We start from the raw sequence: 71,230 nt of genomic DNA, 5'->3' as shown, positions 1-71,230 counted from the left end.
TTATGCTTGTACCTCTGCGCACCAATGTTGCAACATTGTTTTGGCCATGTACAGCTACATCACACAGACACCAGTGGCGAGCCGTCAGGGCCCTCTAGGCCCTCTGTGAGGGCCTAAGATATTCTAAAAAATAATATTTAAAAACATTTAAAAAAAAATATATTTTTTAAATATATATTTTTTTAATATTATTTTTGTTATATCTTTCATTAGTTTTACCGAAAAAAAACTTGATTTAATTGTATTTAAAATAACATTTCCAAAGAAATAAATCCTTCGAATCTGCCTGTTCAGTCTCTGTTGAATGTGAAGGGTTACATGAAAGAAGCTCGTCTGGCCCTCTCTGCGATTCACAGAGGGCCCGCTATAGTAACTGAACGAGAGAGTAATGTCAAATGACAGTACAATTGACCAATCATATCTTCCCTCTAAATGGGTGGGTTTTATTATCGCGGACTTTATGACAAGTTCCGCCCGCTGTGAAACTTTTCTTGTTTCTATAGCAACAACAACTTCCTGTCAACAGCGTGAACTCGCCTTCAAAATAAAAGCATGCCAAATTACACTTAAGACATACAACTGCAACGAAAGTAACAAACACAATGCAATATCATTTTCAATGTCAAAGAACACAAATTGGGTTCACAGGTGTTGTTTTGTGTGGTAGAGGGTCGCTGTCTGTGACGTAATAACTCTTTTCTTTTCTTTTTTTCGAGGGAATTGGTGGGGGTCAGAGGGCCTAGGTATAAAGCTCACGGCTCACCACTGACAGACACACACAGACACTCGTACACACACACAGTGTTATCTGGCTCATTGAAGCAGAACCTAACATATGAGAGTGTCTGTTTGATGGGCTCTTGAGTCTCTAGGATGCTGTCAAAGCTCATGCTTCAGTCAGAAAAAGGAACAAGCGTTGCAATAACTTGATTCTGCCCACTACTTGGAAAATATAAGCGCTCAAGTGTCGGATTAAAGGTGTAAAGTTAAAGCTTCACTAAGTGTTCACCTTATTCTGAGAATGTCGACTACCTTTTTTTTGCTGGTGTTTGGTGGGCATCTCCTATGATGTGTGTAAGTGTAAACTGCCATAACTGCTGTGCTGACTGTTCAGCATCATTTAGCTTGATTGGTACAAAATGTTCTGCGGTCGTAGCTGCACATAGAAGCTTTTTAATGGCTTTATTTTCTATTCAGAAGGAATCTAATAAAGTGCAGAAAGGGAAAACATATTAGAGTTTGCATCCACTCTCAGCTTTTTTTTACTCTTCTGACTTTGGGCAATAATCCATATCCACATATTGATCGGTGTATTCAAAGATCTTAAATTGGATTTGAGGCAAACTCTCCTGAGAAAGTGTTCATCAATGTGCATTGTCCCTGCAACGATTAAATGAAATGAATGAAAGACGTGCAGCAACGATTGATCTCACAGCATTTCTTCCCCATGCGATGCCTTCTCTTAGACTATATTATTCTTGCTGAAATTCACATTTTCTATAGTGCATGGATCAACTAAATCTCAAATGAATGATCCTTTGTGACCTGCACATGAAGGAAAAATGCATTAATATTCTTTTTGAAAAACATTCCCTCGCTGTTATCAAGCCAGTGGAGCAGGTGTCCTTTTTATCTGAACAAAGTATGTTATTTCATATGATGAACAGCACCATGAAAAAATCGAATGTTCTTTACTGTTCACTGTGAGCTTTACTGTGAGTGGGGAATTGGAAATATGACAGTGATAACAACAAGACATTCACGTGAGTGCAGTCAGGTTTTACTACTTTAACCCTACCATGACAGGGTTTCATTACAATTACTTTTTTTTGCAATTAAAGGATCCACAAAACAACAAAAGCAACACAGTGTGTCTTTGAGAAAAAGCTGTAAAGTCACTAAATTCAATGCCAAGCTGCAGTTTCCTCTGCTAGCATCACTAAATTAATTTGAAAGGAAGTCCTTAAGCCTTGATTGTTCACTGCAAATTAATTCCTTCTTTTAAGAGGACGTGACATATCGCTGCATACTGTAGGTTTGTTACATACTGTATTCTAGTCAGAAGTGTAGCTGAAGCAGTGATTTGGGGCACACTGAGAAATGGGTTTGTCCATTTTAAAGCTTGTGCTCATTAAAGAGTTGAATGTATTATTCATGCAGGCAGTGTTAATGTCAAGGGGTGATACTAATTAAATGACTTATTAATATTATCCTCCTATTAATTGGAATTCAAAACTTTAAAAGTGCTGAAATTGTGCTATTTCAATCCTATGTCACAGACAAAAGAAAAAACTGGTGGTGGAGCAATCAATCACCGACTCCAAGTTCGAAAACCCAAAAGTGAATTGTTGTTTTTTATACATATCTTTTTTTATGTCTTGTAATTGCACTGTTCAAGGTTCAAGGTTCAAGATTCTTTATTGTCAAACTAACATAGCTACAGAGTAATTATGTCGTTGAAAATCTTAGGTCACAGGCTTCTCCAACAGTGCAACACAATAATACAGATAAGCAGACAATATTAACCAATATTAAAATATACTATATTAAAAGTAATACAAAAAGAAAAATGTTCCTGTTGAGGAACCTGCGATCTAAGTTGTTCATACATTACATAGATACACAGTAGTTGTGTATATTATGTTATGACAATAAAACCTTTGAATATTGAATTATGAATCTTTACCTTAGCCGGACCGCTAACCGATTTACCGGCTAGGATCAGAAACAAACTTCTTCAGAGACCCGGAGTCTCCTGAGCCACCCCATCTGAACTGCTCTGTTGGCGTTCATCTCCTTTGTTGTGGAGATCGACTCCTGGTGCGTGGCTCTCCACACCTGCTCCCAATACTGCCAATTTGGGGAGGGTTGAAGCGTATGATGCCGCTGACTACCCTGCCTCTCAGACCCTTACACCTATTTAAAAAACAAGGATTGGCAATTTTCTCTGACTGGTACGATCTTTCATGATGCATGACACTTACTATTTGAGCTTACGATCCATAGCTTGCTTTTAAGCCTCTCCTATTGTGACAGCATTTCAAGATAAATTGAGAATATAAAGAAGGATTGATCTGTTTACTTCAGGGTATCAAAAAAGGACAGGCGCGAGTGCAGCTCTACAGTAAGTAAGACAAGTGCTTTGTCTCTTTTGTTCTGCAGGGGCATCCAGAGGTCTGGCCTCCTGCCTCCCATTGAACTAATCATGAAATAAGTGAGACTTGATTGACATTGTTTTACAATTAATATCGCGCAATTCCAATGTGAGAGTGGAAAGAAATGAGAAGGGACCCTGCAGCTCGAATCCTGAGACAGATGACTACATTAATGGAGAAAGGCAGATGTAGTTCATTATGCAGACCCATTATGAATTGTTAAATAATGAAAGCCATATTGTGTGTGTGGAGTCATCTTTAAAGATTGTCTTTTCTTTGTACTGACTTCTATAAGACCTGCTTTTGTGTGTGCATAGATATATTGTTGTACTACTACTACGTACAGCGTACTGTATTTCCTTTCATTTTTGGTGTTCATATCATTTTAAATTCACATCAGACTTGCTCGAGGACTGAGGGGGTGTTACTGTATAAACTTTTGCCTGACTCGGTTAGTAGTATAGTACAAATTAAATGTCTCACTGCTGAAATTTCTCAAAGCCCTCAGCTATTCTACTGTCTGTCTGCAGTGATGTTAAAGCACAGCCAGGCTTTGTGGAAAGCCTTCTTGTAGAGCCAGAAATAGAACTTCTTCTGCCAACTTTAAAGGATGTAGACTAATTAGCCACAGAATGTCCAACAAACAGAACACTTACTACACTTCCCAGGACGTTCTTTCAGAGCTTTATTGCGAGGCACCAGAGTGAGCTCGTTGTAGCCACAAAACATTTACAGTCTTTCTTGCAAAATTGCTTTCTGTTGCCTACCAGGCAAGTGTAGAAGACTGCATAATGTGCACACTGATATTGCAAAAAGATAAATACAATTCTCACAGCATAAATAAACTGGAGGCCATATTGCAATGGGATCACACCAGACGCAACGACCCTTCATTTTGATCTCAACTACACTGTATCAACTCACAAAGTTCAGTGATGCAATCAAACGCAAAATGCTCCATGCAAGTTGACATGGTTTTTACACAGCACTGAAAGATTCCACACACGTTAACACATGTAAGCAATACAGGGAATAAAGCTTAAAAAAGTTAAAAAGATATCCAGTCATAGGCTGGTATAAAGGAACAGGGGAAAAGTCCAGTTTTGAAAAGTAAACCAAGTACAATTGCTAAACATACAGTTATGAATTAAAATAAGCACACAGAAGATGATCTATTTTTATATAAGTGTAAAAAAACATTTCAACATATTTACTTCCTGAAGAAAGTAGCAATAATTTTAGGAAACATGACATCCCCAGTAGTGTCAACCTGCAGACTAGCGTCACAGTCTTGTAGCTTGTTACCATGACTTGTATAATGCAATAACATACACACTACCTTGCTATGTTGGAGTTGATTTATATCGACATTTTGAATTAAATGCTGCCTGATGAGCTAATGAACTATCTGTGTCTCTTCTCTGTTAGGATTTGGGAACATCTCTCCTCACACAGAAGGTGGGCGGATCTTCTGTATTATTTTCGCTCTGCTTGGGATTCCCCTATTTGGATTCTTATTGGCTGGTGTCGGGGACCAGTTGGGGACCATTTTTGGGAAGGGCATCGCCAAAGTAGAGAAGATGATTGTGGTGAGCTCCTTCGTATATATATGAGCTTGTTTTTGTCTCTGAATCACCTCACTGTGTGTTCTCCTGGGTGCAGTTAGCCATTTAAATACAGACAACACCATTTAATTATCCAGGTGATGCCAATGCAGCTGTAAAGTCATATTGCCTGCGCTGCTATAAAGAGCAGCTAAATAATACAGCTGAAGATTCACATTCAATATTGTACACTTTGCTACAGCAGTCAGTGATTAAAGTTGGATGCAGGTTTTGGGTTGCCATGTCAACGAACCTGGAAACCACTCATAAGTGCAGACGGTTTGTTGCAGTACTGAAAGCCGATAGCAATAAATAAACAGTTGTTTTCAAGCAATATAAGATCGGTAAAGATAAGTCTTGCTTTGCTTGCACTTTGTGCTGAACTCACTGCCCTTTTCTTACCTTATTTCTTTTGTAATAAACTAGCTGCACAAAGATTTATCACTTCTGTCCCTATACAACCAAAAACAGTATATACATTCACATGAGTTCTTTTCAGTCATAGAAGTTAGAAAGGACCATTTGTCATGGTAGACAGAATGGAAATAGACTCTGCCTGACAGTCGGGTTGATGCTTAGTCATTAAGGTTTTCATGGAAAATGTTCCCAGTGAAAAATGAAAGCAGTGGAACAGCTGCCCCATGTGCAATCCAATTAGGATGTTATCTGACAACAGTGAGTGTATTTCATCTTCACAAATGAAATACTTTCCTATTTTGCTTGTTCTTGTACCAGAATTAATGTAGAGGTGCTTTTTATAATCCTTTTTTTAAATTGACTCTGCAGTCACTGGAAGGGTAATAATGAATCGTAATCTCAAAAATCGATATTACATTTAATCCCACAGATGCAATACAAAGCGGTTAAGATAATAAGACACACTTTATGCCACATGGGACATTTTGATTTGCCAATAGTGGTACACAAAGTTGCAATGATCTTCAAACAATATGTAGAAAAACAAGGCACTCAAGTGATAAAATGAAGACAAACAGATTTGAAAGAAGTATATGCGTGATACAATGCACATGCCTTGTGAAGTTAGATAATTAATAACATTCGCAGTATCAAAACGAGAAAATAAAAGCAGGCAAAGAAACATAGATGTGCAGGAACAGATTTTAAACCAATTATAGTAAAATGGCTTGGTTACTATATGATAAAATATAAGACCCTAAGTACAAGTAAGTAAAGGATGCAGTGAAGCTGATTATTTGTAACAGTATATTCATGTGAATCCTTAAAATGAAGGCGAGGATGTTGCCGTGTGTGGTAAATTGGATCATAAAGTGAGGCTTTTGTCCTGAAGTGAGCGACGGTTACATTAATGCACAAGTCATCAGAACGCAGAGGCGTGAAAACTATTCCAAATGCGTGTGTCATGAAGAAAAAACAGCACAGATGCTTGCAGTTACACATCAATTTATTTAGTGCGAAGAATATATTAGATGATGAGATAACATCAGCGCGTCTGGGTGTCACAGCACTGTGAATGGAGACATGTGCAGTGTGTTGGCTAAAGAGTCAAAACCGGCTAATATCAGGGACCAATTGGATCAATGCAGATGGAAATAGTTTTTCTGTTTTGCACCCTGAGTGATTGAAACAGTTCAGACTGCCAGCGGGTGGTGTTATTAACCCAATCAGCCGTCTTTACGTCCAGGATGACGGAGTTCCCCAATGACTGCAATCAGAGCCAGGGATACAGAGAGTTAGATTTATGTAACAGAGCCACTTTGGTTATGGTAAGGAAAAGATTGAGGTTTTGTATTATTGTTAATAAAGTGCACACACCCTTTCTTGTGCCTCAAGGCAATGCTAGTTTATTTATTTAGCGCCATTTAGACATAAGGGAATTTAAAGTGGTTTATAGGGGCATAGAAATACATGACACATAAGACATTAAGAAAACATTCAAATGATATCCAACAAGCAAATAAAAAGTTAGTCAGTGTTGACATTTTCAATATTTATCCAAAAACAATCCGTCCCTATCCTTAACCAAGTGCTGTGAGTGCCTAAACAAAACCATATAAGATTTGAGTAAGGCATTTATAGCTATTAAAGGACAATGTATCTGGAAACAAAATCAAAGATCAAAATGCTGTCATGTAACATTTAACTAGTGTAAACACTGTGTGACTTCCCCGATACTTTAATAAACATTGCCTCATAATTATGTTTAGAAATACATAACCTGAGTGGCATTTTTGTATTTACTCTTGCAAATACATCATTACATAATTTAAAGGAAACACTGTTTTGCAAATAACCTATGCAGTAGCAGTAGTAGAGAGTCCTTTATAATGTAGTTTTTCTACCAGAGCTCATTTAAATAGGATGTCACTTTGTACCTGTGTGCAGTCATCAAACACCTGTAATGCTGTGATAAAAGACAGACCAAATGTCAATAGAAGTCCATGAAAACGGTCTCTAATTTCAAGGTAAGAGCCTCGTTTGTCCATATAAAATCACTTACACTAGCAATATTAATTCAAGTATCAGGTTAATTAAGATCCTTTTGATTTATCCCTGGCTCTATGGCTTCCCTCCCTGAAGAGGAGGAGGGATGAAGGCAGCTGGCTGGAAACAATGGGAATATATGGACTGTAGCAGCTGCTATGCAACTGAAGATACCGGCTGGAAAACCAACTCGGCTTCACAAGTCCCTTTGGAATACATTAATGCTTTGTCTTCAGCTAATTGGGTTTTATAGGACTCACTGTTGGTCTTCAAACTGTATACTACTGTACTTTTCTGTGTGCAGCGGTTACATTAGACATCACAGACTCAGTGAAGTGAGGCCTGTCTGCTCTTTATGCTTCCCCTCAGAGACTCTGTGCTTTGGTCTTACATAACAGGAAGGGAAAAGGGCACGATGCATGGGGAACCAGCTAAAAGCAGTCACCTCAAGTGGAAAAGAAGCACAGAGAAAAACTGGATTTAGAAACCACTCCTATGTTGAGTACCTGTGTTTCAAAAGAGGGTTTTCATGGGTCCTGTCTAACAAAAAATCTCTGCTGACAGCACAGGCTGTAACTGCAATGCATCCATTTATGATCGCTCGGGTGGGCGTGCCATCTGACAGAGAAAGTTATGTCACATGAACTTGGCAGACTGATGTTTGAGATGTTACAAAATATCAACTGTATTCCTGGAAAGACGGTGAAGGACGTGATTCACAATGTGAGAGGGAGAAAAAAAGAAATCACTGTGAAATGATGTAGTGTTAAATATGCCACATGTTGATTTCCTTTAATGTCTTATGCTACAAATCTGCCTTAAACTATATAGTGTTAAATGTTTTTGTATCATCTATTCTTTGTATCAGCTATTCCTCTCTTTCCAACCAGAAGTGGAAGGTCAGCCAGACGAAGATCCGCGTTATCTCCACTCTGATCTTCATTCTGTTCGGGTGCCTCATCTTCGTGGCGCTGCCAGTCGTCATCTTCAAGCACATTGAGGGCTGGAGCACTCTGGAGTCCATCTACTTTGTTGTCATCACCCTCACCACGATCGGCTTCGGGGACTTTGTCGCTGGGGAAAAAGGTTTTTAGATTTTCCTTCTGATGTATTGAGTTACACTCAGATAGTGTGACTCGACAGATGTGCGCCACATGTGTTCTGACACTTTTGTCTAATGCATCCAAATCCCTGCAATATGTTTAACTATCCCATCTGTCAAACAAGGAATCTACACTCATTACTACAACAATACAAAAAAAACAGTTTTCACATAACATGATGTAACTTCAAGTAATAGGAATCTCAGGCTATGAAATACGTGACATACAAACAATGAAACACAATATTTCTCTTTTTGAGCATTTATCAAAGCCATCCCAACACCTACCTGTAACATCTAAAAGAATAGTTTGACAGGTGGTATCAGCTTGATTCCTCCTGCTTGACTACCAAACCGGTACAGGCAGATGGGAAAAATCACAACCACTTAGCTGCTAGATTAAATCTCCCTCAGTGGGCCTAATGATTATAGATTAGACCACTGTTACTGGAGCTGGCCCAGGTGGTGTAAAGTGAGCCTGGACCACTGTCACTGGAGCTGTAATGGCTGTTTATTTAACTGCACAGCGAGCGGGCCGTCTGTGCTGTATCATACCAGTTTATTTATTGAAGGCTCTTCCATAAATACAGAAGAGGACTGTGACTGATTTTATTATTGGAGGGCAGCGTCAGTTTTTGCAACTGGTAAGATGCATCCAGTATTACATAAAGTGTCGTATCAGACATGTTTCATGTATATTTTCCAGTACTCATGGCAAAAAAAATCCACCATAATACCCAATTTACTCTTTTTAAAGACCTTTTCTTATGTCACTGAACAAAATATCCCCACTCAAGAAGAAAAGAAAATACTCAAATACTTTGACTTGGATTTTAATGAAGTGGCACATGAAGCAAATCCACCATATTGTATTTTTAACAATGCACTTTAACCTATTTTATAAATAACAATGTTAAAAATGTGATTGTCAGGTTAAATATTTACAATGTTGCTCTACGAATAATAGTGATGATTTTAATTCTACTAGATCATCTCAATTTGACCCCCCTCTTTATATTATATATTCCTACCATGTGGACTTGCTCAGGACTCAAGCCTGCTTGATTTTTGTTTTTAATTGGTAAGTAACACATGTAACCCAGGAAAATCTAACTTCTATAACCCACTTGTTGTGTCACAGCAGGTGGGTCAGATAATCCAGAGTTTCTGAACTATTACAAGCCTGTGGTGTGGTTCTGGATCCTGGTGGGCCTGGCGTACTTTGCTGCTGTGCTCAGTATGATTGGAGATTGGTTCCGGGTCATATCCAAGAAAACTAAAGAGGAGGTACGTACTGATGTGCTACACGTTATGTCACACCAGAGGTTAAGCAGTTAATTAATTGCTTAATAAATCAAGATGCAGCTGTCCACACTACAAACAACTCAAAATATATTATATATATATAAAGTATATTTATCTAATATCTAGTCAGAATATGTCTTTACACTTGACATAATAACTTCAAAAGTAACAATGCAGTGAGATATCGGGTCTTGTTTTTAGACAATGCTTCATCTTGTTAAGTCAAATAATCTTATTTTGAGTTGTATCTCAGATGAAACACTGGAAAATCTGAAAACAGAAGACTTTTGAGCATTTGCGGTTTATTTTGTAATTTCCCTGATTCTGGTCAAATATAGTTCAAAATAAGTTCTGCCAGCTAATTACAAGATCTGATTTATCTAAATATCCCTTCTTATTTCAAGGAATCTTACCAAGCAAATTTTCACTCTGTTATGATTCGTGGAAAAAGGTAGGACCCAAATGCAGACTACAAAAAAAGGTAAAAAGGTCTAGAAACAAAAAGCGAGCTTTATTTTCAAAGCTGATGAACAAAAACATGGCATGAAACACACAGGTAGCACAAGGTAGCAACAACACAACAACTGACCGTGACCAACATGGAGGGAGACAGGAAAGACAATGAACCGACAAGGAACACAGGGGAAGACAAGACTAAATACAAAGAGGGGTAATCACAGGACAAGACACAGCTGGGCAGGGGAGGCAGAAACACAAGGGCCCTTTCTCATGTCATCAAATGTCCCTCCTCGACTCCTCGACTCCTCGGTCCTCTGGTAGTGACCCGGAAATGAATTTTAGCGCGCCATGTTGAAGGACATCTCATTTCTCGAAATGCACATCGAGGACCGAGCATCGAGCGTCGAGGAGGCTCTCTGGAGGAGCTATAACCGAGGATACACTGATAGGTCCTCCACGGTCTTCCACGGCTCCTTCGTGGATGCATTTCCGGCAACAGTGATGTTTCAAAGAGTCGAGACGCACGGCCGGACTTATCTCAGCCAATGACAGCTCTGCATGCATCCCCTGGATATTATGTTATTAACTGCTTTCATCGCAACGCGATGTTTACAGTGAGAACAGCTGTGAGGTCCGTGCAGAAAGCAGAGCAGTGTGTATAATATATATCACTCAGTATAACAGGCCTACTCTCTTTATTTGCTTTAGTTTAGTAGATATCTACAAACAAAGTTGATATTTTTCTAAAACCATTTAGTGCTTCACAAAATAAAATACACAACGGCTGTAGCCTGATTATATGCTTTAGGAGCTGTAGGTGCGTGTGTGTGGTGTAGGTGTGTGTGGTGCAGTGTGTGCGTAGATGCAGCGGACAGACAGGTCTCAGTTGGTTTGGTGTCCTCTGCTTACTTGTAATACTTGTAAATAAAACTTTTGGCCCGTCATTTATTTCCCTCATTGTAGCGACCAGAGAGGGGGGGGGGATATATCCAGTCTCTGATAGTGTTACGTTATTATGAGAGTGCTCTGTTTGATTCTGAAATTGTATATATTTATATAAATATATACATACATGTGTGTGTGTGTGTGTGTGTGTGTGTGTGTGTGTGTGTGTGTGTGTGTGTGTGTGTGTGTGTGTGTGTGTGTCTGTGTGTCTGTGTGTCTGTGTGTATGTCCGCATCTGTAGCCTGTTATTGTCTCATTATACCGCACTGTGAATGAATTAAAAGTAAATATATAAGTCATCATGAACACATCTGTCCATCAGACAGAGGGCTGCTGTGCCTCCTGTCATCATTAATGGACGTCTCTTTAAAATGACCGCTCAGAGGAGAGGAGTTCTCATTTCTCTAACCGCCTGCTGCTTCCCCTCCTCTCTCCTCGGTTCCCCTCCTCGGCTCCTCCGCTCGCATCTCCTGTGGGCGGGACTAAGTCTCGAGGATAGGAGTCGAGGAGGGGAGTCGAGGAGGGACATTTGAAGACATGAGAACGGGCCAAGGGCAATCAGACACACGAGGGAAAACACAGGAAGGAAGACAAGACACAGGGAGAACAGAATTTCAACATAAAATCATGACAAGACAGGATCGTGACACACTTGTTCTATTGGCAGATGTTTGTACTTATTTCAAGTGAAAACACCTTGTTTTCATCATTGTTTAATTTGTTTTTGGAGCAGCATTTTTTTCTAGTGCAGATAAAGCTTCATTACAGAAGATATTACCTAGATGTGTTTCCTTAGTTCTAAAAAAATAAATGTACTTATTAGGGACTTATAACACAATTAAAATACATATCATGCAAGTTGGCTATTAACCTGCATTACACCACTTTATGTTGCTACTGTTTTATGTTAAACCCTAACTAACTGGATAAATGATCAATTGTTGGTATAAGCCATTTGCAGTAAGTTCAGGTGTGATTACATCCATCTTCCCTTACAATGATAGAGTCACACTGTTGTACAGATCACTCTTTCATCTGAAGTGATTAATCTCTTTTGCTGCGCCTTGTGAAGTAAATGCCATCTCGTGCATGAGGTGGATTAAATATCTGATGTGTTTCCAGTTGCTGCTGAGTAATAACAAAACCCCCCGTTCTGGCAGATTAATTATTTACATGAGAAAAGGATGGAGAGACACTCACTTCAAGATACTCACCCAATCTCCTGGATAAACAAGACACATTCAAATGCTATTTCTTTCATCTTTATAACATAAGATCATACTGCGATCTGGAGTGTAAATCCTGCCCAGGCATTATTAGGAGTGTGCTTTCTTAGGCTGTGAGCTGAGGATGAGGTTTCAGTGGGAGGTTATTAGGGAAGTAGGAGGGGGGAGAAGGATTCAGCAGAGTAAGTGATAACAAGGAGGAGAAAGCACGTACTCAAGTTTTTGTACTGTAGTGTTATTGTGTGTCTTGTGTGCACACACGGACAAAACCCATACCTCATAAATGTTAATCTTAGTACTCAAAAGTGGCTTTACAAGCAGCACACCTCAGCGCCTCATAGATAATTAAACAGCCTACAGAAAGAGGCCTAACGCAATATGAAGGCAAGATCAATTATGTGGTTGTTGCTCTCTCCTGCATTGCTACTTCAGGACTAGAAATAAATCAACCTGGGCCATTAGATCACACACACAGGGCATTCCGTTTATTTATTGATGTCCTGCAGTTCAGAAATAACTTTAACTGTGAAGTGGTGGGTGGGTAATGTGCGAACATACACTTCTCACCAACTGCGTACAAATGTGTAGAAAAAGAGGAAATTAAATCTTGTCTACCCTACTTCGTAGATTATTCACAAAGAAAATAAATCCTTTTCTTCTATATCATTACAATTCTAGCTTCTTATGCCAATACCAGACATGTTGGGAAATGTGGACATCTACCAATTAGAGTGTCAGGGGTTCGATCCCCAGCCCCTGCAGTCAACATGTCAACGTGTTGTTGGGCAAGATAGCTCGCAAACTGCTCCCGTATGTCTATGATGAGTGAGCTGTATGTAAGTAGCTCTGGATTAAAGCGTCAGATAACTGACATGTAATGTAATGCCTAATTGGTTTCCTGCCTAGAGTTAGATTAGAAGATTGATACCACTTCAGTATCTGTTCGGTAAATTCATGGCTACAGCCAGCAGCCATTTAGCTAAGAGGATAATGTGTTCGTAAGCTTCACAGGTGATTATTGGTGGATCTTATATGATCACCATAATCATTTATTGGCAATCGACTTACCTTGCTGTTGGGAAAATACTGAATGTACTCTTCCAATATCAGAGTAGCACATGATAACAAAGGCCCAACTGTAACTGCGTACATGACATGGTGTATGATTACCTAGAGCGTCAGGACACACAGTTTTAGGCATATGATAGCTATGTGACAACGATTAACATGATGATTCAGCCTCTATGGAGATAGGCATATGACAAGCATGATCAGTTTTAGCTAATCTGAACTAAACATTGTATACTGCTTTGAACCGGTATTCCTGCATCTTGTGACTGTGAAACACCCTCTCTTGTATATAAGCATGTGAAGGACACTGTTCAGGAACTAGTTGTACCATATGCTCTGTATGTGATGATACTTCCATTCTTGCAAGGATTAATAAATACATGTATCCTGTTATTGAAGCTCAAGCCGGCGACGAGTGATATTTTTCTAACACTTGCACTAACCTTGAGGTATATTTATTAAGCATGCATGCTAACAATGTAGCATGTATGTACATTATAGAGAGGAACATTTTGATAATCTACAGATAATAATCCTAAATCTCTTTCTGCAGGTTGGGGAGTTTCGGGCTCACGCAGCCGAGTGGACAGCAAACGTGTCGGCGGAGTTTAAAGAGACCCGGCGGCGACTCAGCGTTGACATCCACGACAAGTTCCAACGCGCTGCTTCCATCAAGCGCAGGCTGTCCTCCGAGCTAGGGATCAACCAGGAGATGACCCCTGGCAAGAGGTCGCTGTCCACCACGCTGTGTGAGGACAGGGAGGCCTACCCCAACTTGACTCTCTCCCTCAGTCCCGTCACGGGGTCCTTGGCCAGGAACGGCAGCCTGTACCTGAACGGCCTCAGCCCGGACTACGCTGACAGGCGGGAGTTCGCCATCAATGAAAGTCTCAATTAAGGTGCGGCGTGAATATGAGATTCAGGGACAGCGGACAGGAGTTACAAACACAAAGACCCTCTTGTGCTTATTGAATGAGCATCTGTGATACGGTACCAGTGCGCATTCATTGATTGGATCGTGCTCCGATCATTGGTTGAAAACCTTGAAAGTGACTTCAACACAGATGAATCGCCCTGCTGCGCACTCTTATGTGCGTGATTGAAAAATCAAACTAAACCTCATGATGTGCCAGCTACAGCCTCCATTGTTTCAATGCTGGACGCCGACTTGCTTTCATTGTGTCTGTGCCAACATGATCGACAGCTGTGCTAGCGATCGAGCCAAATTAGAAGCGAGGTCCGGACTGGAACTAATGATTGTATCAGCGGCTTGAGTTCGCAAACTTATCTCACGAGCAGGAAGGAAATGCAAGCCCATATTGAGGTAGCAACATACTGGACATCTTTTTTCTCATATACTCAGAGTAATAAATACATCCGTCAAACTTAGAAAGCAAGCATGTATCTGTGCTCGTCTCTTGTTACATTTCCTGAGGCCCTGAAATCTGCATCAGATAAAGAGGATCCTCACTGCTAAAAAACACTCCGTAATTAACAATGAACTATGTTCTCCACCAGGCAGCAGACCTGTGCTTACACTAAGGAACTTGGCTTTTTTTCTTTATAGTTTACACTTCTTCCAGTATGACTTTATATGCCTTGCATCTGATCAGTCTGTCCTCGCTTAAGATATTAATGTTGACATTTGTGTCGCTCCATTACTAACATTCAGCTTCTCACCCTAAGGAATAATCCACTTGTGCCTTACGAAGAACGAAGCTGAACATGTGAAGATGATGCATGACGGACTGAGTTACACTTGTTTGTCCACTCATACTTGTTATTTATGAGCACAGTAGTAAAAAAGGCATATTCAGGAGGCTTCTTTGAATAAAGACAAACGCAACATTTTCATTTAGGAATTTAAAGTATGCAGTAAAGGAACTGTTTCTTAACAACTGGGGAAATGTCACCTCTCTGTCTGCCAGTGCCATTAGCCATTTCACAGCAGTCCTAATGTGTTAAAGGAGTTACATTGACCACACAGAGCCAGGCTCCCTGATCACAACCCATCTCCCTTATACCAAAGTAATGATCCTATTTCTCTGAAAGAGAATCAGAGATGCTGCGTTCAAAGGATCGGGAGTGCTTCCAGTTATTTCTTGAAATTGAATCCTATGTTATGGGTTTTTTTCATGAAACTGATACAGAGTGCTTGGTGCGTCATCACTGTCTGATTTTTCCCCAGGAGGAAATAAACCCTAGCATGTATGTAACTGTTGCTTATTCACACTTTTCACATATTCGTTATGCTTTGCCAAAACTGAATGTACATCATCAGTGAGCTGTTTGCTGTCTCACTGCGGTGACTAAATATCCGGGCTCTATTAGGTCTATCAGTCGCATCACGTTTAATTAGAAGTGTTGATTTAAATAAACTCTCTGCGGCTGATTTATAGTGGGTTGATTAGAGATGATGTAAATGGTAGGAATGTCATGGTGCAGTTCATTTAAATTACTTTTTTTGCCCGACATACCACTGTTCGTATTGCCAAAGCTTATTTACATTTAGAAAATGAATTATAATGCATTACAATTAATAAAATAAAATACAATTAAATTGACAAAGTCATTCGAGGTAAAGTTGGTGGAACACATCTTATTTTGATATTTAATACTGAAAATCAGTCAGAACATCTTATTTTAATATTTTATACAGGCTTTTTTCTTCTTTTTTTATGACATTTAAGGCTCTGGTTTCTCCAAGTTGAAGGGTTTGAATTGTGTCTTATGGAATGTTTTTATTTATTTTTAATCCAGTATGATATGCTGTCATATTCTCAATATATTTGCTAGTGCTATAGACATTTTGTAGCATTACAGTAAACAGTAAATACAATATACTGTAGCGTGACTTACAAGACAGTATGCTGTATGTGGCAAACTAAGCCTATCTGCTATACCAAATGTCTATAATGTATGGGTTATCAGGTGAAAAAGAGAGTATGTTTTGCATAAAAGTGTGGCAGGAGGACCAGTTGCACCAGCTCTTCATAGGTTCAAAAATGTAACCTAATTGTAACTTTAAGTGATTAAGTGGAGATTTAGTTGTCACCAATTGCCCAAAAGAGACTAAGTCTTACATGGAGATATATGTGTCGGTCAAATCACACAAACGTAGCAATGGATTTAAGAATGGCTGGTGGAACCCAGGTCACAAGTTTGCTCTCTTTCTCTGTTCTAATGTTCCTGGTTTTCTTGAAAAGGTTGTCGTAAGGCTGAGTATTGACTGTAAGGTCATGAGCTGTCATGTGTAATCAAGTCAAAGAGGATTCACAAAGAGATTGTGAACAAAATAAGGAAGATATACTCTATCCAACATAGTTGGCTTTCTAAAAATACCATTATTCTATCTCCTTGTGTTTCTCAGAAGCAAGCAATCAATAGCATCAAAACACACACAATATGTTACAGTGAGTTGCAACAGACTACTAGTACATGTATGCCTGGGGGAAAGCACTCCCAGCCTTAGTGCAGCTTCAAAGCGGAGCCCTCAGAAGTCGTCCCGTTGCTTTCTCCCAGCCGGCCGTGTGATTGACAGCCACTGAAAGGCGAGCTGTCAGTGCTGTAGAGAGTCAAGGAGTGCTGTCGATGGAGCGTTATGTAATATGTCAGGCCATTCTAGGCCATATATAAGGATACCCATGCATGATAGGGTTTATAGTAGAGTATGTGTGCAAAAATGAACGTGTGAGTGCGCAAGCCCATGGGGTTTGTCAAAACTCATTTAATTTCCTCCCACAGTATTTTCACAGGCATCGTCTCCTTCTCCCAGGGTGACAGTTTTTAATTAAGTCTTTGGCTGCATCAAAATCCCAGTTCAAGCATGAATGTACCTATCCATTCATGACGGCACAAATGAGCTTTCTTATTAATATAAACAGATTCATGATTTAACGCTGTGATTTATGCTGTGATATCAGCGGAAGGCTTTTTTAAGCCACTGCCCTCATTTTAATAAAAAGACCTGAGGCCATAACAATTATAATAACAGTGTTATTTCAGACAGTTGTAATTAAAATGTGCATCAGTGAGATCAATTAAATCTTTGGTTTGGATTTGGTTAAAATGTATGCTTAAAAATATTTTTTAAATGTGACACAATATGTCAAGGTAAACTAAATTAACAGTTTACTCATATTTTTTTTAATTGCCAATAACCCATTTGTAGAAATGCGCAAATATACATGTAATGGGTTATGAACACACATGCACATTTTATAAATCAACATGATTTCAGTGTTGCATGCCACTCTAAATGTTAGTTCCAGTTATAGCTCAGGTGCGTCAATAATTGCTTGCTTTGCTTTTGACAACCGTTTGGCAACCATATGTTTTAAGTATGTCCATATGTAAATGTCGGTGTGTCAACTCAAATCATGACAAACTTTTCAGAAGGTTTAGAATAAAATATTTTATATGCAAAAAAGCTCTGAAGTCCACTGTTTTATTTCAACTCTTTGACATGTATGGCATCATTTTATATTGTCATTATTGTCAGCAAATGTATGTAGCACATGCAATTCAAACATTTGTTGGAGACTATTTTCAGTGACAGATTAATACACATTTAGTAATAACTACAGTGCTCATGATAATGGTAGTGTTTAGTTTTTTTTACTGTCATATTGCATTCCCAGGCTAGAAATTTGTCATAGTGAATTTCCACTTTCCATTTTTTCAAAACAATTATACTGCACTTGTCCCAGAACAACCTGCAGCAGGCTGTTCTGTGCCGCTCAATTATAAAAAAACACAAAGGCAGGCACTGGCTGATAATGGATCAGGGTGACAAAATGTTCTGAGTCATAAGCTACAAAATGTTCTTCATGGCTCACACACGTGGACTCAGGAAACTGCCACGCAGTATCTCTGCATCGACACCTTCACTTAAATTGTCTTTACCTTATATGCTTTGTTTGAAATGTTGTCTTTGTACTCTCTGTACGAAGGGAAGAATTCACTACAGGCTGTCTTCCACCTTCTTGTACGAAATACATTTATTCTCCCATACAACGACAGAACCCCCTTTGATTATTGTCTTTGACGATTTCTCTTCATGCAAACTGACAGGTTACATAATGACTTAAGATATGGTGTGACATTGTGCCCCACTTCACAGCATCTGTCTTGTCCACAAACAGGACCACAAGCACATTCACAGATGCTGCATTGCACCGAGAGGACGCGACCCTAGACTCTGTGTCCTTCAAACAGAAGCAGTATGATTCATTGCTTATAGACATGCTTTATAGAGAAGCAAACACAAAACATGCAAGCTCTTTCTTAGCACAGGAGAGGTCTTTTGTAAGGGTTTAAACATGCAGAATCAATAGATGCATTTCATTTGGTAAATTGGAAATGCACAGAATATATTTAGAATTTTGAGAAACCCTTTAAAAGTTTTGTTGTAAGCCGTTTGAACATATAGCAGGGAGTAGACTGTCTTTAAGTGTATTAGTGAACCCCAGGAGTCCCATTAAAGCACTGAAATGGCTGCTGATAAACCTGAATGCAATGAGGGATATTTTTTTCATCCTCAGACAGGCAGACAGCCCGGTCGGAGGTGAGTTGGGTCATTAGCGATTCTGTCTGCAGTGACATCAGAGAAAAACGGTGACTCAGCCATCAACGAATACCGACAGCTGAAGAGGAACATGGAGAGAGCAGCAGTTACCTCACAACAAGAGTCAAGAGGTGTGTGTGTGTGTGTGTGTGTGTGTGTGTGGTGGTGTGTGTGTGTGTGTGTGTGTGTGTGTGTGTGTGTGTGTGTGTGCGTGCGTGCGTGCGTGCGTGCGTGCGTGCGTGCGTGCGTGCGTGTGTGTGTGTGTGCGTGTGTACTAAATGTGACAGGTCTTTCACAAACTGTCAAATTCAACAGATTTATTCATCTTATAATTGGCCTCATTATTTTTTTCCCTTTTTTTAATGCACCTATTATGGTGTCCATCTATTAGAATCTAGCTCATGTGTGACCACAAAACTAACTGTTGAATGAATGAGAGAGATTTTCTTTTTTTTCCGACCCACACATTTACTTTATTAGCATGTGCTTTGATTCTGAATTGAAACACACCTGAATAGGATCATCAGTGTAGGCACATAACAAGGCACAGTGTGCCAGGATCTTTGTATCCAATCAAAGCTAGGAAATATCTTTCTTGCGTGGAAAATAAAGCTTTTAGGGAACAGTGCGACATTTTGAAAAATGTTGGACTGAAAGAACCATTTCAGTTATGTCAATTAGCATAGCATAAACATTGGAAAAGGGGGCAACATATTGCATGTCTACTGGTACGGATTTTATTTGTTACTTTGGACAGTGTCTGGTTAACTGTTTTGCCTTTCTTCCTTAGATATTGCTATGCTAAGACAAGCTAATTGCGTCCAGGCTTCAGCTCCACTCTCAAGACATGGACGTTTTTTATATTGTAAAACAAAATCTACAAACCAAATGTAATCCTAATCAGTTAATGTCACAAATCTGTATTCTTCTTTGATTTCTCTTAAAGATGTAAAACCTGTAAGCCCCTAGTTATGTTGGATCTTAAAAATCAAATAATCACAAAAACCAAACAAATCAACCTGACACGAAACACCAACTTTCAGATCCAGATGGGTAATGATTTAAACTTTGACCTTTCCCTGAATATAACAGTATTTTCCTGCCGGGTCCAGGGTGTTCAGAGGATATCCTCTCTTGCTGAGAGGATGAATGACATGCTGACCTTTACTGCATCTTTACTCCCTGAGGAGCATGAGTATATATAGTTAGAGAAGTTGTCCATGATAAAGAGAAATAACAGCAACCCCACATAACTTTTAGCATGCATTATTATAATTTGTTTTCCATGCCGGTATGCTTTACGAGACATAAAAGGTCCCAAAATAACTCCTGACATAGAGAATAAGATAAAGTATTGCCACAATCCATCACTACAGACTCATTTCAAGGCTAACTGTGCATTCTCAGTCATAAAGCATATGTGTATTTGTGCTCTTGAGGTGGATTTTTCAGATATTAAGATTATTTTTACAAAGATCTTAATTGATTGCATCTTAAGGTAAGTAAGGGTCCAAATGAGAAGTGAAATGAGCTCTAATATTGAAATTGAAAGTGCCCTAAACACCATTATAAAATGTGATAGTGTCAGTGGCCCTAAAGCACCAAGAGAAATCTAAAATATACTAGGACAGAGTTAACTAATCGAATCTATACACAACAATATGCCATGTTGTGTAATGTTTAGTAGGTACATATTGGGTAGTTTAAAGTCCCAAATCTGCATTGTTCCCTGAGCAGAGAGATGTCATGGTTGTTCGGTATAGGTCAGTGTGTCACTGGAGTCATGACAGTTTGTTTGTTTTTAATCCATTTTGCACCTGCAAATTCTTTCTGAGAAAAGACCTTAGTACTCTCTGTACCTCTTAAGTCGGACACTTCCCTTTAAACGTTGTCTCAAAGCGCACACGACTGCTGTGCCCTCGCTGTTAAAAGAGTGCTCATCATTCAAAGTACATTTTGCCATAGGGCCTACTTCGCATTGGATTAACTTATGCACCCACAATAGGACATGCAACTTAGTATAGAAGTACCTTAAACAGCATCCCGAGTTTTTCCTGTTATAGGGATTATAGAGATATCATTCCTCAATGTAGACAATAAGGTGGGGAAAAAAATATTTATTTTAATTTATTAGATATGGAAGTTACCACTACATGATTCAGGAGTAAACTAATTACAACATCATTGAAATGATTCCGAATGTCATTGTAGCAGCGTATTAGCATATGTTCAAAGGGGCTTCAAAGAGTGAAACGCATGAAATAAGGTTCCAGTTTTCTCTCAAAAGCCCAAAGAAATAAAAACTCAAAACTGTCTGCAGGTGTTAATATGCTGGTGAAGGCTCCAGATCCCCTCTAGTCTGAAGACTAAGCTAGATAAAGAAGATAGGAAGAGGATAAAAAGATATCTCTAGAGGTAGAATATCTTTAAATGATAAATGGCTCCTGCGGATCACTGCACCCGTCCACTTTTCAGAAGTATAGCTACAGAACATTTGTATATTTGAAAAAAGTATTTGTTAAAGGCATGTAACTCCTGTGCATTTGCCCTGTGGATGATTAAAAAAAGCTATTGTATCCTTTCCCCCTTCACAGCACATTTAATTGTAAGCAATTTAGACATAGCAATTAACACCTCCCAAGCCCCTCTATGTATAATGATTTTGTTTGTGCTGAAGAATAGAAATACGACATTGTAAGCACCCATAATTCCAGAGGGATTTAAAGGCATTCATGCACACGAGGAACCCAATCACTGAGGCCAAATGAGGAAGCAGCTTTTGATTCATGTTCCTTCACAGAGAATCCAAGCACGAACAAACTCCTGTAACTTCTGGTGTGCAGAACGGTTTGGCCTGTTGGGAAATGTGATATAACTATTTGCCTCTTGGTTAACAGCAGCAAGCAGAACACTATCACACGCACAACAAAATCAATGTTTTAAATGTGCATAGATTCAGCAAAGGTAAGAAGTCTTACATTTCATTTTCCATGAAATTCACATTGAATGTGAGGTTAATTTATACAACAATCAAGTCATATTATTAAGACTGCAATCAAGAGTGAGACTTCCTCAATTAAATGCTATTCAACAATGTTGCACATGGCTAATGGCAGGAAAGAAAAGCATGTGGAGGGTTCATGCCCTGCATACAAAACATTCATGCTGCAGGTACATTATACTGTGCGTACACAAACATCTTAAGGCAGGGCTGTAAATTATAAACTGCAACAACCATCCGGTTTCCCCATTGTAACCCCTGATCGGGATCTATTTAACAACGGATATTTGGGAAAAGGCTTTTCTTACGGAGCAAAGAGTTTAGCAGGACATCAAATCTGACATCACGGGAAATTGAAACAGGTGGAGGAAAAACCTTTTAAATATTATTTGCCAACGATTTGAGCAACATAAGCTCAGACACGCAGGGGAGGGAGACATGTGATAAGTCAGGGAAAACGGAGGGAAGGACATCTCAAAGGAAATCTCACACGTGAATTGACACAAGATGAGAGTCCTAACTGTAAACAGGAACAAGTGTTTGTCACAGTAAATCACAGGAGGGAAGTGAGCAGAGAGAAAGAGCTTCCACAGATGGCACCACAACACATTTTTCCTTTCAAATAATGTTTTTTTAATGTTTCCCAGAGATAATATGTGCACTTGTAAAGACGAATGGCATTTACCATTAGAGAATTATTACCCAAATGTCTATTTTCTCTCATCTCTCAAATATTTTAGCTTCTATTAGCTATTTGCTTTGGTTTTACAGCCCATAAGTTTAATGTTTTGGTTCTCTCTAATTAATCTATATTTGATATAACGATTTGCTGTGACATACTCTTTTTGCAACCTTTGTATTTTAATATTTTTCTCCTTTATTAGTGAACATAGCATTATATTTGCCAAAAAACACAACTCAATGGTTTTTGGTTTGATATAAAACATGAACAGTGTTCTCCAGGGCATTTGTTTTCCCATCCCTCTTCGTCCACTAACTTCAGCAGACTTTGAATGCAAACACATTTGTAATACGCAAAAAAACAAACTGAATTGCACAAGGAGACACATTTCCCTCAAAACGTATTTGACAGTGCCGTTTTATTGTGCAGAGGGATGTAAAAATGTGCCGAGTATTTGAAGTCTCGCTTCTTGAAAAAGGGTCGTTTCAAAAGTTGTCTAACATGGTGATTCCTCACTGCTCCTGTAGACTAACAGTCATTTTCCAGATAAGAAGGAAAAAAACATATATTCATGCTTGAGTCAGTTTTGGATTCATAAATCCACAAAACAAATGTGCCATCTACCGTGCAGTCTCAGGTTATAAAATGCCAATGCAGAGATTTTAAAGATTGTAAGAAACATGAAGGGAGTTGGTGTGAGAGGTGTACTGTGTTGACCCAGAAACAGAAACATGTGTGGTATCATGGTCATTCTGAGGGGAACCTGAGCCAAAAAATAAGAAATATTTATGTAAAGTCTTTGCAGATCAGTAGGCAAGCTAATCATTTATAAGGACTGCGCTGCACCAGACACCCACTCAGACCTCTCCAACATTGAAGGCAAAACAGAGCAGAGCAAACAGCAGAGCCTAAGTAGACTGCACACACATCAATACAGGTGTAAACACTGAGTCTAATTACCTGGAGACTGCTGAGCAGAGGGAGCTCAACCAGAAAAGAACACCACTTGTGACAAAACAAATAGGAAAACAACAAAAACGAAGCCCCCCGGTGACAAGTGATCCGAGACAATATTCTCACACTGAGCTCAGCAGACACCTCCCGCACAGAGTGAGAAAGACCCAAAGATATTCACAGAGGAAGTCAATAGGAGACACCATTTAACTCCTGATGGTACCTTTCTGCAAAAAAAGTGTTATTTTAATCCAGCACCACCCCTAACCCTAACACATTCACTGTTAGGTTCGTTCCATGAGGCTTTTACACTGATTATAGACTGTATAACAGTAGATAAAAGCTATTACATTACATGTCATTTGTTAGACGCTTTTATCCAAAGCGACTTACATAATCAATTTTGTGGACAATCCCCACAGGAGCAATTTGGGGTGAAGTGTCTTGCCCAGGGACACAACGACATGCTGACTGCAGTGGGACTTGAACTTGCAATCCCCTGATTCGAAGTCCAGCACACTAATCACTGAGCCACAGCCTCCCCATTAGTGATAACAGCTAACATGATACATATTGTATACTCTATGATGATGTACATAATGCCATCATAGGGCTATTTTAAATTCAGAAGATAATAATAATAATAATATGAGAGGGAGGTGAGGGGGATAACAAAGACAAAACATACTTGTTCAGAGTTTTCTTCCTTTACATTTTAAGTAAGTAAAATCCCTCATTCTTTGTTTGCAACAGCAAGCTACTGCACACGTGGGTCTGACTGTAAGATATATGCTATACTGTTGCTTAACTGCGATCACTGACAGTAGATGAAACATTGGAAAAGATAAGCTAACATTTCTTTATCTTTGCCATCTTTTTCTTTTACTCCAACCACATTTTAAGAAAGCTAAAAATAGGATTGTACACATTTCAAACCAATTTGCGAGTCAACATGCTCACCCAATGTAACGCTGATCTGAAGACATTCGCCAGTGGAAACATTCACAAGGAATTTGGCAAGTCTAATTTGGCTATTCATTTTGCACAAGTCTGTACAGTATATCCTTTTTTGTGGCTTTACTATATCAGATATTAACTAGTACCTGTACAAATTAAATATGGTGAATTTAAAAATGTTGTTGAAGTTTCTTTATTTAAATCATCCAAATAGTTTGTTCTTGCCATTGTTAGACTTTGAAGATGCCCTTGTGTGTATTGAGAACAACAACCCTCAGATTTAACATTGTTTAACCCGATTAAATTATCCAAATCATACTGTGATCTGTTGCAATAATTTATATTTTAATTTAGTTTGAAGCTAGCAACCAACTACCATTTGAGGCTGCCTAATGTTATTATGAATATAATTTCAGATATCAAATAGCCAGAGGTGTAGACCGACACAGAAACAGAGAAATGTGGTGGGCATCGCAGTAATTTCTGAGTCAAAGCGGAGCCAAATATGAGAAACTGTGGGAAGTAACTTTTAAGGCTGTCTCATTCATCTAAATAGTTTATACTTTGTTGCAATGGTTAGACTGTAAGGATGGCCTTGTGCATATTGAAAAAAGCCAACTAACAATTTAGGCTGCATAATGACAAATAAATATAATTTCAGATATAAAACAGCACTTATTTCCTTTCATGATCACTATTATATACCGTTCTGGATACATTTTTGTTTCTCATAGCTTGGCTTAACAGTAAATAAGTGTTTTTTCTTTCAATTCCAAGGTTTCTTCCCAATTTCAAAACAAAACCTGGCCCCCATGCTTGCAGGTTGCAGGTATTTGGTAGGTGGGGCTGTCCACTTTGGTTGATTGTGAGCACCTTGGCCCAATTCTCCAAGTTACTATAAGTCCTCACAGAAAGACTGGCTCTGTTTTGTTTGACCCTGCTATCATTTCTCCCTGCAACACTTTTCACTGCACACTTTACTTCCACCACATCCATTGAAACAACCAACTCTGATATTATCATTGATGGACGGTGTATTTGCAGCTTCACACAAAACACTATCTTTAATATCTTATCTTAAATTGATGGCCATTTCTACTATCTTTGTGGAGTTTGTTAAATGTAAAACAAAAGAAAGATTTTTGTCCTGCAACATTATTTGTTTTTGTTCAGCCCTGAATAGTACTTTCAGCTTCAACAACTCCCACTAATCAGAAGGGAGGACAGCCAGTACAAAGCCTACGAGCTGCAAAGGCAAACCTTGAGGCATTTGAGTACACAAAGCTTGTTTGCTAAAAAACATTTTGCTGTGAGTGCAAAGTAATACTTAAAGTTGACTTGGATGTATTAACTTTAAACACCAATGGGATTTATAGATTAATACATACAAATGTGTTCTGGGACCCCTAAATACTTGGGTTTATGTTGTCTTATTTATGGAGAGTTGATTTGTGATATCTGTTTACCTGAGTCGAAAAAATGCATAATACAAACATATTCATTGTTTGTATTCAGCAAGGCAGAAAACAAATGTTTTTCTTATTGCCCAAAATCCAATCAAAAATCAACAATGGATTGTCTCTAGCATTGTCTCTGTAGCATGTCTTATACTTGTGTGCCCACATATGAATGAAACGTTTCTACATTATATTGAACTGAATTTGTTTTCACCCACGCCTGCTTGAGCCCGAATAACTCTTTCCTACAATGTAAAAAACAGTGCAGGGGAGACATATGAGAGAAGGAATAACACATGGGTGTTTAATGGGATTTGTTAACAGCGGGAAATCTATGGAATGACACAGGGTTCATCCTTTAATCCTATTTCCTTTTTCACTCATGTCACATTGTAGGTATAACAAGGTTGTCTGCTATAACCAGTGGCGATTCTAGACCAATTTTACTGGTGGGGGCCAGGCTGGGGACAGTTATTTTATCAGGGTCTCTGCATCCCAGGCTAAAGTTTTCTCTTCTAGAATTTCCCATTACAGCAACAATATCCTGCCAGCGTTACGGGGACCCCCCTGTGCCCCCCCCCCCCCACTAGAACCGCCCCCTGTTGCTAACACATTTGAATCCTACATACAGCACAGCAGGAAACCAGGGTTTGCTTCTGTACAGAAATCACTTTGAACTATACAGTTCATCCTCTGAGCCTCTGCTGTCATCGCTGTCAATGCATCAAAACATTCGCCACATCAAGGTGCTTTCTTTTTCTCTGCAGGAGGGAAACATCTGGTAGTGTATTCTTCCCCTTTGGAAAATATCATTGCTTTTATGTGAGGTTTTTTTCTGATGTGGGAAAATAGTGTCAGTTGAATTCACAGGCATTGGCAGGAAGGGAAAAGTAGACCTCTTCCTCCTGTCTTCAAATCTGCTGCCTTGACAGACAGCTGTACCTCTCCGGAGCCAAACAATCAGCTGCAACACATGAGAATATAACCTTAAACATAGCAGTGTGCCCAGATAATTACTCTCTCTGATAACATCTTTATCAGCACTATGTTTTCCCTTATGTTCACTCCTTAATTGCTTACTGTATGCCATGTGGGAGTCGGCTACAACAGCGAAAACAAATGTGTACCGTTTTACACTTGGGATTTCATTACAGCATAATGGTGGAAAGTAGAGAAAAAACAAAGGCAGCTCAAGCATATAAGGGCACTTTTATTTACTAAACTCGAGTCAAGTAGAAAGTTTCATTAGGATGTTCAATTGTCTTTTTAAAATACAATTTAGGTGCTTGAGAAATAATCTGCACATAAAAAGGCAACAGATTATTCAAAAGTAAGGAAATGCTCCTTAGGAAAGTGACAGTTTACATTAAAAAAACAAACAATATAGAAGCATTTACCAGCTTTGCAATTTAAGCATGTTTTATCTCTAAAACTAACATATCCAAAATACAAAAGTATGGATTTTATTGTCAGGCTTGGTAAGAGCTGGCCTTCAGTACAATATGACTCAAGCCTTTTTTCTCAGTTAGCCAGCACATGGATGGGTGTGTTATTCTCATCAGTGAAGTGTGTTATACGATGATGTTGGTAACACTTCCTCAAAGGGCATCAAATCTCCCTGCACTGAATGTAGAAACACAATGTCCTAACATCTTGTCCTGACACCTCCTCTTATTTTTGGCACTTTGCCACCTAGACGGTTGTCTCTCTACTACGGCAACAGAGAAGCTTTTAAACAAATATTTTGGAAAAGGTGATTCTCTGGAGTTCCACTTCAACTGAAAATCAAATGATTATGAAATGAAATCTGTATTTAAATTCCAAACGCGGTTCCCCTTAAACTGAGGTTATTCTGATTTGGCTCCACATTTGGGTGACAGAGGAAACTCTTGGAGCCTTTGACGCTTTAATCTCAGAATTCACGGTCCCATCCAGAAAACTCCTCTTCAGCCTTCGTCTGATCAACAGGGAAACGATCGAAGTTGATATAGCAGGGTCCCTGAAAGAGGAACAATGAATAGTTGATTGAAAAATGTAGATTTATTTAATATGCAGTACCATCAAACCTTGAGTTATTTTAAAACAGTCTGTTGCTCCCAGCCTGTTTCTTTAATCTTACTAGAATGTTAAAGTCTAAAGCCCTGAACACCTGTTCGGCTTCTTACTATGAATCATTTAGTCCTACTGGATCACACTTTTCTGCCAACGTCGGATCATTTTGGATTGTTTGACATGACATCATTCTTTTAACAGTATTGTTTCTGGTAAGGGCATTAGCAGGGATTGGAAGTGTTAAATCATATCCATATGTGTTTGCTTGGTTTTGCAAAATCTTGTTGAACCACATTTTAAGGCTTTAAAAGTCTTAATAATACTTCTTATTTTTAGAATTGAACCTGCTGTGTTCTTTGGTTCTGTTTTTTCTTAAACCAAACAAAGGTAGTAGTCATTGTTCACATAAAAGCAACAACAAATCTCAGATAGTGGTTAGTCTTGCCTTGCGTATGAGCCGGACTGTGGGGGCGTCGAGCTGACCGACACGCAGTTTGTGCCAGTTCATACTGCCAAACCACCTGAGGGAAAGATGAGGGGGATAAACAGGTCAGACACACCATCAACAAATATGGCTCTAATGACAATACAGCAAAACACAGCTATACAGTTTTGCAGATGTTTGCAGTTTGTCCTTGTTTGTTTGAGAATTATTTACAATTTTTCTGTTCAGGTTTGGCAATCCTTGGAGAGTGAGAAATAACTGAAATTGCAAATGTTAGTCAGCAGTTGAGGAACTTTAAAAACAACAAGATAAGACAAAAAACTACTTTTTTTTTAAAAACGAATTTCCTGTATCTTTTTACCCAATAGCATGTTGCCATGGTTACCTGTGATTCCGGACATCTTTGATTCCATTCTTGGTGTTTCCTAACCTCTGACCCGGCCGAGGTCTGCAAACAAAAACATGACATCATTCAGACAGACCACTTTACAAACTAGTTTTAATCATAAATAACCATTACAAAATATATATTATTTTGCAGATATAATCTAATATTCATGCTCTTTACTGGGTGTTATTGTATAAATGCTCATTTAACAACATTAACATATTAAATAATCCAAGTCATATGAACATTACTCATTTGGTTCATTTTCTACAAAATACCAGAGCGATATTAGTATGTGAAATCATTTAATCAACATATTATTCTCACCTGCACAGTTTGCTGATGATGGACTTGGCTGCCTCACTCATGTAAGGTGGATACTTGGGCACCCCGTCCAAAATCTTAGCGTAAATCTTCTGAGGCTCTGAACTTGAAAAGGGAGGGCTGACAAGTTGAAAAGAGAGAAGAGGGATTTTAATGTTTAGACGATCTGTCATAAAAACCCACCAGAAAGTCAGCTGCTGTTACAAGTGCTGAAGAGAACCTGCAGATACTGAATTGTGAAAATGTATGTCATATTTCCCTGCTGCCATCTACTGGTTAATATCTGTGTGACTCTCTGGTGGCATCATCATCATCATCATCAGTTCAAATAATTGCACGTGTATTAGTATTACCTTCCCACCAACAGCTCATAGATCAGGACGCCAAGGGACCAAAAGTCAACTGCAAAGTCATGTCCCTGGTTCTTGATGATCTCTGGGGCCATGTACTCAGGAGTGCCCACAAATGAGTAGGTTTTCTCACCGCGTACCAACTCCTTAGCAAAACCAAAGTCCACCTGAAGAGAGAGACACGCACACACACGCACACACACACATTATCATTTGCCTACTAGCGGCTAGGTGCGTCATCCACACGAGAAAACAAAGGGATGTTTGTAGAGATGGCACATGACATCTTATATGCTTTAAAATATAAATTTGAAATGCAAGAGAGACATTAAGATAGGAATAACAGCATTAAAGCAACCAGTGTGCTTAAAGAGTACAGAAATGGACACATATACAGATGAGTACTCACCAGTTTGACGTAGCCCTTAACGTCCAGCATCAGATTCTCAGGTTTCAGGTCTCTGTACATGATGTTCTTCTTATGCAGGTAGGCGTAGGCCTCCACCACACAGGAGGTGCAGAACACGGCAATGGGTTCATCAAAACGCCCTCTAAAAATCACAGAAACACAAAAGGTTCAACGAGTTCTCCAAAAACGTCCTCCTCTGCTCGTTTGCTTTCAAATAAATGTATTATATTCCATGACTTTCTAGCGCTGATATTCGTATGTATTTGGGTACCAACAGCTCTAAAGAACTGAAGTTTCATTTCATTGTTGGAACTATTGGTTGCTATGGGGAACGGCATCAGCTATATTTCTCTGATTCAGATACTGGCAGCTACTGGAGAAACTTCAGTGTTGATCTCAAGATGTAAAAATAGCAATGAATGCCATTTCCTACAAATGAAACCGTCACAGATGTTGCAGAGATGCTCAAATAACACTGAGGAATTATTCAACATCTATCTAAGGAAATGAGTTGTGTGTTTTTCTCACACTTCTTTGAGTTTGGTCCAGATTTCTCCTCCAACACAGAACTCCATGACCATGTAGATGTATCGCGAGTCTTTAAAAGATGCATGAAGCCTGCAGAGAGAGAATAGGAAAGCGGGATTAAAGAAAAAACTAACACGTTGAAATTCTCTGTAAATGAAACCAAATGCGTGTCTGTGACTGCCGTTACCCGACGATGAAGTCACACTGCGTGGCTTTGAGGATCTTCTTCTCAAACAACATGTGCTCCTCCTGTCTCTTGGCCACAATGTGCTTCTTGCTGACTCGCTTCATGGCATAATATTTCCCATGATTCAATGTGGTCACCTAATAATGACAACAAAACAATGATCACCTCTGAGCATGTAATGCTAACTCTCCTGGGTTATATATATTTATACAATAGACATTCCAATAGTAACACAATTATGGGTTTGTGTGATAGACTGGTGATTGGTTGGCAGTTTGAAGGAATAGATTATATCGCTTCCTTACATTTCCTGCATACTCTAAACAGACTTTAAATATGATAAGGGAAGAAAGGGCCAATAATATCGTTTTTTCTTTTTTTCGGGAGGGTATATTGTATCTTTGTGAAGCAGGAGAGGGTGTTTTGCTCATCCTTAATTGTTTCTCAAATGTTATTCTTCTTATATGGAACTTTTATGTAAAAAGTGTTTTTCTGAAAGTTGCTTCTGACCTATCTTTATGGCTGATTATCGCTAATAACGCCATTTAATCAGGCTGATAACATGAGAAGTAGGTGATTCAGCCCTTTTCCCATCTTGATACTTTTCGTACAGTCTCTTAATGTTCTAGTTCTAGTTACTGGGCTTCGGGTGGAAGTGTATTAAACCAGAAAGGAACTATATAAAAATACTTTTTTCTCACTGAAATGACAATCATCCCAACACGGATTTGTATTAGACGAGTAATGTATTGTACATTCAAGCAAAAAGTTGAAATAGTGCTTTATAATGACAAACAAACATACACTAACCAGATCAACACGGCCGAACCCTCCGACTCCAAGCGTGACAGGATCTCCTTGATAGCGTCCCTCCTGGTACTGCACAGGGACCAAGTCCTTAAACCTCAACGTGGAGCTGGGACTGACCAGGATAGACAAAGAATGTTATTTCAACTCAAAGAACTCATTTGATTTCGATGATTGTGTTATATCTCTTCACCCCACTGCATCCACCAAATCTCATCATCCTTCACTTCTACTCACTTCGTCTTCTCTGGAGCTTGTGCCTCCTGCAGGACTTTGGAGCTTGGATTAAAAAGAAAACAATACAAATGAATATGTTGGTATTTAGCCATTTACATATCACATTATTCTGAATGATGATGGGAAAAGGAGTCATACGAAAATCTTGTACATACTCGTCAAACAGCTCCAGGTGTTCGATGGGAATCGTCTCTTCAAATACCCTGAAGGAACGGCATTGTTAGACAGACAGCATCAGACAGAAAAGTCAACTACAGAAAGCTAACACACAAGGGCACACTGACAGAGAGCAAACGCACTCCAGGAACTCTTTCATTCATCTTTCTCTCCGAGAGCATGACTGAACAGGAACATCAATATAGACTCACTCCTTGTCGATGGAGAAGCAGGTAACAGGGCCGTCCGCACTGCAGGTGGCCGTTCTCAAGACTTCCCTGCAAGAGGAGAAACATTTCTCATGTGTACGTACGAAAAAAAATGCATTTTCATTACTGTGTTTGTCAATGTCTCAGTGTGAATTTTGATATAACTTTGAATTTGAACCTGAAATTGATGACATGTTTAAGGATGTGTTTGCTGCAGGACTGTCATCATAAATGAATAGACTATGGCAGATAATGTGTTAATTATTCAAGATTTCAAGATTCAAGGCTTTATTGTCATGTGCACATTAGCTAGAGTGTAGATATGGCAATGAAACAGTGCAACATGAACATATATAGGACATAGAACAAATAAAACAGATAAAATAGTGCAAGAGAATGTTTTGAGATGTGCAAGTAAATACAAATGAAATAGTGCAAGAAGAGTCTTTATACAAGTAAATGGAATATTAGATATTAGACAAATAATTTGCAAGATGCAAACAGATGAATGTTTATGGATGTTCTTTAAAGAGTTCAAGTGTGTAATAGTCTTATTGCCTGTGGAACGCACATGGCAATTTCAAAAGAATCGAGGAAATGGTGCATATTTATCACTTTAATGATCTTTATGCTGCACAAATCTGCATCTGAACAACCTCCCAATGAATTAACACAGCAGCTCTCACACCCATAATGTATGTGCAGAGAACTTTGCTGAGATTTTACTCACTGATTCTCACGTTTACAAGACAGACGCCAGGTTGTACAACCACACTGTCAGAAATGTGAGCAGCTAAAACAAGGTGCACACACCGAGCAGTGGGTGTTGCGTAAAGGCTTCGACGAATGCCCTGAGGCATGTGTTGTGTTGCCATGGTTACCGTATCAGGGCCTGTTCCCCGAAGTGCTCCCCTTTTCCCATCCGGCGAATCTGCTTCTGATGCCCGTTCACGTTCTTAGTCACCAGGACCTGAGGGGGAAACACACAAGGGAGGGAGGACGAGATAATCAGACAAATGGATACCGAATACAAACCGGCTGAAACATTTGTATATGAATTTCCATGCACACAACATGACAACACGTACCTCTCCTTTGAGGATGATGTAGAAGGTGTTGGCTTCTGCTCCTTCTCGAACTATAACATCTTTGTCCTGGTACTTCACCTGAAGAACAGAAGAAAACACAATCAGACAATAAGGATTCATTCCGTTTACTAACACATCTTTTTCAAACAATAACATATGTGATTTGCAGGACAACAAAAAGTATTACACAAAGTGCCTTGAAAATGCTTCATCTCAGGATCTAAAATAGCATCCTCCAAATCACCATACATTTTTGACTTTATCTTCAAAAACAGATGATTCAAGAAATATATATATGAATTAGCTCACCAAAACACGATTTCTACTCTGAGTGTTACAAGTGATGGTTACTGAAAACAAAGTTCCCAATGAGACTTGTTAGTACACACCTCCTCCATAGAGTCAATGATTTTGGACAACTGGACATCATTCAGGTCTTTCAGAGTACGAGACCTGTGACAGAAAACAGGAAACAGCAGCAGAGTTAAACATAGTTGTAAAATGGTACATTTCATTTCATTCATTTCAATCTTTATTTCGAACAGATTAAAAAAATAACAAATAAAAAATAACAAATGTGAAAAACAGAATACCGTATTGTTAAAATACAGTATTTATCCACATTCACGATAATATTTATATATTCAACAAAAAAAGTCTTCATATTAATAATAATAATTTAAAAAAATCACTGTTATGGCAGCGTGGGATTACAGGAAATCCCCAAATTGAACAGGATGTAGTGGCATCTAGTGGTGATGCTGCATATTGCAACCAACTAAATACCCCTCCTCACACCCACCCCATTCCAAGTGTGTGGAGAACCTTTGTGGGTGGTGGCAGGTAAGATAAAGATGGCTTTATCTAGAATGTGTTTCTTTTGTTGGTTCTTACTGTAGAAACATGGCAGTGCAACATGGCTGACTGTGGATGACAACCTACTCCCTATGTAGGTATGAAGTGCTCATTCCTACCTTATGAAAACACCACAATTCTTAGTTTGAAGTGATAATGCATTAACGAAAACATAGTTATGCATATTAAATTCAATTTCTGCCAATAGATCCCCCCAGAATCCTACACACATGGTTCTTTAAAGTTGTACTTGTTCCAGCGTTTATAAACTCACGTCTTCAGGAAGCCCATGAGCTGCTCTCGTTTCTTCTTGGACTTGTTGGTGATGATCGTCCTGTAGGTTTGTCGCTCCATGCTCCACAGACGCACTGCTGTCTTTGCTGCAACAAGTGAAAGTGATGAAAAGATGACTCTGTAAAGTTCTATGAGGAAGGGGCCATTATGGTATCAAATCCATATAAAAACTCCCAATGCCATTATCATGTACTCTCAAGAGGCATCATTACAGGGGCTGACCTTTGACTGTTGCTGTTCGTTTGCAATTATACAAGATGGCCAGCTCCCCAAACACATCACCAGTGGCGAGGCTGCGGAGGTTACGGCCTGCCTGGGTGACAACAAGCTCACCAGCTAGAGGCGGAAAGAAAAGATAGTGGCATTATAGAGAATTGCATCGTATTTATAACATTTCATATTCAATTTAGTTCATTTGTAATATAGTTTTATCATTCCAAAACCTTGAATCAAATCAAATCAATTTCAAAATGTATTATAGCTCCAAATCACAAGAAATGCCTCAAAGGGCTGTACAAATCAAACAAAAGCAAAAACAAAATACCAACGTCATAGCAACACAATTTGAAACACTGTGTAGTCCCCACCTGCGACTATGTACATGCGGTCTCCTTCAGTTCCCTCTTTAATGACATCCTCCCCCGGTTTGAAGCTGGATACAGCCAAAAGATCCACCACCATGGCTGTTTGCTCATCGTCGAGGCGGCTCAGGAAGTCATTTTTCTGGATGGCTTTGACAATGAGATTTGTCTCGCTGATATTGGGAAGTGAGAGAAATCATCTTTAGATAAGGAAATTGAAATTTCAGGGAGCTCCCACGCAACGTGTAAACCCATCCTATACTATTAAGATGTTGGAGGTGTGCAGGAGAGCTAATCAGATGTCATGTGTAATCTAACAGGATATTCTGCGGTCCAAAGGACTCATTACCAACCTGGCGTTTTTCTTGACCCTCATGCATTTAATCTCAAGGGTCTCTGGGATTGGTTCGGAGGCGATGACAGCCGCACGGCTCTTCCTGACCTCCGGATCGATGTCATGACCGCTCTGAGAGGGAAAGTCTAAATGGGCAAACAGAGGAAAAGTAAAGGGAGGGGTTAACTACTGTAAATCACTGCAGCTGAATGTTGAATCAAAGGTCAACTGTGCGTGTGTGTGCGTGTGTGCGTGTGTGCGTGTGTCTTACCCAGATCATGATATTGACTGTCGAGCTCTTGCAAAAGTTTTTCTTTTTCCTGTAGTCGTTGCTCTATAATGAAAAAAACAGAAACAATGAATGCACAAAGAATCCCAAGAAACCGAATTCCATTGTGGATTTATGTTCATTATCTTAACATATCATTTTTTTGCGTGACAATCTCTAGAAATCTTAGACCAAGATATTTTTATAAACATATCACATACAAATTTGCGTTGAAAAATCCATTTGACAGTCCTCTCTGGTGCCAAATGTACACCAAAACAATATAAATATAGAACATTATATGAGTTGAGATGTGTATGGCGTGCAAGGTGTCTTTAAAGTTGGCATTGTTGTTACAATTCAATTTCTTAAAAACATGCATAACAACTGTGCCCTGTCAAACACACCTTCATCCTGCTTACTCTGCCAATTAGTGGTGACTTTGTGCTCATTACGATGCACTATGGTAGTTTACATTACTATATCAAAGCTGAACTTGGCAGTGCCTGATGTGGTTTTCAATGTGATATATTTATGATTGACTCACCCAGGTCTTTGTTTTGCCTCTGCAGCTCCTGGTTGATCATACATTGTTTCTCTAGCTGCTGCTTCAGCTCCTCTAGTTGCTTCTCCATGACTACAGGGGGAAAAACACAAAGAAATACAGATATATGGGAGGTTTCGATAGAGTGAAGATTAAATGCGGCACAATCAATGGTGGACTGGTACATTTAAATAATGCATCTGAGCACAGATATAAACTACAGTAGCAGACATGCTCGTATGTGCGGAGACTCACACACGCAGCTCCAGATATCATATTTCCACTGTATGTAACTATACTGATGCCTTTTTTCACACGGCACTGAACTCCTCTCCACCTCCTGCACACAGCAAGAGTCCCGCTGAATAATGCACACTAATGATGGACAGTCAACAGGGTGCTTTCACACCCTGCCAGCTTCTGCTACGGATGTGACTGTTCCAGTTCGGCAGCACAGAATCTGTCACAATATGGCAAAGAAACTCCTTATTAGCCCATTTATTACACGCTGTATGCTTGTAATTTATATATGCTTATGTTTTATGTATTCTCTCTGCTAGTGTGTGACATTACGAGGTGGGAGAAGTACTCAGATCTTGTACTTGAGTAAAAGTAGAAGGACCAGAGTGAAGGAATAATCTGTTACAAGTAAAAGTCCTGCATTCAAAATGTAACTCAAGTAAAAGTACAAAAGTATTAGCATCAGAATATAATCAAAGGACCAAAAGTAACATTACTCATTATGCAGATTGGCCGATTTCAGAATAATATATATTATATGTTTTGATTATTATTGTTAATGCATTCATGTGTTTATCAAAGCTGGTAAAGGAGCAGCTAGTTTGAATCACTTTGTATACTGCAGGGTAACTTGTGAATTGTACTGCAGGTGTAACTAAAGTATTATTTAAGTGTTGATTATATTTCACATCATTAATTCAAAATTGCAAAGTAACTAAAGGCACAAAATAAATGTAATGGAGTAAAATTACATGATTTACCTCTGAATTGTATTGGACTAGAAGTACAAAGTAACATAAAATGGAAATGTCAAGTAAAATACAACTATCTCAAAATTGTACATAAGTATAGAACTTGATTAAATGTTCTTAGTTACTTTACACCACTGGTGACATTACCAACCTGTTCTTTATGGTTCATTGTTTAAGTTTAAGAATGGAATTAACCATAACATATGTGTGCATGCAAATGAATACACACTGATTTGTTAGCACTGCTGCTTGAGATAAGCTAACCATACACCAGATCTAACTTTATTTTTGTCATGCATGAGATCAAAAGCCCTGATAAGTGTGCCACTTTATTTCCTTATCGTGGAACAATGGAAACTATTTTCTGTCTATATTGACAGGCCAAACATTACAATCATGAGGTTACGGGACTAATATCCTACACACACAAACATTGCTTTTAGTAAAGCTTCACTGCGCTCATCACGTGACCCCCCCCGCTGCCTCACCCTGAACATTGGACAGTTCTGAGATTAGACAAGATGTTAAAGCAAATCATAAAGTCACGTAGCAATAGCTCCTGTTCCACTTTTTCAGTTGTTTTATATGTTATGCAAGTTTGGACACAGTTTATAGTGACAAGGAGTTGGTTAAGGAACATTGGGCCCCTTGAAAAACACTTTTACATCACTCACCTAGATTGGATATTTTCCATGACAACAATGATTCACTATCAACAACAATGTGCAAATCTAGTCCAGTAAACAACACAATGCAGCTGCAGGGCCACAAGTTAATAGTCCTGAGTTGATGGTCCCAAAGTGTTTACACGGAACACAATGGCAACTAAATAAACATCTGTAGCTACATACTTGTAAGTCAAATTTGCTCAAGGGAGTTTCATATCACTCACACACACACACACACACACACACACACACACACACACACACACACACACACACACACACACACACACACACACACACACACACACACACACACACACACACACACACACACACACACACACACACACACACACACACACACACACACACACACACACAACACACACACACACACACACACACACCACACACACACACACACCACACACACACACACACACACACACAACACAACACACACACACACCACACACACTACACACAACAACACACACACACACACAACACACACACACACACACACACACACACACACACACACACACACACACACACACACACACACACACACACACACACACACACACACAGAGCTGCTTGTTGCTGGTTCTCTGAATTGGCTGTGTAATTATTTAAGTATAAAAGCAGTGATTTGCCTTCTTAAATATTCTTAGAGACAATGGGAAGTTAGAAGAGACACCAAAAACTAAAAGGCTATATTTCTGTCTGCTCGTCATCTGCACAGGAACATGATGCTGGACCCATTATATCTACAGCTCACTGTACACTTCCTACTGTCTCATTATTAATTCATGGCAAAGTGTAACTACAGCTGATTCTCATAAGATGCTCAGTAATAGAAACCTGGAGAGAGCATGTGTCTAGTCTGGTGGTGTGTTTAAGTGCTCTCTGGGACATACAGATCATCACCTTTCCACTTAATGAAATTGTGATGCAAACGACTTTAGTGCATCTATAAGAGAAGCCATGAAAAAAAGGTGTATTTCACTGTTTTACAAGCCTTTTCAACACTAATAAGACACTTGAAAAATGCAACTCTCAAAGTCACAGTGACATTTAAAAGGAGTCCCACTCACCTGCAGGCAGTGTGTGGATCAGGAGAGTAGAGGAAAGTCTGTCCAGCCTATAAAGGCCGCATGGACCATAGGAGCCAAGTAATCACAGTGAACTGCTGATAGGCTCCACTTTCAGCTGTAATGAAGTATTCACACACCTGAGAAGGAGCCAAGTAATCACAGTGAACTGCTGATAGGCTCCACTTTCAGCTGTAATGAAGTATTCACACACCTGAGAAGATTCAAACATGCAGGTCTGCAAAACCCTGTAGCATAACTTCTTCTTCTACAGCCGCTCACTTTCCCAGCTCAATCATTAACAATAACCTGAGGCTCCTCCCACCGCAGCAGGTAGAGGTATACAGGCAGCAGGAGGAGGAGGAGAAGGAGGAGGAGGAGGATGGACTGGAAATATAAAGCAATAATGGGGTTGGAAAAATCACAGTCAGCTGCTAGAATCACATTGAAACCAGATTCTATTACATGACTTTATTGTTAATTGATCATCTAGTCTTGTTTTTTATTACTTTTACAACATAAATGCAAACCGATTTGTGATTTGTGTGACATTGAGAAGTGATATATTATTCCCTTTTGACGTAGAATACAAATACCTGCACGGAGGCACAAGTAAAAAATGTCAAAGCAATTGTAAAATATGACGTGAAAGGGGAAGTCAAATGAAAGGGGAAGTCAAATGAAACACTTAGGTTAACCTTCTTGATACTTTTGCAAATCGATACAAATGTCCACAAAAGACAATCTTTTACAACATGAGCCGTTTCCTTTGAGAGTCACATTCCTATAGCTTGATTTGAGGGAAACGATCAAAGCTGAGTGCAACCAGGACAACGCTGATTACATCTGCCCGAGTAAGAAGTGTGAACTCCATCAGGCTCCTTATTTGCCACAGGGGGAATGACACTGGATGTTTTCCAGGCTGCAGCGTCATTAAATGAATCTAAATGAGGCTGAAGGGTTAGCATTGTGACAGAGGGCGTGGGCCTTTATTGTTCTCAGTTAATTATTGATACTCTGTCTGGTTAATCAACGACATGAACGACCCCACTGATCCCAGATAAAAGCTCCTCTGGTTTCAGCTGTGGGACCCGAGGGACCTCTGATAGGCAGTGAGTTTGACATTTTTCCATTAGGACCCACATGGTGATTGTGTTATTTAAAACAGACCATTGTTGGGTTATGTGTTGCTGTTGACCACAACCACTAATGAGAATGAGTTCATTTCCTCTTCATCACTCCTAAAACCAAGAAGATACAACACCAAAAGAGACCAACATGTTTTATCATTGTTTAATTCAAATTGAATTCAATAAACAAAAATGTATTGTTCATAATGCCCACAGTTCCTTCAGGTGACAATCTTTATCAATATGCAAACAAAATGCTTGTCGTTACAGCTCATAGAAAATAAAACACATTCGTCCATTAAAAATAAAATGCACAGCAATTAAAGGCAAGTGAATGTGGTGAACATCATATTGAGCAAATAACCACAAAATAACAGCAATAGGGACAAATTCTGCTATAATCTTTAGTCACATGTTGATCTAAAGAACTGGTAAAAATAACATGAATCATAAATAAATAATACCTTAATATTGGTATTATGAAATAGTGTTGGTATTACTGTACACACAGATAATAAATTAAAACCCTGTACATGTTTTTCCACACACGCATACTTACTATCATATACAAAATATTCAAATTAGTGATTCAATTCAGAACGAATTACCTGCTGTAAGTCTAACTTCACATCAGATCATGATCATGTGGACTCAAAAGTGTCCGACATGATAAGACATTCTTTGAACTATCGCCCAAACAACAATGTGCGTTTGTGACAAAAAGGCAGATTACAGCACACACAACTTCAAAAGCACTCGTTAGTACATTTCTGATAACCGGTACATTTATCTCAAGTACTATTTACACGGTGTCAGCTCATTCACTTCTGGTATACTGCATCATTGACATTGCAACCAAGCACACTGCAGAAGCGTATACTAGCATACAACACTTCTACACTTTCACATTTCGTTTTTAAAATCAAAAAGCTCAGATGATAATCATATCTTACAAAGTCTTTCCATCATGGCAGATGTTAACTCCTGCTGTGTTTTCAGTTCTTAAAACTAGGATGCTAGCAGAATTAACTAGCACGTTGGTTTGTATGCACTGCAATGAAAAATGGTATGGAAAGTATGCATGGAGGTCTGGGGTAGTAAACATTTAAAGAATGTTTTACACTTCAAAAATAACAAGTCTTGGAAAACAAAAGTAGTAATTGCAGAAAAATAGATAGTTTCACATTCATTTCATTTAAATAACATCTAGTTCCTAAAATCAAAGCTTTAAATGTCTAATTGTGCGATTAGTTTTTGACACTAACTACAGTGCGCCATGTGAAGTTGGGACGGCAAACAAATGTTTTAAGAGCTTACATTCTTATATTTTTTCAACTAATATATATAGTTGTTTGTGTGTTATTATAAAAGTAGGCATTACCCAGCTCAGGACTTTTTACTTTCTTAGAATGCTAATTGAAAGAAAACCTGAGAGGGCGAGGAGGTAGTTGAGCATGATTGTACAATACTGTTGGTCATTTCCTGTGCAAACATGGAGGAGACGCAACATTTACGTGGTAACAGCATGCAAAGCTGAGCCATGATGTTTTGTGAATTGCAGTTGCAGGATGTTAGTGGCTTCATATTGTTCTCAGCCAGCAGGCATCCTGGGATTGAGTCGGGTTCAGAGCGTACAGAGAGACCGGGTGAACGTTGATCAGCTGCTCGGCTTCTCTTTGATGCCACAGGCTTTCTTAATATCTTTAGGGTGTTCAAAGGCGGCTTGGAGAAACTGACCGAACAGGCGCTCCATGTAACTCTCGCCGAGGGGAAAGAAACCCTGCAGGAATGCAATGTGTCCGCCGTGGGCCGTCAGCAGCATGGCAACATTAGGCAGGCTCTGGATAGTGGTCAACGGGAGGGCTGAGTGAGCAGGAAATACAAAATTAGTGATTTTGTATTCCCTGATGATTAGTTAGCGTTGCTGAAACATTAGATGCTTGGCATTATTTGTAGCAGGAGGATTGAAAAATGAACTACGGCAGGGAAAAACCTAAAGTGCAACTACACAACTTTTGTAGCAGGAAAAAGGCCCCCTTTATAAATAGAAAAATGCAACCTACACACTTTTTTAGATACTGTGTGTAATGCTTAGATATAACATCTGGCGGAATTCATAAAAACTTTAGTTACATATGTTGATGAATACATCAATAATGATGTTACACATGTCATATTTAAAACAGACTTGTTAATTAGCTAAGATTTATAACACTTACTGGATTACATTGTCATGCATCTCAACTTGTAAACATAATCTATGGACATTTTACATTTACACATATCTATACATTCTTGTATTAGTGCTTAGTATTGAAACTTGAAGAATTATACAATCTTGATTTTTAAGTATTTACGTGAAAAGTTGCATCAAAGTAAAAACACATGGTCCCTCTTCTCCTGTTTTACACTCACCGCCTTGGGGAGAGAAGGGGTCATCAGCAGCGTTGAGACACATGATGGGTACCGCTGTATTTGGGAGTTTATGGTCTGGGCTGGCATCGTGGTAATAGTCCGTACAAGATTTATAACCAAACAGCAAAGAGGTGAAGCGTTCGTCAAACTCACGGATAGTCTGCGCCTAGAAGAGAAGGATGAAAAGACATGAATATGAGGAGGAATGGCCATCACACATTAACAGCATTGAGAAACTGGCGCTGTGTTTGAAGCGGGTCTTACCTTCAACACATAGTCAATGTCCACCACTTTCTCCAGAACCTTCCTGTGCCTGTGAGAAACAGGTTTTTTTTTGTTTTAACACAAGTTATTTAAACTACACCGAGGAATGGATGGAACTGCAACGTATCTGACCTGGTGACAGCCTGACACAGACCGTTGGTGAGGTACTTATTGAAGAGCAGCCAGTTTAGTGGTTCCTCCATCGAGGCGGCGGACTTCAGTGCATTCCAGGGGACGGAGATGGTGAAACCCGCCACCATCCCTGACTCTGTGCGCTTTCGGGCCAGGTAGTTCAATAATAACATGCTGTACAGGGTGAGAGAAGGGAAGTATACAGTTAAAGGACAACAGCAATTAGACAAAGTAAGGTAGGATCAATTTGACCATAAAATAACATTTTGGACAAATATTACAGCTTGCACCAACTCACCCTCCCAAAGACACACCAGCTCCAAGCACAGGGGCATGTGGGTAGAGTCCATTGACATGAAGCACCACGCGCTCAAGATCCGATGTATTGGCTGCACAGTAGGTGACAGGCGTCTGAAGAGAGCAAGAGGAGGAGAGTTACATGCTGTGTTCAAGTGCTAGATTTTGTGTTTGAACTGCGAAAACAGCTGGCATTATTTTATATTTGTCTAATTGTCAACAACAATTCTGTGAGTCGGGTCTCTCAATAATTTCCAACTTCCATGTCTTGATGGAGCATTTGGAAGTTCCACTTGTTCTTATTGGAGAAACAAAATCTTTGAAAGTGATTTAAAGATATATATTTCAAATTGTAAAACTAAAATCATAATAGAAAATAGTTTTCTTACTTTTTTCGGACATTGCAGATGTCAGTTTAAAGATACCGAAGTTATTACTGCCTTTATTAGGGAGTGTTTTCAGCCGATGATCAATACACAATTCGTGCTTGTTTGAGAATTTAAACAGCAGGATAGCATATGTTGGACAAAAAAATAAACATTAGTGCCCATGTTCATCCTTATGGAGAAACATGTCAACCTGTACAACAGAGAGGTTCATTGTAAAGACAACAACTATTAGACAACGATGGAGGTTTATGGCATAGAAGTACAGTAAAAGCTTCTTTAGGCTTTTCTTTGGGTACACTTGGCAATCCTTGTTCAATACTTTGTTGGTTTTTCATTGGATCTGTTGATATGGGTATTATTTGAAATAGCAGCAGGATTAAATGAGTGTTCATTAAGTAGTCAGGTACTTACCAACAACTCTTCCCCTCCCAGCCCTCTGTTGTTGAAGACCACAACTCTAAGAAAGAAAATGTCTTTAGGGTGTTTAAATTTCACTTAGATTTTGGCCCACAGGTTTAATCAATAGGGCAGGAGACAGTAGAGGAGCTGACCTGTAGCCGCGCCGGGTGGCCTGGTTAATAGCATGGCGCACATAGGACACCTTGCTGTTTCCTGTCAGGCCCGGGAGGATCAGTACTGTGGGGCGGATGGAGGATTCTGGGTACTCCGCACTCTGCCGATTGTCCACCCAGTCCAGAGAAATCTGACCACCATCGACTGTACGGATCAGCTCACTGAGGGAGGAAGGGAGGATTACTATTTCACATAGAAACACTGTATATAGATGTGGAAGAAAGATAACAAGACGACTACGTCAATCAGGTAAAAGTAACATATTAAACATAGGGGACCCGTGCAGGTGGTTTGTCCTACTTGCGATAGCAGACAGTTGGTTTGGACTTGAGGATGGCACAGACCAGGGTTTGAATGCGGCCCCCCCAGCACCACGGAGTGGGGATGAAGGGCTCGGACACCACAGGACAGTGCTTGTGGAGGAAAGCACTGAAAGCCTTGCTAGACACCAAGGCAGGAGTCTGAGAGGAAAATGAGTGAAGGAGTAAAACACAGGAGTATTTCAATTAGTACTTGTGACAAACAAGAGTGCATGCAAAACAGGGTAGGGGGGGGGCGGGGGATTAGAGAAATGTGCAGCTTCAAGAACAGGATTGGTCTGTTGTGTGGTAAACAGTATATGTTATACAAAACCTGGAAAACACAAAAAACGATGTAGGTTAATGTTTGCAGGTTCCAGTTGCTAAAAAGGAAATATTTGGTGTTTTCCTCAATTTTGCATCATTGTTAAATATATATTTGGGTTTGGGGAGTAATATTGTACCAAGGGATCACCTTGGGCTCAGAGTTTTTTTCGATCATGTAAAAGTTAATTATCAGATGAATCAAAAATGTATAGAACCGGCAAAAAGATTTGTAATGATGTAGTTTTCAACTACTTACACTCTTTTTTTAAGAGATCCATGACTCGCATAATTAATTTGAACAAACATTATTAAATGGTTCATAGATATGTTGAAAGACGTATTTTATATATGTTACTACTATGTTAAAGGTGGGGTAGGTAAGTTTGAGAAACCGGCTCGAGATACACTTTTTGTTATATTCCATGGAATGCTCTTAACATCCCGATAGCAATGAATATATTACAGTGCGGGTGGGAAACATCACATCCTCCACCCTGATTCTCAACACCGGTGCCCCTCAAGGCTGCGTGCTCAGCCCTCTCCTCTACTCCCTGTTCACTCACGACTGCGTGGCCACACACAGCTCCAACACCATCGTGAAGTTTGCTGATGACACGACCGTCATCGGCCAGATCACAGACGACGACGAGACGGCGTACAGAGAGGAGGTCGAAAACCTGACATCTTGGTGCCAGGATAACAACCTCCATCTCAACATCAGCAAAACAAAGGAGCTGATTGTGGATTACAGGAAGCAGCAGGGAGAGGGACACGCCCCCATCGCCATCAATGGGACTACGGTGGAGAGAGTCAAAAGCTTCAGGTTCCTTGGGGTCCACATCACTGAGGACCTGACATGGTCTCTTCACACCACCACCATCACCAAGAAAGCTCGACAGCGGCTCTTCTTCCTCCGCAGGCTGAGGAGGTTCAAAATGGATTCCAGGATACTCTGCAACTTCTACAGGTGCACGATAGAGAGTATCCTGACTGGCAGCATGACGGCCTGGTACGACAGCTGCACCGACCTCAATCGTAAGGCTTTACAGAGGGTGGTGAAAACTGCACAGCACATCACCAGGACGGAGCTGCCATCCATGGAGGACCTTTACTCCCAGCGGCTCAGGAAGAAATCCCTACGGATTATCAAAGACCCCCATCACCCCAGCCACAAACTGTTCTTTCTGTTGCCGTCTGGCAGACGTTACCGCAGCATCCTGGCAAAAACAAAAAGATTTTGAGACAGTTTCTTCCCGTGGGCAGTGAGACTGTTAAACAATTGAACTGCTGAAACAATTTCAAAACATTCATCTTCTACTTAGTAATATATATCTACTATCTAATATATATCATTCCAATAACTTGTATATAGACTCGTACTGCACTATTCCACATACTCACTTTATTTTAGAACTATTTTTCTTTTTGTATTACTTTTACTATCTGTATTATTATGTTGCATTGTTGGAGAAGCCTGTGACATAAGATTTTCAACGACATAATTACTCTGTAGCTATGTTAGTTTGACAATAAAGAACCTTGAACCTTGAACCTTGAAGTGCTTTGACAAAAAATCCATAAAAAAATGTCATCTGTGGAAGCCGTAGTACTGTAAAAAGCACGACCAATCATTTTAGCCGGCCCGGCTACTGGATGGCCTACCTGCCTGTCAGCCTTCCATCTGTGCACAAACTTATCTCGTGCCCTCATTGGTCATGTGCGCGTTCGTGTGTGTTGGAGGAGGGGCTCTGTAAGGAAGTGGCAGATTTTTTTCCGGCTGTGTATTTTCTAAATCTAGCGCACTCGAGCTGGTTTCTCCAAAATTACCTACCCCACCTTTAAATGTTGTTTCTCAATTTTGCATTTATTACCATGTTTTTCACCACTAATGAATGCTTCAAATGCTTCTTTTAAATGACAACTACAATATAGAGTTCCAGATGTTGTTAAATCTCCTTACCATTAATTTAAAGTGCTTTTTATATAATATATTCATTTTTGAATATGCTAGTCAAATAGTTTATATTTAGTTATAATATGAAGTGATGGTAAATAATCATTAGTTGCAGACCGAAACATAGGGCTTCATAAGTTACATCTACATTTAAGTGCCCTCAATTAAAAAATAAAACACAGTTAGCTAATGTACTACTATTATGTAACATTATATTCATAGGAAGTTACATTAGGATGTGGCAGGGGTCTTTAAGGTGACTTTTTGTGGAAAGTTATGTCACCTTATAGACACTCAGCTGTGTATTGCCTGATCAACAAAAACGTTTAAAAGAGAAGAAACTAGATAAATAAAATAACATTAAATAAGAAAAATAAGAATATTAATAACAAAGAAAAATAAAAACAGAATAATATAATACAAAAATGTAATTATATAAGAAACAACAGAGTCAACTCAAAATTAAATATAGAAAATAAAGGAATATGCAATAAACTAAAATAAAGTATAAAAAGCATTTAATAAATAAATATAAACAATATATTTAAATAGGAAAAGGGATGAGGGAAAATCCAAAAGAAAAGGTGTATTTAGTGCAGTCATACCTGCTAACCTTTACCCCAGTGACTGACCTGACACTTGCGGCCCCACAGATAGTATAGTGCGGCCGTAATGGAGCAGATGAGCACCGTGTGAGGTCTGGAAAGACAATCCCAATATGTTCTCCATAGGTCGAAATGAGATAAAAACATGGCTATTGTCTTAAGTAGTTAGCTTCAGAAGAGAGCTAACTTGCTAGCTAACGGTATGGACCGGTACATGACTCTTAAGCCGACACAGCGGAAAGACATAGATACGTGTAACGTTGGTTACACTAATGCCCGACAACATGCCTTCATCACCATCAGCTAACGGTATAGATGTGTTACAGCCGAGGACGTCCCATCACCTCTGACGCTAATGGGTGGGAAATAGCGGGTATCCACCTGCAGCCTTTTATTCAGCGGTGTTTCCTACAGCAGCTGCCGCTTCCTGGTTCTCAGACCATAATAGGAGATCGTATGTTAAGCTAAAGCGACTCCTCCAATGTCAGCGACCGCACAACGCTAAGGTCCGCCTTCACCAGACGGACAACAAACCCCACAATGCAGTTCTGTTGCCAATTCTTCTTCTTCTTCTCTTTAGGATTTTTGGCGTCTGCTCTATGGCAATTTGGTGAACTACTTCCACCTACTGGACTGCTGGTGTTGAGCAGGAAAATAACTGGAAAAATAATAATACTACAACAGAATTGTAGAAATGCAACTAAAATGTATCTCAGAAGAAGGTTAACTAAATTATAAGGTTAATTTAACACATTTGCCCTTGTTTTACTTTTTATTACTTCCTGTCTGTCTACATCCGTACTAGAATGTTAAAAAGTCAAAAAAACAATCCTTATCATAAAAGGTTGTGTAGCTGCTACTTTGTAGCAGTTTGACTGACAATTTCTTTTTTAAAGATAATGTTCATAGGTATCGATATGTTTGGCTATCTGACACTCAGTACGTATAAAATTCAGTAGGTCAGGGGCCGTTGTTGATGAGCATTTCCCCATTTTTCCTTTTTAATGAGGCTACTTATTGTTCTTAAATCATCATTATCACACTGGTGGTATAAACTAAGTTAATTCTTTTGGCACATTACAGAATTGAAATGTTTAAAATATTGTTACCGTTCTGTTTCTTATAAATGAAAGCAGAGTAAGAGTTATTATATGCTGCAGGCCTCAGACTCTTTACACCCACGGCAAGAAACAAATCCTTTAATCCTCGATGTTTCAGTCCACATTGGCTATGTTGAAACAAAGGCCATAACAAATAATAACATCTCAATATGTCATGCATACTCTTAACTGCTTAATTGCTGAAAAAGTACTGTATAGTTCGTAGAGAAAAAAACTTGGAGATAATCATAATCATTTATTCATGACAATAACAAAGCAAGCACAAAAGTTATTATTTTAATTTTTATTTTTATTTGATCACATAAATCTCTAAATATTTGGCTTTAAATGCAATACACCAGTCTCTTACAAAACAAGGTCTTTATTTTAATCTTTCTTGAATGACTTAATTTGATAATTGTTTTTACAACCAGCACATAACATCTAGTTGAGTGGGATTCCTGCAACCACCTCTGACTCAATACCACACTCATCATTTCCACGCTTGATCTTGAAGAAACCTGAAACAAGAAGACATCAAAACATGATTAACACTTCTTAACCATTCACTCTCAACATTGCATGATTATATGACAATGAAAGAATGTGTGACCAAGAAACAAGACGTCCTTAAACCCCGGTTCTGTGGTACCTTTATCTCCCCAGTCACTGTTCCAGGAGTTTGCAGCGAGCCAATAGGGCGTCCCATTCTCCTCCCCCCAACCGAGGATCTTAATGGCATGACCGCCGAGCATCTCTCCTGCCACATGCTGGTACACACCTACAGTAGAGGAACATACATTGCAATAACACAGCACTTACAAGACAATAGTGATTGTCTTTCTCCTTCTTAACATATACTACAGATTTGATAGAGAATAAGCTATGCTTTTAATCACGTGTATATGTTGTAGGACAGTTACATACACTAACCTTAATCTGTTTTGTTTTTTTGTGAAATACTGAATATTTGTTCTCAACACATAATGTGCAAATATAACAATCTGAGAAGGAAAAAACTTTCTTTATTTCGATTTCTCACCACACATGTCCACATTATGGCCTTAAATGATGATGAGTGGTCACATAATGCTTCGTTTTAAGGGGTCATGAGACAAAAAGGTAGGGAAATCCTATAGTATAATTATAATATGGAACTCGAAAAGCAAAAATAGTTTGCATGACAGTTATGTGTCTGACTAAATATGAAATACGCAAAATAAACCAGGTTTAAAGTTGATTTTCATTCTGAGATGAAGTCAAACTGCTTTAAATATAAATACTGAGGTTACTTGTCCTGCTTGTTTGCTGCTGTGTGTAGAGGAGAGGTTAGTGTGCATGCAGTTTGTTGTAGCTAATGTAGCGACAAAGTCAGATCTCACTCACCAGTCTTGTACAGCAGAAAATCTGCATACACCGAGAAAGCTGCCTCCACAGGCCCGTTCTTGTACAGCTCGGTCATGATCTGCTCCTGTTTGGACGGGACGCTGTATGTGTGCTTACCTGAAGAGGGAGACACAGTTAACAAAACCATGTAGAAAGAGAAGCTACTGTGAGTGGGAAAATTGATTGTTTGGGGGTCTGTACCAAAGTTTTTGTCCTTCTGATAGGACGGAGAGTATCCATCAGCGCACAGCTCCACACACTTAGGAGTCTCCTGTTCTCCCTGACACGGAGGACGGGTCCCGTTCACATGATGCTCACAGGCAGGGATGCTGTAGGGTCGGCAGCCTGTCAAACACACCGTCAATTGAATTATGATTTTCTTTAAACCCATTTGCAGCTGAATTTTTTTTATTTCTCATTTGTTCTCTGGGATATAAAGTTCAAAATCAGTCAAACTGGTCTTAATTACTTAGTCAGGGCACATGAGTATATTCACCATATTTTGGGAAAAATTTGATTTTTCAAATAATTTTCAAAAGATTTGTCCTGAATTTGCCACAATAATCAAAGTGTGATTTTTCATGTGATCAAAACATTTCAAAATTGTTCCATTAGATGCTTGCTAAAAGTTTTTTCATAGCAGATTTCAAGACGTAAGACCAATCAGAACTAATGCTGTGGCATATTTTCTAATAATACTTAATATCCATTTCAGTTCACAGCTTACCAACGTTGGAGTTATACAGGCCTCCTGTCACAAGCCCTTTTTTCACCCAGAACTCCCACGCAGCAGCTGGAAAACCACCGAAACAGCTGCATCCACAGGAGGATAAAAACACCATGAGCGTTGTTGTTTAATGTCCTCTAAAAAGACCTGGAATGAACTCATTTTGCTACTCATATACTCACCCCATGCCACATTCATCACAGCAGGAGAGCAGATCTTCAGCGGAGATCTCCAAAGAAACCTGACCACTGCTGTGGATACACAACCTGTCGGATATCGCCTCAACTGCCCCGAAGGCCTGTGGGGAAAGAACATTTGATTACTGGTTTAAGAATATGCTAGTTGGCTCTTAAATGCACTTTAATTGTCTTTTAATTCCCTTTAACCTGCAGCATTACAGCTTGCCCTGTCTAGCACACTGTTGTGTCCTTTTGTTGGCCTGTCTTACCCAGCAGGACCCGCAGGATCCCTGGTCCCTGATCTGTTTGATTGTGGGACAGTTTGGCCACTGCTGGCGCGGGTCGAAGCTGTCGGGAAGCCTTACGCCTTCAGTATTGTGAACCCTGAAGAAGAGAGGACAATCACTGATCTCTGCAGATAAGATGAACCTGCTGACTGTCACCTGTTTGGGCATGTGAGAGACTGCACACACACACATAAATCTGTGCCCTCTCACACTGATTAAACGTACACCTCTGGCAGCCTGGGTCCGTTCAGTATTGTCCCACACAGTCCCTTCACATAGCTGATGTCAATGTTGTAGAAGTTCTGCCCGGCCTGGATATAAAGAGATTAAGTTAAATGAGAGATTAAAGAAATCACAGCAATCTTGGACAGCAGGTTTCCTCAGGTGGCTGTGTGCTGAAAAGACAGTTATCAGAACAAATAACCCGAATTGACTTACTGTCCAGGTGGTGTTGGCTTTGTTAATAAGGTCCACCATCTCTGAGGAGGCATGAGGGCGGTGAGGTCGTGCCAAGGTGACAGAGACCGTCACAACGACACAAAGGAGAGCCAGAGGATGCATCCTGCAAACCAGATGACATGAAAAATGTTGTATTACTTAAACATATTTCTTCCTTAAAAGGGAGTTGCTGTTCATTAAACATTTCAGCATGAACATCACAAGGAAAGACAGTTTCATTTAGATCAGGATCTTCCTGTAATACCCCTGGAACCTCATGTTGTTTCTTCTCAAAATATGAATTCAACAACTCAACAAATATTGAGTAGAAGAATTCGAAGATGACGAAGCGGTACCTGTACAAGTCCAGCGCAACTACAGAATGCAAGATAGTAGCACATAATGCTTTTATATTATTATTATTATTAGCATCTATCTCTGTTCTTTTCAGAAACATGAATGAATTGCCACAGTGCCACAGTGCTGACATTTGAAACCAAATTGTTGTTTTTGATCAATTAAAAAAGAAATTACAAGGATGGAAATGGAGTCACAGAAGAAAGTGAATTTACATACAAATATCAGAGAAAAAAAGGATGGTATGAAAGTCTAGCAGCTTTAAAGAGAACAATTAAACACAATACAACACAAGAAAGACGATCTCTCAAATATACTGTAGGTCTTTTAGATTTACCTGCAGTTGTTTTTTATCAACGTTCTCCTGCAAATCCTTTCTGAAACTGAACTGAACACTAGTTCTCTCACTTTCTACCAGCAGTAAGTCATTCAATCACATGTCTTTGTGATAAATGCATTGTCAGTAAACATGTGACTGAAATAAAAGTCTTTCCAAAGGTTGACAGGTGATCTTAAAATGATGACCTGGCAACCATACAGAGAACATTTATGACTTAACATTATTGTTGACTCTATGAAAAGCACATCATATCAACCTTTGAACAATGCTGTAAAATTGTAGTCTATAGGCTCTATTAAAATATTCACCCACTTCAACAGGCTATTGTGTTGTTTGCACAATAACAATTCAGGCTGGTTAGATTATTTAACTTCTTTATTTGTCTCATATATGTACAAATAAAAAATGTCACATTACATAGCAATGTTTGTAGCTCTCCTTTGGTTCTGTACAAGGTAACTCTGTGCGAGCCTTTCAACTCACCAAAGCTGCGTTAAGGACACTTTAGCTAGCAGTCACAATATGTTTTTTTTTCAGATATGAAATGTATCAGAAATGACATTTGTTCTCCCTCATTCATTTAAAAAGTTCATGTCAAAACTACATAGGAATAGCTTTTTTTTTCTTTCTCCTATTTCAAAAGCCATAGAAATGAAACACAAAGACGTATAAGTGGTGAAATAAAGTTATAGTGTTGGAGGATGCAGATGCAACAGATTAACTGTAAAGTGCATGATTGTAACTTATATTTACTTTGAGTGTTTCTCCTGAAGAAACATAGTGAGATGGATATTAAACTAGCTTTAAATTTGACCTGAAAAATATAAGAGTTGACACAGAATCAAACAAAAACTTAATGGAATTAGTGACTGCCTTCTCTTAGATCCTTGAAAAGGGCAGTGTCATGTAATTTGCATTTACCAATTAATGGGAAAAATTACTACCTTCTGTTTTTAAATGTTAAAATATGCTGAATAACTTTATTCAAGGGGTCAAAATGTTACAAATGAAACAAAAAAAGAACAGAATCAACATAAACTAACAAGAAAACACCCTGAATTGTTTTAATGTGCGATTTATGCTGGTGAATATAACCACACAACATTTTGTGTAATTAATGTATCCAGATGCAGGATGGACTACTATAAATCACTGTCAAACAACCTAAAGAGATCAGCCTGCTACAAGAAACCCTCCATAGTTTAAATATGTCCATGTTCCTCTGAAGGCTGTAGTAAGGAGGGCATTGTTTCAGATTCTAGATAGGAAGGAACTGGACATCCAGAGAGTGGGCAAAAAGGGGCTTTCTGAGTCTGTGGGCCCCGGTGAGGTTACGGTCAATGGGTTCACTGTCCCTTCATGTCCCCGGTGCCCTGTGCCTGTACTGCGGTGGTGCTGAGGTACTGCCAGCTGAGAGCGGCCAGCAGCATGGCAGCAGACAGATACACGGGCGACAGGTGGGCGGTCCTGGAGGGCAGGTTGCTCTGTGACACGGCCGACTTCTCCCGGATTAGAGCCAGGATGCGCAGGGTCTTGTCCCGGGTCGGGTCTGAGTGGGAGACCTTCTGTAGAATCTGCAGAGAGGGAGAACGGGATGTTAAGCGTCACTCAAGTACAATCATGTGAAACACGTTAGCTGGGAGGCTGGATTAAGAACATACACTAGAGTAGAAAGACATACAAAATAAAACAATAAAATATATTTTACTTACAAAACATAAGAAGAAATAATAAAATAATATCCATACAAAATTGCACTCAGTGTGGGTATGTTATGTCTGTGTCAGAAAACTTTTACACGTTTACCACAGGGTGTCACTAAAGCACAGTTTGCATTCAAACTGAGAAGTTTTATTATTGCAAAAAAAATTGAAAGACTTGTTTTGCAGAACACCAGAACTAACTGACTGGGTTTAACGTTTGACTGAAACTGTGTTTCCTGTAAAAACGGAAGGAGTAGAAAGAACAGAACGAAATGGAAATTTAAGTGGGATAAACATTTTTTACTGAATTAAAATCTTGGGAGAAAAGCACAATTTTTTTTAAAGGCCACCAATATGGTGAAAGCAGGGCAGCAAACACGACGACACACCCACCTCCTGGTTGTACTGGGCGATGATGGTCTGCACGGCTCTCATGTTGGTGGCCTCCATCATGAGCGTGACCGCCTGCCCCTTCCTGATCTTCACCACTCCCTGGAACAACCTGGGGTTGTTGTAGCAAGTCGACAGAGTAGCTATTGCCATCACCTGATCAGGAGAGGATAAACATGTAGTTGAAGGAAAGGACTTAAAGAAATAATGATATTTGTCTTGTTGGTAAAGTTTGCTATCTTTTCTACTCTATTGTTGTCTCCTTTTTTCTCATCAACAATATTGCATGTTGGTCAAGTAGCAGTTAGCATTTAATGATGCGATGCCGTTTTATCTCATCTTAGTCATGGAAAAGGAAGTACACTGAAAGGTAGTAAATGTAAAATGGACAGTATTTATATAGCATTTTTATAAGCATTTATCCATTCTTTGCGACTTCTCAAAGTCATTATTCACGAATCCAAACTTTGACATGCAAAGTGCAATCAGCTCAGGCAAGCTAACATTCAACCACTTCTATAAGAAGCAACTTTGGGTTAAGTATCTTGCCCAAGGATTCATCGAAATGTTGTTTGCAGGAGCTGGGATCGAACCCATAACCTACCTCACAGCCACAGTAATAAGTCATAAGTCAGTGTGTACCTGTGGAATGGCACAGAAGTTGAAGACGCTCTGGTTTTGCAGGCGGGACAGGTAGGCGATAACATCGGGGACGTGTCGCAGAGCGTCAGTGACCAGAAAGTTGAGACAGGAGAGAGCCGAGTCCAGCTTCTCAGGCTGAGTAAAGTCCTCCAGACGACCTGCAAACTGACTCCAAGCCTGCACGGGGACACGAGATATTAACACATCACATATGGTACTGTTTTGTTTTTTTAAATCAATATTCAGTAAACCTCTAAGCAACATCAGCAAGAAGTCAAAAGGAATCATGTTAGTTTTTATTTTTATTAAGAGACACAATATACATAAAACATGTTTGAGACACTAGCTGACTTAAAAATGTTGGTCTTTGTTTGTAAAATCTGTATATTCTGCATTTCTGTTACTATCAAATTGCAAATCTGTGGTGATCAGTCAAACAAACACTCAAACCAGGACAGAGGACAGGTTCTTACCTCTTGAGGCCAGAAGGCGCGTCCCACCTGAATGTCCTCCAGATAATCTCGGATGATGTTCGTCTTCTGGAGGAACAGGCCCATGGAGTTAGCAATCTCGGTGTCGTGCCCCACCTCGGGGTCCTCCAGCTGGGACGCAGAGAACAGCTGAGACAGGCCGATACCAACCAGCCCCGCCACGTAATGGCAATACTGCACAGAGGATAACAGAAGACCACATGGAATCAGCTTCATTGTCCAAGCATGATATGTATTCTGGTTTATGATTAAGCAAACACAGTTATTCTAACATCCAAAGATTTTAAAACATTTATTCAATATTGTCAAAGTCATAGACAAACAGTTGGTTTTATAGAACGTTTTACGTGGTGTATTGTAAGACTGCATCAAAATCAAGTTACCATAATGACTTAAACACATCGGTAAGACAGAATGAAGCTGCAGAGATACAAGTCAATATTGCATATGTGACCAGAGGCCTGTACTACGAAGCTGGTTCAACCTAACCTGGATATGTTTGAGTTAGCCGGTTGGCCGAATCCAAAACATACGCGCTCTGGCTAAACTGTACTACGACGCTGGTTATCAAGTGGATCGCTCAAGCCAGCCGTGTCCTATCTAGTTAGGTGCGCGTTCACATGAAAGGGGTGGTATTTGGAGCATTCGACCAATCTCAAACACGGACAAGCGTACTGACAGCGCAGCGTCATACTTCCTGAATGAAAAGTGAACTTTAATATTAGTCAAATATGAAGAAGTTAAACTTTAAACATCCATGACTTAAACACTTTATCCAGGATAAAAGCCACATAGCTGCACCTGCAAGGTGAATACAGCTGGTAAAAGAAAAAGTGTTTGAATGCGTACATTAACAGGTTTATGAAATCACTGCCCCGTCCAAGACACGAGTGGATCTGACTTTAATTAGGAGAATTTGACTCGAGTGTTTCGTCAACTTAATGTGTTGCTTAAAATAATACTTCTGCATACAGTATGTGACACCGAGTGTTGCACGGCCAGATACGGCTCAAGAAGCTGACTCAAATAAGGAAATATATGATACATTATGATGTGATATGATATGAATGATAATGGGACACATCGACGTCTGCACTCACAGTGCCGCGGACTGTACTTAATGTTACTCTGATCCGGTTACTTATGTCGTGGCAGATATTAAGTAAGCTTTCTTAACGCTAATATTATAATAGTCAGATTGCTCTGAAGATGGGAGGGGATATTCTATTAATCTTCACGTTCACACAGTCAGTTGATTTTTGACGGCCGTCTTTCCTGCAACGGCAGTTTTTCTGTATTTCCTCTATCCTGTAATATGAATTGATCGCTTTAAACTCCGCACACGGAGCTCTGATTGGTCAGCAGGCGGTGCTTTCACTGAGTTGATCTCTTAGCCTGCCACCTAACCTGCTCCGGAGCAGGTTTGCCGCTCAGCATAAGTTACCATGGAAATCTAGCCTGCTAAAAAGAGAACCAGCGTCGTAGGACTGGAAAGCCCGAGATTTCCCTGAAGTTAGCCGGCTAAGCGAAAATCCAGCTTCGTAGTACAGGCCTCTGCTCTATCGAAATCTCATTGACCCGAAGACACATTTTGAGTTGTATACACTGTTGGAAGGAGGAGATTCCTAGCTTTCTAATGATATCAGGATTGTTGTTGTACTCCAAATATTAAGCAAAATATGTCACATTATATAATGACTGTCACCGAGTCATCATTTTGAGAAAAAGGCCTTCAAAGTTTCCTCTTCTCTGGAATCCATCGATCTGATTGATTATTAGCGGAGCAAATGATCAAAATAGTCTGGAGGGAAAATATTTTCGTTTGGATTACTGGTCTGGGGGAAGCTTGTGCGTGTGCGTGTGCGTGTGCGTGTGCGTGTGCGTGTGCGTGTGCGTGTGCGTGTGCGTGTGTGTGTGTATTTTTGCATTTGTGTGTATTGTGTTTGTTTCCCGGGGAAAACACTCACGAGAAACACCGGCTGTTGTGACGTTAAGTTACTCCGTTCTCCGCTTGTAATTATGCCGTTACAAGCTTCAAAGTTGTATTTATCATCTGAATTTGCCGAAACAAGTTTAATATTCTGAAAGCCAAGACTTTGTTTATTTGAAATCAGATGAAAACAAACTGTAACGGACCCTGCCGTGTTATCTATGATTACTATACGCCTTACATTAATAATTTCAGCCGGAGGGAGGGGGAGGGCGGCGCTACGGAAGAGCAGATTGCGAGTGAGGGGTGCCTGTCATCTTCCCTTTACAAGCTTCAAGAATGTATTTATCGTGTGATTTTGAAAATAAAAGTTTCATATTCTGAAAGCCAAGACTTTGTTTATTTAAAATCAAACAAAACACCCGAACCCCGAAAAACTATTTTTTTACGCAAATCCACGTTTATTTTGAAATGAGCCGTTTCGATAGAGCGGGTCACATATAGAAAAATAAAATAGCATATATTTTTTCATATCTTATGTTACGGAAAGTGCAGGGTATTATAAACTGTGTTAGATATCTGTTTGTGTTGTAAGGATATGTACTTTTGCCATTTAGTACAAGTCATTTTTATACTCCTGTCATTTATCTAACATTTTTGCTGTTATTTTAAGATAAGGTTGATATTTACCAGGTCCCACTCCTTCATGGATCCCACTTTCTTTTCCAGGAACTCAGCCATTCCTACTCCCATACGGTGGCAGATATCTGAGATGACGTCTCGGTATTCCTTAGCGAGGTTTCTGAACTCCACTGATATCTGGAATGCAAGTACATAGAAAGATTGTAGTAACAGATACAAGTGACAAAGATTTCACTTCAGATTTTTCTATCGAATACCAGCCTAGACATTTATAAAAGGAACTACATCAGTAAATGACACTCTTGAGAGCCTAGTATATTTCAGGCCGTTCCAAATAAAACCATGCCGAGCTACTGACCGTGGGGAAATCTGCCAGAACCTGTCGGTCTTTCTCTTGGCTCTCGGTGAAGCACCACTCATCCTGGTACAGGAAGGTGTGGAAATCATTCAGCATGGGGACCTTCTTGTCCATAGGAATCGTCATGTCGTCCTCCACTGTGTCCAGCGCTCGCAGCACCAGGTAGAAAATACAAACTGCATGCCTGGATCAGAAAGATAGGAGAAGGCTTTTAGTGTCTTTTCACATGCTGACTGAAAAGACGCATGTCCTTGAATCAAAAGACAAAAATAGCAGGCGTGTCAAAGAGGTCGTCACAGGTCAGGGTAGTCTATATGTAGAGGATTCTTTCCGACCGAGAGAATATAAAGTGGACACCCACAAACTTAGGATGTGTATTTTATGTTTAATAACTTACTCATTAAATGTCCATCTGTGTTTGTTTAATTAAGTGTGACATTGAGACATGAGCAGATAAGCTGATCAATCATTCTGTTGATCTGTTGAGGTAGATCAACAGAAAAAATAAATGTACTGTATAAAGTGCTTTGTCATACTGAATCTAAATACATCCTCACAGATATGTAGCCTTATTTCCTTGGTAAATGACAGCAAACTATTGCCAACTGTGCGTTTGTATTGGTACAATAAATTACTTAAATCATTAAGTCCTGCAGTGGACTTTGGTTTGTTGAGGCTGATGCCTGTTGATTGATAAGCTATCATGTGCAAAATGTCTAAATAACACAGTCTGCAAACACAGTCTTGTGTCAGACACGGTTGCAACTCCACAGGTGATACCGTCATTATCAAAGACAAATGCACCACACAACATAATGGATGCAATCCGAGTATTATGTTTAAACTGCTGATAGTGGTGTTGACGATGTTAATCACTTTAATGTGTCTTTTGCACATTATGCACATGTGTTACTCCCAGCCAACGCCCATCTGCCCTTCAGGAAGAAAACATGCCCGCAGACACACCCCTCCACCTGGAGCCAAGGCCTGCAGTCGAATAGTCCAAAAATCAGCTACTATCGTCTATTCCTATCGTCTATTCCTTAGCCTCTGTGTGAAACGTCACGGGGTTAAGGAATAGTGGATAGGATAATTCAAAAGGATTTAGGAGAAGAGACTACGGTGCCTTGAGAATCGACTGCACTTTCACTATCCGACGTATTTATGATGCGCCAGCGGACGTCATGAATACGCGTCTGCTGCGGTCTGCTGTGGGGAAAGTGCAGTTTTCTATACAGCAGACCAGGGGCGTCGCCTGGACCTGAAAACATTCGGGGCTTAGCCCACAGTGGCGGCGGCACTACAGTGGCATTTTTACTGCAACACTCCCCAGCACACGCACACAGTACACCCGCGACTGTTACAATGAATGCTCGATAATCAGCTCACGGCATATAGGCAGGGGTAAAGTGGTATTTTTTATGAGTGGGGACCTCACCTCCTCTAGGGGGGTCTGGGGGGATGCTCCCCCGGGAAGATTTTTTTTTAAATATTTAAGTTAAAAGCATCAATCTGGTGCACTTTGAGAGCAAAATGAAGAGAACTATGGATACCTCTCTCAACACCCATATGAAGCAGAACTGTAAACAGATGTACTTTTTCTTTATGGATATTTTACTAATCACTCCCATTTAAACTCTATTCTTGTTTTACTGCCATATAGTATTTCATAACTGTTTTTCCTTTATTCTCTTATTTTTTTTATAACTATAATGATCATATGAAGGTGTGCCGCGGAAATAATCTTTTGAATAATTTGTGACCAAACCGTTAGAGACCCACTGAGATAACTTAGACTAAAGTTATGTATCTAAACACTCAGAGAGTCCTTTAGCTCACCTGAGTCTCTCAGTCTGAGAGGAGAGGACTCTCCTCCAGCTTGTTGTGGAACAAACAGCTCCATATGTCCGTTAGTGCAGCTAGCTAACCAGATGCTAACAACACGTCCATGCTGGCACCGGTCCCTCCCTCCCCCTCTCTCCCTCTCTCCCTCTCTCCCTCTCTCCCTCTCTCCCTCTCTCCCTCTCTCCCTCTCTCTCTCTCTCTCCCTCTCTCTCTATCACACTAAATGCGCTATTGCCACACACACACACAGAGCCGAGTTTGAATGACACAAGCACACGTTTATTTCCATGCAACTCTCTGATTGGTCTGGTGTCATGCCTCTGTTGCATTCACTGAACACGGGAAATTACAGTGCTGCCGTCCTCTTTTGTGTCATGATGAGGTTCACGTAAAGCACGGTTAATGTATTATATTATTGAGGGAGAATTGTCCGGGGCTACAGAAAAAACATTCGGGGCTAAAGCCCCGGATGCCCAGGCCAGGCGACGCCACTGCAGCAGACTACATGGATGTTTAATAAGAACGGACTATTGTAAACTCATCTAGAGACTCTGCACCGTGCACCGTGCTTTATGAACGTGGACAACAGAGAAACATATTCTGCATGACTCACCTCAACTCCCCGTCCAGCGCTTGTATGACAGCTGCAAAACTGCGACTGGTTTGGTTCAGATACAGATAGCAGGTCCGCAGACTCTCACTCATGGATTCCTGGCAAGAGAGACAGGAGAAGGTCGAGTATCGGTAAAAACATGCGGGTCTGAGGGCGCTGGAGGGACGGGCGGCCTCCTGCAGGGCCCGCTCCCCCAGTCTCCAGCACGAGAGGAGGGACCGAGGAGCGGACCCGCAGCCGCGCGGCGCCACCGACAGAGAGCGCTTGAACACGGACAGAGAGAAGGTACACTTGCAGCAAGCTCCGGCCATACGGACACCCTGCGCGACCGACCCTGCAACTATGAAACGCCTCTGTGCATGTCGACGCTACGGCTGGTGGGGAAGTTTGAAACATGTATCCCAGAGGACAAGTGAGCGGAGGGTCGGGTGAGGCGAGGAACTCCACTGACTTCCCAGCAGTCTCCCTCACTGCGTAGCATGCTGCGTAGAGGAGCGGGTCTGCGCAGAGCGTTTGTAGATCTGCTGTTATGATTTTACTGCTCCTCCCACCTTTACCCAAAAACAACACCAGCTGCGTGTTTCACAACTTGCTGCAGTTTACAGTTAGGAAATAAGGCTAAAACTCAACATGCACTTCTGTTTTAAACCCTTCTGAATCACAGCGGAAGGTTACATTAAAGAATAGAGGGTTTTGTGAGTGGAAAACGCATAATATTAAAAATAGCACTCAGTCGACTGCAGTTGCTACTGCGTATGTTGACCATTTTTATCTCAACTTTATTTATAAGAGGTGCACTGACAAACTATGCTCTACAAGTAAAGTAGCGACTCGTTTAAGATGTTTCACATTGAAATACATTATACATCAATTACCTATTACCTTACGTAATATTAATAATCAACCACATTTATTTTTTAAATATTGAAAAAAATGTTAAAGATATAAGTGTTAATCCTACTGAGGCAAATTTGCTTGGTGAGAATAAACTGTTTTATTTGTGTTTGATAACGACAAGTTTGCTGCGAAAAATACATGGATAGCAGTGTATAGTGTGGACACCTGGTGGCAGACAGTGGGAAGTACAGTAGGATGTATGAGTGGAGTCAGGTGTTGAAGTCAAATCTGTGATCTGTCAGATTCTGTGAAACTGGAGGGTTAACAGTGGTAAAATATTGATGCTTTTTTCGAAATATAAACAGCTGAAATGACTGACTATTACTATAACTAAAATGAATGACAATCTAAATGTTATAGGGTCACAACTTTTGCAACAGCCTCATAGACCTGGTGGTCAGAGGTTAGTAAACCTTTGCATGAAAATGTTAGCATATTATCAAGTCATAAATCTGGCAGATCACAGAAAATTGGACAAACAGCTGGTACTAATACATCTATGGCTGATGGAAACTAAATGCACATCTAGATGTCTGGGTTGGATTTGGCACTGTAGTAGTAGCATCTATAATAAGTATTACTTACTGAACAAAGACACCATTTGTCTACTACAGGAAAGTGAGGGCTTGTGTTGTGTCAAAGCGCTTGTTTCCAGCACTATCTTTGTATTCCTATTATTAGGTTAACTTCACTTTGCAGGGATATCCTTTTGTTAACCTTTTGTCTGGGTCATTTAATAATACTCCCTACCAGGATAAACTAACTGTTAACTTAAAACCATGATACAGTATTTGCAGACTCTCTCTCTCTCTCTCTGGGTCACATTGGTGTTAAAACATTGGGATTAGCCGGTAAACATGCGCACATCATCTCTCCCTGCTGTTGAACCCGCCAAGCTCTTTATGTAACGTAAATCCCAAGTCAATGGTCATATCAACCTGTGCACACCTGAGCCAACACAGAGTGAGAGATCTCATTAGTGCATCTAGCAGAGTCTGTTTCCATCAACTCATGGAGAAGCAAAACCGAGCATGCCTCTGTGGGTTTCTGTTTCACTCCAACCTGTTTGTGGTGATGCTCTTAAATGAGGAACATCATGTGCTATAGGCTACTTGATCCGAAAGGCACATTTGAAAATGAAATCCTGTAGGCAATACAACCTGCACACTGTCTTCATATGACCGTAGTGTTATGTAGAAATGAAAGTTATTCTCAGTATGTTCAATAAAAGGGTTTACTCACATAATCCAACTTTCGCATCACAGTGCTGCATCCCCCCATTTTAAATTTAAATAGGTTGAATATCTCTTCCGGGTGCCCCAGTGACTTCAGGATGTCCATGTTGCTTCAGGTTTTCTGCTGTTACTCTAACAAACTGATGTGTAAACCTGCAGAGATGTTCACCCATCAAAGCGAAGCGTCCCGAGATGCAGCAGCACCAAGGAAAAAATGCGTCTCTCAGTACCAAACGTCGTCTGATCGACCGAAGCCTCTGATTGGCTGACGAGTCATGGGCATAGCGGCCAGTGTCCAATGAGCGAGCAGAGTGGCTGGTGTGATGCCCCGCCTCAGCGGAGTGACAGTGGAGCACGGCTTCTGATTGGTCCTTATTCTTCCGAATGGGAAACCATACCTGCTCATTTAAATTATGTAATACTAGACTGATACCTGTTGGTTGTGATCTAACTCTTTGACACAGCGTGTTAGCCATCATCTGATATATAACTATAAGCTTTGTCTCTTTGAAAACGTTTGTTCTATTGATTTGAATAGAAAACCGTTTCTTTGTATATACATATTTTGTCTGGTAGGCTTTTATGCCTTTTGGTCTGACTGTGATGCGATGTGTTTTTTTGTCTTTTTACAGATACATATACTAATAATAATAATAATAATAAAGCTTTTATTTATATAGCACTTTTCATACAACACATGCAGCTCAAAGTGCTTTACAAAATGACATATCACAAGTTAAAAACAAACAACAAGAAATTCCCCTCAGATTATTTGTTAAGAACTTTAAAAGGTACATGCAGCAAAATATACCATTGTATCAGGTTAATCGACACAAAGAGGTCAAATGTATGATACTATAAATATAAAGTTTATTGTTTTTTTAGTCAGGTAATAAAAAGGAGCTGAGGATTGTTCTAAGGGAGCTGAGGTGGAATATTAAGGAGGCTCAAGCAGTGGCGTCGCCTGGCCTGGGCATCCGGGGCTTTAGCCCCGAATGTTTTTTCTGTAGCCCCGGACAATTCTCCCTCAATAATATAATACATTAACCGTGCTTTACGTGAACCTCATCATGACACAAGAGAGGACGGCAACACTGTAATTTCCCGTGTTCAGTGAATGCAACAGAGGCATGACACCAGACCAATCAGAGAGTTGCATGGAAATAAACGTGTGCTTGTGTCATTCAAGCTCGGCTCTGTGTGTGTGACTGTGTGTGGCAATAGCGCATTTAGTGTGATAGAGGGGGAGGGAGGGACCGCTGCCAGCAGGGACCTGTTGTTAGCATCTGGTTAGCTAGCTGCACTAACGGACATAAGGAGCTGTTTGTTCCACAACAAGCTGGAGGAGAGTCCTCTCCTCTCAGACTGAGAGACTCAGGTGAGCTAAAGGACTCTCTGAGTGTTTAGATAGTTTACTTTAGTCTAAGTTATCTCAGTGGGTCTCAAACTGTTTGGTCACAAATTATTCAAAAGATTATTTCCGCGGCACACCTTCATATGATCATTATAGTTATAAAAAAAAATAAGAGAATAAAGGAAAAACAGTTATGAAATACTATATGGCAGTAAAACAAGAATAGAGTTTAAAAGGGGAGTGATTAGTAAAATATCCATAAAGAAAAAGTACATCTGTTTACAGTTCTGTTTCATATGGGTGCTGAGAGAGGTATCCATAGATCTCTTCATTTTGCTCTCAAAGTGCACCAGATTGATGCTTTTAACTTCAATATTTAAAAAAAAATCTTCCCGGGGGAGCACCCCCCCGGACCCCCCTAGAGGAGGTGAGGTCGGCCCCCCACTCATAAAAAATACCACTTTACCCCTGCCTATATGCCGTGAGCTGATTATCGAGCCTTTATTGTAACAGTCGCGGGTGTACTGTGTGTGTGCGTGTGGGGAGTGTTGCAGTAAAAAATGCCACTAGTGCCGCCGCCACTGTGGGCTAAGCCCCGAATGTTTTCAGGCCCAGGCGACGCCCCTGGGCTCAAGGCTCCTCAAATCTGTGTGGGATAGTAAAGTTCCTCTTTGACCTGAGCCTGAAGCAAGGAAGGGTACCACTGCTGTGGAAAACATCTGTATGGTACCAGGGCCTACAGTTTGTCTATCAATCTGGCATAGGTGTGGATGACACTGACACAGGAGGAACTATATAAGAATCGTGTTTTTTATTTTATTTCTCCAGTGCCTTTAATTCATGCTTCTGGGGGACAAGCTGGAGCACTGGGGGGAAATCACCACCGCACCTACTTGATTCATTTATCTTTCAATTCAATGCTTCATGATTAACATTGTCCCTTTTTTAAGATATTCAACTGTTTTGATCACACAAGAAATGTAAGTTCCACAGCAGCAGAAAACTACAAGAACCTAGCAACATATAAATAAGTAACTCAATCAAAGTTGATTATTATTATGTATTATGACCCTCTTAATAAAACAAAAAGTTAAAGATGAATATATATTGCTAGGTAAATAGTCAGTGAAGAGACGAGGAAGTTGTGATTTAAAAACAGTAACACATCTATGCATGAATTTTATAGTTAAACTTATGGGCTCAGAACAGTCTCATAATACACACATGCACACAGAAGGATTCACACTTGTATTTCATGATCCACAAAAGGATTCACACTTGTATTTCCGGATCCACACTTGTGTTTTTCAATGCACACACAAATGTGTTCCGTTTCATATACATGTAAATAAAATCCAAATACAGAAAAAAGTTTTACATATGTATTTTTGATCCTCACATATTTGTTTTCCGTTTAAATCCCCTGAACCTGCAAACACAAACCGCTTTCTGTGCATGGATCGCTCTGCATTCGTGTGTGGGTTTTTTGAGACTCCCCTGACGGTCACCCGATTCGTACTTGTAATTTTTTCTATCTATAGCCAATCAGATGTCTCCTCAATTCTAAGCCAATCACATGAGCGCGCCCCCACGAGGGTAGATTTCTTGCGTTCATGTCACTTCATATACGCATTTTGCGTAGTCCGGAGCAGGGTTTCCGCGGACAGAATTTAATTTTACCGGACAAATTTGAAACTTACCGGTCATGTTTCAATAATAATAATAATAAGAATTGTGTAGCAGCGTTTCCGTTAGGTAATTACCGGACTATGACCGGATAATAACACGGGAGTAAGGATCATCTCTTTTCCTCTCTCCCTCCCTCTCTCCTGACAGCCCGTCAGTTTCTCATGCAGCTCGCTAAAACTTCACTCGCGTTTATGTCCATATCGATCAGATCCAGCTCTCCTGATCGGCCTTTATAGAGAGCACCGATCAAACTATTAAGAGTGAATATCGGCCGATAATGACCGGCGGGGCTCCCCCAGTTGACAGTTCACTGTCTAGCACTGGCTTCGTAGTGCACTGATCGATTAGGCTAAGCTAACCTGTAGCTGCTCCCTCCACACTCACAACAACTTCATACAGACATAAATAAAGCAGCTGATCACCATACAGGAAACACACATTTAAAACAGTTTTGCCTGCCGTTTTTGTGTACACAAGCATTCATTAATGGTTCGGAAAGTGGCACTGTACCTTAATAATATAAAGGCTTGTATTTGCGTGCATTTCCTGATCGGAAAGTGGCAATGTACTGAGAGTGGAGGTGTCCTGAGATTAGCGCCTGCAGGCAGGCTCCATGGACCTGTCAGCTCCGGACAGCGCAAAATGCGTACATGAAGCGCTACGTCATGAACGCAAGAAATCTACCCTTGTGGGGGCGCGCTCATGTGATTGGCTTAGAATTGAGGAGACATCTGATTGGCTATAGATAGAAAAAATTACAAGTACGAATCGGGTCACCGTCAGGGGAGTCTCAAAAAACCCACACACGAATACAGAGCGATCCATGCACAGAAAGCGGTTTGTGTTTGCAGGTGCAGCGGTTTTAAACGGAAAACAAATATGTGAGGATCAAAAATACATATGTAAAACTTTTTTCTTATTTGGATTTTATTTACATGTATATGAAACGGAACACATTTGTGTGTGCATTGAAAAACACAAGTGTGGATCCGGAAATACAAGTGTGAATCCTTTTGCGGATCATGAAATACAAGTGTGAATCCTTCTGTGTGCATGTGTGTATTATGAGACTGTTCTGAGCCCATATAAACTGAGCTGCTTCATTACAATGCTGCTTCATCATTGAGTGACCAGAGGACATTAAGATTTATCCAACGTGGAAAACTTACCATAACCTGACAGCTTACTAGCAATTTCACATTATATGCAGAAAAAACAAAGAAGGAGGAAGCGAGAGACAACTGCCAAAATAGGTTGAAAGTATGAGGTCAACTTAAAATAATTAAATGGGACTCAGTGCTTTTCTAGGTAACAAAGATTCTTTCATAAATAAATAAAATCCCATAGGGTAAATAGGCTACTAATACAGCTTGATAGAAATGTTTAACTTTGTATAGTAGCCTAGGTAAAAACAAAAGTGCAACTAATTACACTGGTTCTGTATTTATTTTTTATTTTATAACATTGATGTGGGAAAAGAAAAAAGCAATTTGTCCACAAAAATCGAAAGAGGGCATAATCAGTGCAATTCATTTACATGGGACACAACACAAGCGTTACACGCTTATGAAAATAATGTTGAGTAAGAAATATGATATAATTTTTTATTTAAAGCACCCTTCATTTGCAATATTGTAACGGAGGGGATCTAGGTCTACGTTATGTTTGTGTAGAGTTTCATTAGGCTAAAGGCGAAGCATTGTTTGCACTATTAGGTTGTTGCCTACAGTTAGATAATAGCATTTTTAGCACAAACACATACTGGAACACTTGGTTAACAAACAGACAAGCAAGTGTGGCGTGTGTATACACTTTTTGTTATATTCCATGGAATGCTCTTAACATCCCGATAGCAATGAATATCTTAAGTGCTTTGACAAAAAATCCATAGCACGACCAATCATTTTAGCCGGCCCGGCTAAATTAACTGGATGGCCTACCTGCCTGTCAGCCTTCCATCTGTGCACAAACTTATCTCGTGCCCTCATTGGTCATGTGCGCGTTCGTGTGTGTTGGAGGAGGGGCTCTGTAAGGAAGTGGCAGATTTTTTCCGGCTGTGTATTTTCAAATTCTAGCGTACTCGAGCTGGTTTCTCCAAAATTACCTACCCCACCTTTAAGTGTGCTTTATTGTAAGTGTGCAGATATACAGCGTAAGGTAGCCTACATCTTACCTGAGCGCTCTAACACTAATGGTCCGCGGTTAAAACGGTCCCAGTGGAAACAACACCTTTTTGTAAAGTAAAAACAGTTTCACCGAGTAAGCTACAGTAGGGGGTGATATAGTTGTTGGTAGCTTTTTCTGTATTGTTTTTAATGTATTAATTATAAATAGCTTCATAAATGCGTGTTTAGTATTGTGGATTTCATGTTTGATATAGTTTGACTTGTGTTTCACTATTATATGTGTAACAGGTGTGACTGTAAGTAACAGGCCTGTTTTTTGGTAGCACCTAATGGTGGGAGGCTATATAATGGCGCGTTTCCACTACAGCCTGCAGCCCGGTTTAAGAGGGCTGTGACGTCAGCGGCCCGTCTTTGGTTGCGTTTCCACTTGGCCTAGTACCGGCCGGCGGGTCCTAATTCACAGTTTTTCTGGCCTCATAAAATCGTGGGGCCAGGGCCAGAGGCAACGAGGCTGAGTCGGGCTGAGTATGCTAAACTAGAGAGAGCGTCGCTGGCAAGGGGGCAACAACTACAACAAGATGGACATATTTGACCGTGATTTAATTGTAATACACGTTTCAAAATGATGCCGAAGTAACAACATACTGATACCGGTTAGTAAAAACCATGAATTAATGCTTTGTCAAGTCTGCAGACAGACGGCAGGGGAAAAACCTTTTAAAATGCTTGTTTTCTAAATGGAGATTGGCTAAGCTAACGCAGTATATGCCCCGACCGTCCACACTCACAACAACGGCCTATACAGACATAAATAAAGCAGCGACTGTATTCACCATGACACAGGCAGTCTGTGGTTTGTACTTGTTTAACTTTTGTCTAGTTTCTGAACATATATGAGGAGCTGTGAGCTCTGAGTGCTAACAGCTAACGGCTGTGTTGTTTTTCTGGGGTCCTCTGAAGATCACGTCACGGCTCCGCCTACACTGCGTTACTATAGATACTGCCCCAGTTCCTAAACTGTAATGGAAATGCGCCATAAAGTGAGCCAGTCCTAACGAGGCCCAGCCATACCGAGCGGGGCCGAGCGAGGCCGTGTAGTGGAAACGCGACATTAGACTGCTCATACCAATTTGGGTTGTTACAGTGGGCAATGCAGCAGGCCTTACTGTTGCAGAGCATGATGCTAGCCATGTACGGACTTGTGAATAGTTTTCAAGAAATGCCCACATTTTGAGTTTGCTTTATTTTCTTCCTCCTTTCTTCTGGACTGGTCCGCTCTCAGGTCAGTCAAACATATATTCCTTAAAGTAGAGAGGAGGGAAAGCTGCAGTATGCTAGCTATTTTTGTGAAGGCCTGCTCCTAGTACTAGACTCCTGGTAACTATAAATGCCATCTCGCCTCAACGTGGCAAAAACCCCTGGACTATTTTTCTATAAATCAAATCACCCCAGGATTCACATACATCGACAAACCTCGCCCACAAGAGCGGGGTGGTGGCATAGCTGCTATTATCAGAAAGGACATAAAAACGACCATAATCTCCATCCCCGATGTTTCTTCATTTGAACACCATGGTCTTCAAACTCTCTGGTCCCACTCCCCTCGTCACAGCCATCATCTACCGTCCCCCGACGCCAAACCCCTCCTTTCTCTCAGACCTCTCTGACCTTCTCACTCAGCTTTCTGCCATATCCCCATCTGTTCTCCTCTTAGGTGATTTTAACATTCACGTTGACGACCCGACCTGCAAATATGCCTCTGAAGTTTTGGAAACCCTTCATGCTGCAACTTCTCTCAACACATCAACTTCCCAACACACAGCCGTGGTGGTCACATCCTGGACTTGGTCTGCTCCACTGGTCTCACCATCCATCATCTGTCCAGCCTCAATCTCCACATCTCTGATCACCTGGCCATCATCATGGACATCATCAACATCCCCATCCCCGCCCAAAAGCAAAAACGCACAATAACCTACAGAAATCTCAAATCCATCTCACCTTTATCACTATCTCCATTACCTGCAAGATGTCTGTCTCTTTTCTTTCACTTTCTGAAAACCCATCTGAACTTGTGGACTATTATAACAGCACCCTCTCCTTCTGTCTCAATGAACTGGCCCCCACAAAAACTAAAAATGTCTCTTTCATACACTCCGCCCCCTGGTATACCCCCGAACTCCGCCAAATTAAATCAAGGAAACGTCAACTGAAACGCCAACACAAGAAAACCACACTAACAGTCCATATACAAATCTACAAAGACTATCTCCAGCAGTACAGTAACGCACTCAAAGCAGCCCGGTCTAATTACTACTCACAACTCATTCAGTCTGGCAGCCTCCAGCAACCCCAAGCGTCTGTTCTCCACCATCAGCAAACTTCTCAAACCCTGTGACAACGCCACCTCATCCTTCACCACCGAACAGTGCAACTCCTTCCTCTCGTTTTTCTAAACCAAAATCAACAATATTTACAGCAATCTGACATCAGCACCCCCCCACCTCCCCTCCTGCCCCCCCCCCTTCACCTCACAGCCCCTGTCCCACTTCTCCCCTGTGACCCCCATGCAACTGTCCGACTTCATGACTGGAATTAACTCCACCTGCACACTTGACCCAATGCCCTCCAAATGTGTTAAAGAGAGCCTCCCTGCCATCTCCCAACTCATCGCCACCATCATGAACTCCTCCCTCAGATCTGGATCAGTTCCCCCCTCTCTCAAACTGGCTGCTGTCACACCCATTCTCAAAAGACCTGGGCTGTTTCTCAATCGCGAGGATGCTGGCTTGGTAGCACAGCCGAGCCGAGCATCTTGCTTCAGAAGCAAGGCAAGAATACTTCCTGGCATTCGGAAAACAAAGAGTGGAACAGGCTAGCAAGTGTGCAGGTGTGCGTCATATGAGAGGCCCCGCCTTACATCTTCCACCACAGATTTGGGGAAATTGGTCCATGCGCAAAGCATTGTGGGGATTTTAAGGACGCGAAGTCTACCCATGTGCAGCCTCAACATTTCCCCCAAACCAAGGACGCGGCCTCGGTGGAATTCCAAGTATGCTGGAGATTGGAACAGTCCTTCGGCGGCACTCGATGACATAGCATCCTTGAAATATTGGCTTGGAAGCCAATATCCTCGCGATTGAGAAACGGCCCTGGACTCACACCCGACATCATGTCCAACTTCCGGCCCATCTCAAATCTCCCCTTTCTGTCAAAAATACTTAATTGCCTCACAACTGAAATCCCACCTCAGCTCCAATGACCTCTTTGAGCCATTTCAATCCGGTTTCCGATCAAAACACAGCACCGAAACAGCTCTTCTCAAAATCACAAACGACCTCCTCCTCTCCTCTGAC

General features: G+C 40.2%; 5 protein-coding genes across 9 annotated transcripts in view; 1 reads left to right on the top strand and 4 right to left on the bottom strand.

The window, feature by feature from the left end:
- LOC117493075 (potassium channel subfamily K member 2-like) overlaps positions 1-15,884 on the top strand; it is a 31,494-nt gene extending 15,610 nt beyond the window's left edge. The window contains exons 4-7 of the mRNA XM_034143466.1: positions 4,584-4,744; positions 8,113-8,308; positions 9,466-9,611; positions 13,884-15,884. Coding sequence (XP_033999357.1) covers positions 4,584-4,744; positions 8,113-8,308; positions 9,466-9,611; positions 13,884-14,228 — 848 coding nt within the window. The 3' untranslated portion in view covers positions 14,229-15,884. The remainder of the gene's footprint in view (positions 1-4,583; positions 4,745-8,112; positions 8,309-9,465; positions 9,612-13,883) is intronic.
- An 11,253-nt stretch (positions 15,885-27,137) lies between these two features.
- prkg3 (protein kinase cGMP-dependent 3) lies at positions 27,138-39,041 on the bottom strand. Of its 2 annotated transcripts, none has more exons than XM_034142384.1 (22): positions 38,764-39,041; positions 36,007-36,096; positions 35,463-35,525; positions 35,211-35,337; positions 34,864-35,030; positions 34,499-34,612; positions 34,257-34,362; positions 33,517-33,580; positions 33,128-33,205; positions 32,921-33,009; positions 32,043-32,108; positions 31,830-31,877; positions 31,675-31,716; positions 31,435-31,552; positions 30,631-30,767; positions 30,444-30,533; positions 29,916-30,057; positions 29,510-29,673; positions 29,160-29,276; positions 28,830-28,892; positions 28,445-28,520; positions 27,138-27,946 (listed from the first exon to the last, which is right to left on the bottom strand). In XM_034142384.1, the coding sequence occupies exons 2-22, from the start codon at positions 36,092-36,094 to the stop codon at positions 27,860-27,862; spliced, it is 2,046 nt and encodes a 681-aa protein (XP_033998275.1). In that variant the 5' UTR covers positions 36,095-36,096; positions 38,764-39,041; the 3' UTR covers positions 27,138-27,859. The 2 variants fall into 2 exon arrangements, with proteins under 2 accessions (XP_033998275.1, XP_033998276.1); XM_034142385.1 differs by having other exon boundaries at positions 31,441-31,552.
- A 997-nt stretch (positions 39,042-40,038) lies between these two features.
- On the bottom strand, positions 40,039-47,673 carry LOC117493579 (phospholipase ABHD3-like). 3 transcript variants are annotated; one of them, XM_034144206.1, is made up of 9 exons: positions 47,173-47,673; positions 44,261-44,421; positions 43,939-44,121; positions 43,799-43,844; positions 43,000-43,112; positions 42,702-42,875; positions 42,570-42,618; positions 42,306-42,471; positions 40,039-41,753 (listed from the first exon to the last, which is right to left on the bottom strand). In XM_034144206.1, the coding sequence occupies exons 1-9, from the start codon at positions 47,290-47,292 to the stop codon at positions 41,548-41,550; spliced, it is 1,218 nt and encodes a 405-aa protein (XP_034000097.1). In that variant the 5' UTR covers positions 47,293-47,673; the 3' UTR covers positions 40,039-41,547. The 3 variants fall into 3 exon arrangements, with proteins under 3 accessions (XP_034000097.1, XP_034000098.1, XP_034000099.1); XM_034144207.1 differs by having other exon boundaries at positions 47,434-47,673; XM_034144208.1 differs by having other exon boundaries at positions 47,443-47,673.
- An 859-nt stretch (positions 47,674-48,532) lies between these two features.
- Positions 48,533-52,065, bottom strand: LOC117492239 (cathepsin B-like). Its single transcript, XM_034142382.1, has 10 exons — positions 51,957-52,065; positions 51,263-51,386; positions 51,050-51,135; positions 50,807-50,921; positions 50,541-50,656; positions 50,359-50,444; positions 49,833-49,976; positions 49,632-49,748; positions 48,898-49,026; positions 48,533-48,766 (listed from the first exon to the last, which is right to left on the bottom strand). Exons 2-10 carry the CDS (start codon positions 51,383-51,385, stop codon positions 48,690-48,692), a joined length of 993 nt encoding a protein of 330 aa, XP_033998273.1. The 5' UTR covers position 51,386; positions 51,957-52,065; the 3' UTR covers positions 48,533-48,689.
- A 251-nt stretch (positions 52,066-52,316) lies between these two features.
- On the bottom strand, positions 52,317-63,186 carry fdft1 (farnesyl-diphosphate farnesyltransferase 1). Of its 2 annotated transcripts, XM_034143493.1 has the most exons (8): positions 62,713-63,186; positions 60,574-60,671; positions 58,116-58,299; positions 57,806-57,934; positions 55,168-55,359; positions 54,695-54,871; positions 54,056-54,208; positions 52,317-53,533 (listed from the first exon to the last, which is right to left on the bottom strand). In XM_034143493.1, exons 1-8 carry the CDS (start codon positions 62,809-62,811, stop codon positions 53,306-53,308), a joined length of 1,260 nt encoding a protein of 419 aa, XP_033999384.1. In that variant the 5' UTR covers positions 62,812-63,186; the 3' UTR covers positions 52,317-53,305. The 2 variants fall into 2 exon arrangements, with proteins under 2 accessions (XP_033999384.1, XP_033999383.1); XM_034143492.1 differs by lacking the exon at positions 62,713-63,186 and having other exon boundaries at positions 60,574-61,423.
- Between the last annotated feature and the right edge of the window lie 8,044 nt (positions 63,187-71,230).

This window comes from Trematomus bernacchii, unplaced genomic scaffold (assembly GCF_902827165.1).
Source record: "Trematomus bernacchii unplaced genomic scaffold, fTreBer1.1, whole genome shotgun sequence".
NCBI lineage: Eukaryota > Metazoa > Chordata > Actinopteri > Perciformes > Nototheniidae > Trematomus > Trematomus bernacchii.
Note: the sequence above shows the minus strand (reverse complement) of the source record. Positions and strands in the feature narration are given on the sequence as shown.

Excerpts from the sequence above, each read along its gene's own strand:
- prkg3 (XM_034142384.1), bottom strand. The coding sequence starts at position 36,094 with ATGGAGAAGCAACTAGAGGAGCTGAAGCAGCAGCTAGAGAAACAATGT. Across the intron at positions 30,534-30,630 it reads CAGTGTGACTTCATCGTCGG|GCTTCATGCATCTTTTAAAG; the intron begins GTAACGGCAGTC and ends CTCTCTCTGCAG. Across the intron at positions 30,058-30,443 it reads TGGACCAAACTCAAAGAAGT|AGGGCGTTTTGATGAACCCA; the intron begins GTGAGAAAAACA and ends TGTGATTTTTAG.
- LOC117493579 (XM_034144206.1), bottom strand. The coding sequence starts at position 47,292 with ATGTTTTTATCTCATTTCGACCTATGGAGAACATATTGGGATTGTCTT. Across the intron at positions 44,422-47,172 it reads TGTGGGGCCGCAAGTGTCAG|ACTCCTGCCTTGGTGTCTAG; the intron begins GTCAGTCACTGG and ends TTTTCCTCTCAG. Across the intron at positions 41,754-42,305 it reads CCCCTTCTCTCCCCAAGGCG|CCCTCCCGTTGACCACTATC; the intron begins GTGAGTGTAAAA and ends CTGCTCACTCAG.
- LOC117492239 (XM_034142382.1), bottom strand. The coding sequence starts at position 51,385 with ATGCATCCTCTGGCTCTCCTTTGTGTCGTTGTGACGGTCTCTGTCACC. Across the intron at positions 50,922-51,049 it reads GGACCCAGGCTGCCAGAGGT|GGTTCACAATACTGAAGGCG; the intron begins GTACGTTTAATC and ends TCTCTTCTTCAG. Across the intron at positions 49,749-49,832 it reads TCAGAAGGACAAAAACTTTG|GTAAGCACACATACAGCGTC; the intron begins GTACAGACCCCC and ends CTCCCTCTTCAG.
- fdft1 (XM_034143492.1), bottom strand. The coding sequence starts at position 60,884 with ATGGCCGGAGCTTGCTGCAAGTGTACCTTCTCTCTGTCCGTGTTCAAG. Across the intron at positions 55,360-57,805 it reads CCATGAAGGAGTGGGACCTG|TATTGCCATTACGTGGCGGG; the intron begins GTAAATATCAAC and ends TCCTCTGTGCAG. Across the intron at positions 54,209-54,694 it reads ACTTCTGTGCCATTCCACAG|GTGATGGCAATAGCTACTCT; the intron begins GTACACACTGAC and ends TCTCCTGATCAG.